This window comes from Pyrus communis, chromosome 4 (genome assembly GCF_963583255.1).
Source record: "Pyrus communis chromosome 4, drPyrComm1.1, whole genome shotgun sequence".
Classification (NCBI taxonomy): domain Eukaryota; kingdom Viridiplantae; phylum Streptophyta; class Magnoliopsida; order Rosales; family Rosaceae; genus Pyrus; species Pyrus communis.
Genome location: NC_084806.1, coordinates 11686008 through 11757090, shown reverse-complemented (window position 1 = coordinate 11757090; position 71083 = coordinate 11686008). Strand labels below are relative to the sequence as shown.

General features: G+C 38.2%; 3 protein-coding genes and 2 pseudogenes across 6 annotated transcripts; 2 read left to right on the top strand and 3 right to left on the bottom strand.

Moving 5' to 3' along the window:
* Positions 1–756: 756 nt before the first annotated feature.
* Positions 757–7224, bottom strand: LOC137732692 (calcium-transporting ATPase 12, plasma membrane-type-like; annotated as a pseudogene).
* A 421-nt stretch (positions 7225–7645) lies between these two features.
* Positions 7646–30373, bottom strand: LOC137732690 (calcium-transporting ATPase 12, plasma membrane-type-like; annotated as a pseudogene).
* Positions 30374–39376: 9003 nt separating this feature from the next.
* On the top strand, positions 39377–43809 carry LOC137731467 (ATP-dependent (S)-NAD(P)H-hydrate dehydratase). Of its 3 annotated transcripts, none has more exons than XM_068470577.1 (12): positions 39377–39475; positions 39672–39898; positions 40300–40376; positions 40539–40648; positions 40741–40855; positions 41041–41103; positions 41215–41378; positions 41761–41822; positions 42412–42478; positions 42868–42927; positions 43012–43140; positions 43219–43809. In XM_068470577.1, exons 2-12 carry the CDS (start codon positions 39685–39687, stop codon positions 43244–43246), a joined length of 1089 nt encoding a protein of 362 aa, XP_068326678.1. In that variant the 5' UTR covers positions 39377–39475; positions 39672–39684; the 3' UTR covers positions 43247–43809. The 3 variants fall into 3 exon arrangements, with proteins under 3 accessions (XP_068326678.1, XP_068326677.1, XP_068326679.1); XM_068470576.1 differs by having other exon boundaries at positions 39393–39475; positions 39597–39898; XM_068470578.1 differs by having other exon boundaries at positions 39422–39537.
* A 1777-nt stretch (positions 43810–45586) lies between these two features.
* On the top strand, positions 45587–48321 carry LOC137731561 (nuclear transcription factor Y subunit C-3-like). 2 transcript variants are annotated; one of them, XM_068470700.1, is made up of 3 exons: positions 45587–45744; positions 45883–45936; positions 47301–48321. In XM_068470700.1, exon 3 carries the CDS (start codon positions 47307–47309, stop codon positions 48060–48062), a length of 756 nt encoding a protein of 251 aa, XP_068326801.1. In that variant the 5' UTR covers positions 45587–45744; positions 45883–45936; positions 47301–47306; the 3' UTR covers positions 48063–48321. The 2 variants fall into 2 exon arrangements, with proteins under 2 accessions (XP_068326801.1, XP_068326800.1); XM_068470699.1 differs by having other exon boundaries at positions 47292–48186.
* Positions 48322–56927: 8606 nt separating this feature from the next.
* LOC137730703 (stem-specific protein TSJT1-like) lies at positions 56928–60063 on the bottom strand. Its single transcript, XM_068469663.1, has 5 exons — positions 59740–60063; positions 58327–58567; positions 58097–58217; positions 57836–57945; positions 56928–57276 (listed from the first exon to the last, which is right to left on the bottom strand). Exons 1-5 carry the CDS (start codon positions 59940–59942, stop codon positions 57241–57243), a joined length of 711 nt encoding a protein of 236 aa, XP_068325764.1. The 5' UTR covers positions 59943–60063; the 3' UTR covers positions 56928–57240.
* Between the last annotated feature and the right edge of the window lie 11020 nt (positions 60064–71083).

The window sequence follows — 71083 nt, the reverse complement described above, 5'->3', positions numbered from 1 at the left end:
CCAAGGAAGGCGGAATTCAATCTGGGAGGAACTTCAGGTCACATGCTGCCACCTGTCTCATCTAATCTGGGGTAGAAAATATCAAAGGCATAACGTACCCATCCTATGTCCAGTTGATTTCAAACAACTTGAACCGCTGCCATCCTTCGCCTACCAAATCCTATGTCCAGTTTTAATTTTCCTCGTGATCTGCCGAACACATTTGTCATTTAGAAGAGCCAAACACTGGAAGTGAGGATCCAGTTTTTGACATCGCAATTTGGTTTAAGACAACAACGCAATCATGTACATTTGTTAGCTTCGACCCAAAGGTTTAAACATTTTTGTAATTGTGATTTCAGATATGATTTATGATAACCGGATTGAGATGGAAGTCCGATGGGCTCAGCCACAATTACAATTTACAAGGGAAGGGAGCATGAACATTCGACGAAAGATCTTATCATGCAATATAAATAACTATAAACCATGCATTTGAAATTGAAGACTTAAAAAACGAAAGTATTCAGGTAGCAATTACAGATTTTTCACATTTATTCTAGTGAAGAGAATATTACAGTGCCATAAACATCGCTGAATCAACGATATGATTCATATACATTAGTAAATCACCATAATTACGCATGGAGCTTCCCAATCCAATCGATTTGATAAAGAACATTGAGTTTTCTAGTTTCTCATTATTGTATAGCCAGGATACACGTATCTTGTTTCTAATTACCAGCCAATGCTTTCTAGCCTGGGGCTTGTTTACCTTCAAACGCTAGTGGTCATCATTTCTCCATCTTCAGATGGCTGAACATCATCTGAGTGAAAGCTGCCTTTGCAAGAGAGTTTACAAGCGAGAGAAAATTGCAGTTCCCAGAGGACTTGAAAATTCACCCGCTTGGCAAGCCAACCAATTGGCCAGGAGAAGGATGCAAATCCAAAACAGGCAGACCATTGCTTCCAATCCAACCTTTCCCCATCGGAAAATTTATTCCAAAATCAAGGCTGTCGTTGCCTTGTCATCTTCTCCGAAGATCTTTTCACCCTTGAATTGCATAATCAAGAGGACCCCAATCTGGTACAGGGATTGAGGTAAGAGGTTCCTCCACATGATGCTAGTGATGAGAGGCTCAGTCCTGCCCACTGGTGGCTTTTCCATGGGTTCTTTTGTGGGCTTTTCTCCGGCAATAGCTAGATATCTCAGTGTGACCATAATCAAGTTTACCAACAAGAAGTGCGCTGCTGTTAACGGGATTCTCCTGCCGAAATGGCTGCCATAAAGTTGATTCCAACAGCTGCAGTATTTATAGTGAGCTGGAATTGGATGAACGTCTGGATGTTATTGTACACACATCTTCCCCACCTCAAAAATGTGACCAGCGATGCAAAATTATCATCCATGATCACAACACCAGAGCTATCCTTAGCAACTTCTGTGCCTTGTATTCGCATAGAAATTCCGATATCAGCTTTTATCAATGCTGGTGCATCATTTGTGCCATCACCTGTCACTGCAACCACATGACTTCCTTCTTTCAAGCATTGCACCATGAGAAGCTTATCAGATGAAGAGGACCTTGCCATTACACAGATTTCCTCAACCTTCTCCCTCCTCACTTGAGGTGTGTAATTGAGAAATTGCACGTCTTCTATCACTGCTCCACTTGACATATCCTCATGAGCCTTGAGAATCCCACATTCAGTGGCTATGGCTTTTGCAGTGAAAACATCGTCACCAGTGATCATTTTGATCTTCACTCCTGCATTCCAAAAGTCTTGAACTGCCATCTTCACTCCTGGACGACATAAATCTTTAAGACCCACAAGTCCTAACAGGGTAGATCCCTCTTCTTTTAGCACAACTTTGTATCCTTGATCATCCATTTGCTCCTCAGCTGGAAGTTCTTTACTAGCAAAAGCAATGCACCGGAGCCTGCTAGTTGCCATACCTTCAATAATCTGCTCAACAGTCATTATATGATTGTCATCCATATCCTCAATGTTGGAAGGTTAACCCAAATTTCAGTTACAAGGAAGAGTCATAAATCAGGGATAAGAAAGGATAGAAGTTCTAGAGTTGTGATGTTTGGAATTTCTGGAGTTAATCATGATTTCTCTACATGTTTCAATGTTCAAAGAACCTTATAATTACCTAAATAAATGATGATGCATTGTAGTGGCTATAAAAGCCATGTAGTGTAATGAGTTTTGAGTGTGAGAAAAAGAAATCAGAAATTAGAAGAGTCTTTTCAAGTTTTAAAAACCTCTCCGCTCTCCTACATTTCTCTATCCCTCTTCCTTCTACACTCAACATGTCTAGAGGCATTGTAGTAACTTGTGCACATTGCTAGTATCATCTTTGCAGCTCATTTCCAATGCACCTGCATTTTATTGCCTGCGTGCCTTTCCACCAAAACCCCACTTCGTTTCTTTTGCGAATTTAAAGCCTCAACATCGAGAATGCTACAGCTCGTCTTCACTTGCTGCATATCCATCTTCATCTAATGAATGGCCCATGTAAGGATAGCCTTGTCTATTGGACTGCCTGAGATCTCAATTTCTAGATCCGAGATAGGCCGGTATACATAACCAGTTGTATGGAATAAGCCCCTTCTTCCAAAAGTTCTTTGCCTAACCAAAACTTGGTCACCTTCATTTCATTCATGGTGAGAGTGCCTGTTTTGTGAGTACAAATGACGGGTTGCAGAGCCCATCGTCTCACAAGTAGAGAGTTTCCTCACCAGTGGCTTATCAGCCATCATTCGCTTCACGGAATAAGAAAGAGTGAGGGTCACGGCTAGTGGCAAACCTTCTGGATAGCTACCTCGTATGATTTTTACCACCTGCAAAAGTAGAGATAAAAATACTTGAAAATACTTACAAGAGCACAATATGTGGTTGGCTCTAGCTAGGTTTTCTATAGGGATTGAATGAATAATTTGTATTTAATCTAATTCTTAATTAACTATTGTCTCTCAATACTACAGTCTAATGATATTCTTTTTCATTTAGAAGTGAGAGGTCTTATGTTCGAATCTCGTGGAGGGCGAATTCAATATCAAATTAGGTTACCCATTGTATGGCTTAACCGAACTTCTCATCCCCTTAGTATAAAAATATCGATGTACTAAAAAAAAATCTAAATTAACTATTTGAAAATTTTTATTTCAACTCATATAACCTCTTTCTACTCCCAACTTAAACATTTTTTTAGTATAACGATATATTTTACACTAAAGGGATGAGGTAGTTCGGATGAGGTAGTTCAGCTAAGCCACACAATTACTATTAAGTGCAAGATACAATTAACAATAAAAATAAGATTTAACAATAAACATACATCTAATAATCAAACCCTAACAAAAAATGACACCATTCGGTACAAATTATGTTATTAAAAAATTGATCAGCAATACAATTTTTATGTTTATGTTCATGCTTCTTTCTCTTACACCAAAAATGACAATATCCAAATGAACAAGAAGTTTTCTCACCAAATAGAGTTGCTCTCAACTAGATTTTCTATCTTCCTTCAAAGTGCTTCTCATGTAATTACTTCTGAGTTTTTTTTTTTATTTTTTTATTTTTTATTTTTTTATTTTAATTTCAAACAGGTACAATTTGTTTAACTTAGTGGATCAATTCCACCGCCGAGGTATCTTTCATAGTTTTAGTCCGAATTGCATTTAATTTTTATGATTTCAAAACCTCTCATAGCATAATGGAAGAAGAACAATCTTTGCAACTTATTTCTCAAGAACTCATGATTCAAGAATAGAATGTTAGAAATGCTACTTCTCTCCTACCTCTTATTATTTAGTTACATGCTACTGCAGATTATTCCATGCCATCAAATGTCAAGTATATGTTTTCCCATCAATGAATTATTTGATTGCTTGCAGTTATTTCTTGCAAATCTATATAGTTTGCACAAAGCAACCTGGAATTTACTGAGGATAATGGAAATTCTATCAAAAACAATTGTTGGAAGGAGATAACGTATGTGGATAGAATGCTTTGATTTTGGTTTTTCATTTTTTGAAATGGGTGTAAAGATAAATTTACATATTGAATTGAGTTTGTGAGGGTAGTTTAAGTAGTAAATTTGGGTTGAAAGAGATTTAATAATTTAATTACAAATAATACGGGTGCAAAGAGTAAGCTATATGTAGCAAAATGTTATATGGGTTCAAATAAAATTTCCCTTTTTAATTTAGACGAGAGGGATTAGAATCCGCATGCAAGGGTGCAGACTCAGCTTTGTTCAATTGGCCTAAACTACATCTCGGTATCACATCGCTACAGCAATTGTGTTATAGGAATCGAACTTGCTTAAACTATTGAAACGCCTTATATACCACACATTTACAAAATAAAGACTTAAAACTATAGAGTAGTTGGGAAAAAAAACAAAGACAGAGATGGCACATTTGTCATAATGAATATAAAGGTTTATTATTTAATGTGTGGCTTAATCGAACTCTCCCTCATCTTGGTGTAAAGTATATCCTTGTATTAAAAAAATGCTTATTAATTGAATTGCCACCTGAAATTGTCATTAAGTCTCAATTTATCCCATGAAATGGTTTTTTCTCACTTTGCCCCTTGAAAATGCCGTTTTCAACACTTTTGGTCTCACTTCACCCGCATTCAGTTAAAGAAATGTTAAATTCAAGGGTATTTTGGACATTTCATTATAACACACCTCTTTGTCTTGTCTTCATCTTGCCCTTCAATGTAGTTGACTAATCTTCTTGGTGAAACAAATTAGGGTTCATGAAATAAAGGAAAGGAATTTAATGATTTATTCGGTTTGGATCTAACTTTTTTATAATGGAATGAGGTGAAGTGAGACTAAATGAGTAGAAAATAGCATGTTCAGGAGGCAAAGTGAGACAAAACTATTTTGAAAAAGTAAATTGAGACTAAATGACAGTTTGAGAAGCAATTCAATTAATAAGCCTAAATCCAAAAGAAATGCAGCATTATTTCAGACCACTTTCCATGCAAGTTCCTACCAATAATATCTAGAATTTCTATTCGTTAATGTATTATATAAATACTTTTCTTTACAAGTAACTTTTTCAAAAAGGGTAGCAGATAAGAATTATGATCTGGGCAAACTGGTCGAGAGAAGTTTGATTAAGACCAACTTGGTCAAAAAGGAGTTCGATAAGAGAGAGTTTGATCATGAGTAGTTCAATTAAGGAGAGCCTTGTTGGGGTTTTACAGCCCATGATGATTTTTCCTAAGTCTTCTTATTTCTTGTTTGTAATGCATCATTTAGTTTACAAATTTGATTTAAAAATTTGATCAATCTATTATTTTAAAAAGAAGCATTACTTCACACTTTCCTTGCAAGTTCTTAACAATAATATCTAGTTAAATTTCTATTTGTAAATATGTCATACGAATGCTTCTCTTCCCAAATAATCTTTTCAGAAATGAGCATTTTCACCGAGAATAGAATTCTCTTTTGTGTCAATGACTCGATGAGCAAAAATTAAGAACATAAAGTTGGTGGGCACACGTTTCCCTAGCACTACGACACTGCAAGAACGGATCTCAATATCATTCAGTTGATTTCCCTTTCCATCCCTTTCTTGGAAATTTTAGACAACCTTAAAAATTAAGGAGTAGGATTCTTTCTTCTTTAAATTCCTTATCTTTTCGCTCTTTTTCTATTTGAACAATTACAGCCAGACAAACATTGTGTTCATTTCTTTATAGAGACAAAGAGAAAAGTGTGAAAGAAAGAAAAGGAGGAGGAAATTTGGACAGAAAGAATACTGCTCCCAAAAGTGAAGGCATTTTCAATGTTGGCAGATTTTTCTCTCTCCAAAAGTAAAGGCATTTTCATTGTCTCTCTCTTTACAAGATTCTAATTTATGCGAGGGGATTCAGATCCGCACACAAGGGTGTAGACACTCAACTTTGTTCAACCAGTCTAAAACTATTGTTGTTATGATTAGGAATCTAATTCACACCATTATAGCAGTTGTATTATAAGAATTAGACTCGCCAAACATTGTGGAACACGTTATACATAAACCACACATTTACAAATTAAAGAATTCAAACCATAGAGTTGTTAATTGGGAAGCAAGGACACATTCCTATCAATGGATATCATTCATTTAGACCCGACCAACTACCAATGCTATGAGTTTTTGGGTTTTCAAATCTAGGTTGTTTATTTTTTTTTGGAAATTCAAGCAATCTAGTTATTTTGCTGACGGGAGAAAGAGCTTAATTTGTTTCTGTTGGCAGAGTATATATAATATGGATAATTAATGCTAAAGAGAATATCTTAAAGTGAGATTATTTGTGGAATCTTCACCTTCTCATATTTATTGCACAATGTTTTATAATATTAGAATGGGAGTTGTGCCAAAAATATAAGTGGTCGAGAGTTCATGAAAAATCCCACTTTTAAGAAAATTTCCTCAACATTTTCCTAAAATATATATACAAATATTTTTCTCACCAATAATTGAGAGAGGATATAGTCACTGTTGGGTGTAGAGCTTTCCGGATTTGGATCCTCTCCTGAGCAGAGGATCCGAATCCTGCTGACCAATGAATACGGACCGTTGGATCAAAATCCAACGGTTACAAGCAGTAAGATCCTCTAAAAGTTATAATAACTGTAATCGTTGGATTTTGATCTAACAGTCCTTGATCATTGGTCAGCATGATTCGGATCCTTTACTCAAGAGAGGATCCAAATCCGAGCTTTCCTTCCTATTTGGGGCCCACCAGGCGACTCGATGAGGACTTTTGTCAGATAGGTTGTCGAGCTTTCGTCGGGGACGATACTTCCCCCACTAACCACAGTCTGAATTCATGACACGTATTTACATGATTATGTTTTTTTAGTTCAGCAGCTAGATTTATTTTTGGAACACATTTTCTTGTAAAATGGTTTCGCTTAACGAAAACTGCGAAGCCATCTTCCAATGCAACGCATTTTCTTGTAGAGTAGGTCGTCTGTGTAAAACATCAAGTGCCCACAAGCAGAAGGTTGTTCCTCTGACTAAATGCATGGTAGCCTCGAGCCCTCTTACAAATAACATTCCCTTCCCTAATTGCTTCTGCAACTGTGTTAATTACCTGGTGGAGCCTTGGTTTCTTCTGGCCAAAGAAATCGGTCACACACTGGTGTTCGCGGTAATAATATGGGTGGCTCAAGAGTAACGCACATACTGCATGACAGGGAACTTGAATCGCTGCCATCCTTCGCCTACCAAATCCTATGTCCAGTTTTAATTTTCCTCGTGATCTGCCGCAACACATTTACAATTTAGAATAGAAGAGCCAAACACTGGAAGTGAGGATCCAGTTCTTGACATACATCACAACTTTGGTTTAAGACAACAATGCAATCATGTACATTTGTTATCTTCAACTCAGAGGTTTAAATATTTTTGTAATTGTGATTTCCGATATGATTTATGATAACCGGATTGAGATGGGAGTCCGACGGTATCATTCATATACATTACCAAATCACCATAATAACGCATGGAGCTTCCCAATCCAATCGATTTAACAAAGAACATTGACTTTTCTGGTTTATCAATATTGTATGGCCAGGATACATGTATCTTGTTTGTCATTACCAGCCAATGCTTTCTAGCCTGGGGCTTGTTTACCTTCAAACGCTAGTGGTCATCATTTCTCCATCTTCAGATGGCTGTACATCATCTGAGTGAAAGCTGCCTTTGCAAGAGAGTTTACAAGCGAGAGAAAGTTGCAGTTCCCAGAGGACTTGAAAATCCAACCGCTTGGCAACCCAACCAATTGGCCAGGAGAAAGCTGCAATTCCAAAACATGCAGACCATTGCTTCCAATACAACCTCTCCCCATCGGAAAATTTATTCAGAAATTCGAGCATCAGCACTTGGAGGACAATCGTCACTGCAATGATCCCCAAATACAGCTTGCCGGTTCCCTTGAAGACATTTTTCTCAAGCTTGCTTGCGTTGAACTCATTGAAGACCTGGCAAAGCACAAATGTGTTAAAAATCAAGGCTTTAGTTGCCTTGTCATCTACTCCGAAGATCGTTTCACCTTTTGAATTGCAGAGTCAAGAGGACCCCAATTTGGTACAGGGATTGAGGCAAGAGGTTCCTCCACATGATGCTGGCGATGAGAAGTTCAGTCCTGCCCACTGGTGGCTTTTCCATGAGTTCTTTTGTGGGCTCTTCTGTGGCAATAGCTAGATATCCCAGTGTGACAATAATCAAGTTTACCCACAACAATTGCACTGCTGTTAATGGGACTTCACCTGCCGAAATGGCTGCTATAAAGTTGATTCCAACAGCTGCAACATTTACAGTGAGCTGGAATTGGATGGACTTCTGGATGTTACTGTACACGCATCTTCCCCACCTCAAAACTGTGGCCACCGAAGCAAAATTATCATCCATGATCACAACATCAGAGCTCTCTTTAGCAACTTCTGTTCCTTGAATCCCCATAGAAAGTCCAATATCAGCTTCTGTCAATGCTGGTGCATCATTTGTGCCATCACCTGTCACTGCAACCACATGACCTCTCTCTTTCAAGCATTGCACCATGAGAAGTTTATCAGACGGAGAGGACCTTGCCATTACACAGATTTCATCTACCTTCTCCCTCCTTTCTTGAGGTGTGTAATTGCGAAATTGCACGCCTTCTATCACTGCTCCGCTTGACATATCCTCATCATGCTTGAGAATCCCACATTCGGTGGCTATGGCTTTTGCAGTGAAAACATTGTCACCAGTGATCATTTTGATCTTCACTCCTGCCTTCTGACAGTCTCGAACTGCTGTCTTCACTCCTGGACGACATGGATCATTAAGACCCACAAGTCCTAACAGGGTCAATCCCTCTTCTTTTAGCACAACTTTGTATCCTTGATCACCCATTTGCTCCTCAGCTGGAACTTCTTTACGAGCAAAAGCAATGCATCGGAGCCTGCTAGCCGCCATACCCTCAATAATCTGCTCAAAAGTCATTTTAGCATTGTCATCCATATCCTCAACATGTCCAGAAGCATTGTAGTAACTTGTGCACATTGCAAGTATGATCTCTGCAGCTCCTTTCCAATGCACCTGCATTTTATTGTCTGCGTGCCTCTTCATCACAATCCCACTTCGTTTCTTTTGTGAATTGAAGGCTTCAAAATTAAGAATGCTACAACTCGTTTCCACTTGCTGCGTATCCATATTCATCTTATGAACGGCCCACGAAAGGATAGCCTTTTCTGTTGGACTGCCCGAGATCTCAATTTCTGAATCCGAGGTAGGTCTGTATACATAACCAGTTGTATTGAGAGCAACCCCTTCTCGGATCAAGTTCAGGACGTCCGGAGAGATAGATGAAGAAGCCTCTTCTGACACAAGTTCTTTGCCCAACCAAAACTTGGTCACCTTCATTTCATTCATGGTGAGAGTGCCTGTTTTGTGAGTACAAATGACGGTAGCAGAGCCCATCGTCTCACAAGCAGAGAGTTTCCTCACCATTGCCTTATCAGCCATCATTCGCCTCATGGAATAAGAGAGAGTGAGGGCCACGGCTAGTGGCAAACCTACTGGGATTGCTACCACAACAATTGTAACTGCAGCTGCTACAATCCCAGCCACCGCATATATTATGTCATCGGTCTTGGTCTTGATGCCATCAAACTCGTGATTTCCATTCTCATCCTCTGTATTGCCTGTGAAGTATCGAACTAACAATACAATGAGCAATAGGAGAGCAACTGCCAAACCAACTTTAATTATTAAGTAAGTTAGCTTGCTAATTTGAGCTTGTAAAGGTGTCTGTTCACTTGTGCCATGGCTGATGCTGCTTGTCATCTCGCCCCATATTGTGTTCATGCCGACTGAAGTTACCAGCATCCGACCATACCCATCCACCACCTTGGCACCAGAAAACAAGAATGGATTCTGGCTGCGGCTAATTTCAACAGGGTCGATCTCCCCTGTCATGCTCGATTCGTCTATTTGTAAAGAATAACCATCCAGGAACAACCCATCGGCTGGAACTTGATCCCCTACGTTTAAGAAAATGACATCACCAACCACAATTTCAGACTTCAAAATATTCTGGCGCCTGCAGCATCTGAGAGCTTCCACTTGGACGTTGTCGCTGACTTCTGACATTTTATGAAACTGTCTGTTCTGCCTGTAATTACTCACAGCAGACACAGCAATGACCAGAATGATATCGGGAAATATACTTCCTTCGTGGATCCAACCTTCCTTCAGTCCATGGTTGTGCATTCCGGAACCAAGAGAAAGTGCAGCGCAACCTATAAGGATGAGAATGGTGAGGTCCTTGAAGGCTTCCCACACAAAATGGAACAACCCTTTTGGTGGTGGTAGCTTGTATGTGTTTGAGCCAAAGACTTCTTGTCTGCGGGCGATATCTTTGTTAGACCAAGTCATAGTCCGTGTGTGGTTTCAAGAGTTTGTGATCAAGTCAAACTGTTATCCCACAAGAGTTAGTTTAGGTTGAGACTCTTTCAGATATTCCTTTCCGTGTAAATCCAAGTTTGATCTTTCTGTTGTATCTTTGATTTTCAAATCTCCTTGTAAATAGGGATTTCAGTTTCCTGATGTAATCTGGAATGCATTATAAATACATGCAACCAATCACTGATTGGGTATGCAATTGAAGTGAGACTGTGAGTGTTTGTAAGTTTTACATGGTATACGAGCCCTAGCAGTCTAACGACACAGATCAGTTTTTTTTTCTTCCATGGCCGATTCTAGCAACGGTGCTGCAACCCAAACCTCCAACCTCACAAATTCCACTATGAACCCCTTCTCGTCTTTGACCACAGTTGTGAATATTAAGCTCGATCGTACCAATTACCCTCTATGGTTGGCTCAGATCTTACATGTTCTCAAAAGTCGGGACCTGTTGGGTTATGTTGATGGGACGGTTGTTTGCCCTCCCAAACAACTTTCTGGCAGTACAACTACCAATCCTGAGTACACAACATGGGTGCAGTACGATCAAATGATACTCAGCTGGATTAATGGTTCGCTCACGCCGTCTGTGCTCTCGGTCGTGGCCAGCAAGAGGACCTGTCGTGCTACCTGGGAGGCTCTTGAGCAACGGTATGCCTCTACATCCCAGAATCGCATTTTGTTTCTGCGGAATGAACTACTACAAACAAAAAAAGGTGATTTGTCGATTGCTGATTATCTTGATAAGATGAATGCTATTTCTGATAACCTTGCCCTAGCTGGCAAACCTGTGGATGATGATGAACTTGTCCAGATTATCTTGAACAATCTTGGGCCTGCTTATGAGATGACCGTGAACGCTGCTCAGGCACGTGATACTCCCATCACGTATCCTACGCTTGAGGCGCTCTTATTGACAACTGAGAGGAGGATGAATGAGCAAGCTGCTCCACTCTTGGAGGCTGCTCCTGTTAATGCCTTTGTCACTGCCCGAGGTCGTGGTGGAAGATTTCGTGGCAATGGACGAGGAATGGCTCTGGCTGGACGCGGTGGTGCTGCTGGAAACCAGCGCGGTGCCAATCCCCGCAACAATTATTTTCCTAACAGTATGCGCCCTAACTTTGCGTGCAATGGTGAAAAATTCAATAGTGCAGGAGAACGGATTATCTGCCAGATTTGTGGAAAACAAGGGCATCCTGCCCTAGATTGTTACCAACGAATGAATGCTGCGTATGAAGGAAGGATCCCAGCCAAGAAACTCACTGCCATGGCCACCTCTTCAATCCCTGTTAACCGCCAAAACAATAATCAGTGGCTGCTTGATACTGGAGCCAATGCCCATGTCACTCCAGATCTTCAGAATTTGGCTAATCCAAAAGAGTATAACGGTAATGAGCATGTGGGTGGCGTAGGTACTGATTCTGGAATTTCTATTTCTCATCTTGGTTCAAATACTTTACAAACTAAATCTTGCTCATTTGAATTGAAAAATATCTTAAGATGTCCCACTGCCTCCACACATATTATTTCTGCTCACAGATTTACCCTAGACAATCATTGCTATATACTTATTTTCCCTCATTTTTTCCTTGTCAAGGACCTCAAGACCCGGAAGACGCTTTTCCACGGGAGATGTGAGAATGGCTTATACCCATTTTCAGGTGGCGGTGGACAGTTTAATTATCCTATTTCAGTGTGTGTAGGCATTCGAGTCTCGGCTCAGAAATGGCATTCACGCCTTGGGCATCCTGCCTCGTCTATTGTCCAATTTTTAATTTCAAATAAGAAAGTACCAATTCTTGGTGCTTCCAGTGTCAAGTTTTGTCAGTCATGTCCCTTAGGCAAGAGTACTAAATTACCTTTCAGTAGCTCCGAGTCTGTTTCCCAGTTCCCTTTACAACTTTTGCATTCTGATGTTTGGTGTTCTCCTGTTAATTCAGTTGAAGGTTTTCGCTATTATGTGTTATTTGTGGATGATTATTCTCGCTATTCTTGGATTTTTCCAATGAAAACTAAATCTGAGGTATTTGACATTTTTGTGAAGTTTAAAGCCCAGGTTGAAAATATGTTTAATAGTTCTATTAAAACTCTTCAATGTGATGAAGGTGGTGAGTATAAAAGTCATGTATTTCAAACATATCTTGCCACTCATGGCATTTCCCAAAGATTTTCGTGTCCAAAACATCCTGAACAAAATGGTATTGCCGAAAGAAAACATCGTCACATTGTTGAGACCAGTATTGTCATGCTTTCTCATGCACATATTCCAAATAAATATTGGGTCGATGCTTGTTTAACAGCTACTTATCTAATTAATAGGTTGCCAACTCGTGCCTTGTCTCACAAATCTCCCTATGAACGATTGTATGCCAAAATTCCCAAATATGAAACTCTTAAAGTGTTTGGTTGTCAATGTTATCCCTGGTTAGTGCCTTACGCACAAAATAAACTCCAACAAAAGTCAAAACCATGTGTGTTTTTAGGTTACTCACTGAATCATCAAGGGTACAAATGCTTAGACTTGTCCACAAGACGAATATATTTGTCTCGCCATGTCCTATTCGATGAGGACACTTGTCCATTTAAGGAACTCACATCTTCCCTGGGGAGCGTTGAATACACAGGTAGTATGATTTCCCCTGACTTATTATTTACGTTTCCGCTTTTATCTCCCTCACCACAGTCCCATTTGTTACTTCCTCCACAGCCTTCCCAGGTCCTACCCCAACCAAATCCCATCTCTTCTGATGTTTCTCCTTCCAATAACCTCATCTCCACCTCTAGTTTACCTGCTCCTCGTGACACAGCAACCCCAATGCCTTTAGCAACCTCTAGGTCTACCAACTCATCTTCAAATGAGCAAGAGGCGGTCCCATTTCCTGAAATGAACCAATCCGTGTCAGTTGATGATCACGGTCCTACTTCCTCCACCCAACAGCCTGTGCCACCCGCAAGAATGACTACTCGTTCACAATCTGGCATTCAAAAGCGTAATCCCAAGTATGCCTTGCATGTTAATATTAATCCTTCTCTTGTTGAACCAACCTGTTTTAGTCAGGCTATCAAAAATCAGGAATGGAGGAATGCCATGGTTCAAGAGTTCAATGCCTTACAGCGGTGTGGTACCTGGAAGCTTGTTCCATATCATTCACGAATGAACTTGTTGCCTAACAAATGGGTTTTCAAGCTTAAACAACGTGCAGATGGCTCGGTTGAACGGCATAAGGCGAGGCTCGTTGCAAATGGCTTTCATCAGAAGCCTGGCATTGACTATACAGAAACTTTTAGTCCCGTGGTGAAGCACAGTACTATAAGACTTGTCCTTAGTCTTGCGGTTTCACAACGATGGCCCATCAGACAGTTGGATGTACAGAATGCGTTCTTGCATGGATTTTTGAATGAGGATGTGTATATGCGGCAACCGGCCGATTTTGTTGATCCGCAATATCCTAATTATGTTTGCAAATTGCAAAGGAGTATCTATGGCTTGAAACAAGCTCCTCGAGCTTGGTTTCATAGGTTCTCGGAATTTTTGCTTCAATTAGGGTTTCAAGCATCCACTTGTGATTATAGTTTGTTTGTTTATAATCACAAAGGTGTTTACTTGATTCTTTTGATATATGTGGACGATATTTTGTTAACAGGCAATAGCTCACGGCAAATGACTTGCTTAATCAACAAGCTGGGAACTTTGTTTTCCATGAAGGATTTGGGTCCATTACATTATTTTCTCGGAGTTGAAGTCAAATATGTGGCTGATCAGATGCATTTAAGTCAAGCTAAGTATGCGTTGGATTTATTGCAGCGTACCAAGTTCTTAGATGCTAAACCGATTTCCACTCCAGTTTCTTGTGGCCAGAAATTAAGTGCTTATGATGGTGAGGCACATGACAGTCCAGACTTATATCGAAGTGTTGTTGGCGCACTACAATATCTTACCATCACCAGACCCGATCTTTCGTATGCTGTGAACCAGGTATGTCAGTTCATGCACTCTCCAAAGACTACACATTGGACGACAGTCAAGAGGATCCTTCGTTATGTTAAGGCCACGTACAATCATGGTCTTCTGTACAAACCTGGTAATACACATCTCACGGCATTTTCAGATGCTGATTATGCTGGGAATCCTGACACTCGGCATTCCACTGGTGGTTTCTGCATTTACTTCGGCTCCAATCTTGTGTCCTGGAGTTCTAAGAAACAAAAAACGGTGTCTCGCTCGAGTTCCGAAGCTGAGTACAGGCAGCTGGCTTACACCGCTGCGGAACTGTCATGGCTACGGTCCCTTTTTCGTGATTTACAGTTACATCTTGGCTGTCCAACTATTTGGTGTGACAATATCTCGTCCATTGCCTTAGCTTCGAATCCAGTATTTCATTCGAGAACGAAGCATTTAGAAGTTGATTATCATTATGTTCGTGAGAAGGTGGTTCGTGGTCAGCTAATGGTGAATTATATTTGTTCCCAAGATCAGACAGCTGATTTGTTCACTAAAGGCTTGTCTGCTATGCGTTTCAAATTTCTAGTATCCAAGCTTCCAGTTGTATCTCCCCCTGTCAGCTTGCGGGGGGATGTTAGACCAAGTCATAGTCCGTGTGTGGTTTCAAGAGTTTGTGATCAAGTCAAACTGTTATCCCACAAGAGTTAGTTTAGGTTGAGACTCTTTCAGATATTCCTTTCCGTGTAAATCCAAGTTTGATCTTTCTGTTGTATCTTTGATTTTCAAATCTCCTTGTAAATAGGGATTTCAGTTTCCTGATGTAATCTGGAATGCATTATAAATACATGCAACCAATTGATGCGAGCATTATACGCATACAAATTAAACCCTATTTGTGACAATTGTAGTAATGATGTAAGTAGGGATCGTTCTAACCGGGGATTAACTAGGGATGCTAAACACTTGACTTAAATAAATAAAACTAACTTTTAAAACACTAAGACAAACTTAAAAGACTCAAAACAAGTTCAAAAGACTCCAAATACTTTAAAAACATAAAATAAGACAAATCAAATGATTAAGACTTAACAAAATAAGGGGGGGGAAGTTTGATTTGACGAAAATTGAAATAACAAAACAAGTTAATAAACTAAGCAAATTGTAAAACGAATAAACGTAAATATGAATGTGATGAAAATATGGATGATGGAATAGCCAAGGGGTTCTTCTCCACACATGTTACACTTGCAATACAAAATTGATTTTCGGTTGGTCTTTCGATAAATTATGAAACTCAATGCTCCAAGTTAATTAGGTTCGCTTAAATTAACTTTCAGATTTCCCTAGATTCATTGGATTGAATGGAATACGCATTACAACCAAATTATTCTTAATCAAAGTCCCTAACTATGGAATACTAATGATAGAGACATTCAACAAAGATCATTAAGTTCAACGGAAATCATAAACATCGACGAGGCATTCGTTACTATGGAATACGCATGAAACTTATGCCAAGAATTCGTTTAACGCGATTGTTTATAAGCAACCTCCACTACTTGTGAATATAAGTTCATAACGATTAGGTGAAACTCACTTATATTCTAGCGTCATATTCATGCATGAAAATTAAGCTTGCAATCTTAATGAACATACATAAATAATTTATCAATCAAACAGTTAAACGAATTGAATCCACAACTTATGAAATACCAACCAAAAGTAATCAATTCATATTGCAAATATAAACATAGTTTCGAATCACCCCCTAGCTAAAGGGGGTTTAGTTCCTCATAACTTTGAAATCAAAGAAACCCCTAAACATTCCAACAACTCAAACTTGAATTGTATGAACGTTTAGGCACTCTTCTCTTCCATTCTCATACGTACAAAACAAAGAGAATTAAATTTAAACTTTGAAATCAAAGAAACACCTAAAAATTCCAACAACTCAAACTTGAATTGTATGAACGTTTAGGCACTCTTTTCTTCCTCGTTGTTGTAGCACAAGGTCTAAGTGAGCTTTGGGGATTATGTGAAGTGTTTTGGAGGGATGGGAAGTGGTTGGATAGTGGCTGCAATGAAGGAGAAAAACTGCACAGAAAATGGAATGGGACTCACGGCAATGGAATGGTATTTGTGTTGTGTGAAGTGTTGTGAATGGAAATATGAGATATGAATTGAATGGGGAGTGAATGAATGAATGCTAGGGTATTTATAGGGGTGGTGGAGGGAACATATGGCTGTTTGTTTAAGCATTTGTGTGGAGGAATGATGGAAAAACAGCTAGGACACATGTGAAAACTGGAATTGCACAAGGGGAGCAAAGGGAACCCACGGCATGGATGGATTTGCATGTGTTTGGGAAGCTTTCTTGCTCATTTTCTGGATGCAATGATGAAGAGTTTAATAATTAATGCATGTAGGTGGTTGAAATGATGAAGAATGAGTGGTGGATGTGTGAATGATTGAATGTGCATGTGGGTGAATGTGAAGGGAATGCATGTGAGTGAATGTGAAGGGAATGCATGTGAGGATGCTGGAAATGCAATGGAACTCACGGCACAAAGGTTCTTTGGTGATGAATGTGGTTGATTTAATGGAGGAACAAGTGCATGTGTTGAATTAGTGGTGCATGTGATTAAAGATGGAGAAGGTGGTGTAATGATGAAGTGGAATGGCTGAAAATGCAAGGGGGAGTGAAGGCCACGGCAAAGGTGTTTTGGTGCATGTGTTGGCTGTTTTGTTTGTTGGTTAAAGCTTGTGTTTGCATGTGAATGTTGTTTGTGTTTTAAAGAATGAATGGTGGTGTAATAATGAAGTGTGATGAGTGATAAGTGTATGATATGTTGAGTGATAAGATAAGTGGTTATTGATATGTAGATGAATGAATGATATGATAAGTAATAAATATATGATATGTGGTGAGTGATAAGTGAATGGTTTGATAAGTGATAAATGAACTAGTTTAAAGGGCTAGGGTTTAAGTACATAGAATGGGCCTAAAATAGGTTGGTTTGTATGGCATAATGTGTTGTGTCTTCAAGTGCATACAAGGCCTTCAAATTCGTCCATCCTCTTGGCTCCATGGATAAGCTATCCAATCCATGCCCAAAAATGCTCCAAATGGCCTCAAAATGCACTTTCTTGCTCCCTAGGCCCTTAGAACCTGAAAACACACAAAAGAAGCATAAAGGACTAAAATAACGAGAGAAACATAACGTAAATGCACGAGAACAAGCCATTTAAGTCGCATGAATATGCTCCTATCAAATACCCCCACACTTAGCTTTTGCTAGTCCTCGAGCAAAACAGAATAAAACAAATAAACAAAACGACACTAAACACGTAAAACACAACCTAAACCTTCCAACAACCGTCTTAGGGATTTCCAATGCACATGACATGTTAAAAATCATCATTCTCACAGATTTTAGTCATCTTCACACTTAAGTACATTCTTAATCATAGTCACCACATACTATTTCACAATTAAGCATTTAAAACCATGTTTTGAATGTAGTAACATGCCTTAGAGAATTTGCTCAAATCCTTACAAGATATGCACTCGTTTTTCACACAGATTTTCTGACTACACTCCCTACACTAGGTATATGTGAGAAGATTGATGTAAACATGAAAGACTAGTATCTCACATATGTTATAACAAAGAAAGCATTTTCTGGATTTACGATAATGACATGAATATGATCTCATGAATGGAATGCTACTACTTAGAATGAGAACCAGTGATTCCATAAGCTCATATCAATTTCAAACTCCGCAAATTGAAACACATAACACTCAAGATAGAAGTTGAGGGATGTAACGGGGCTAAGGGTAATGGTTTAACAAAGAAAGGTAGAGTACACAAACGTTCTTAAAGCAATAGTGAGCAAAGTATTGAATTAGGCACTTAGAATTTCCTTTAGAACGCAGAAGTTAACTTTGAACACCCAAGGGGAAGTCACAAAACTTAGGGCTATATTCAAACTTTTTGGGCCCTTTCATCAACAATCACACTTGTGAGTCCATTCTCACTTATTTTCACTTTTTTTTTTTTTTTTTTTTTTTTTTTTTTTTTTTTTTTCGTGCCTCATTTAAGACTTAGGCACATACATACACACAAAAATCCCTTCCCCCACACTTATTTTCTGCAACATATTAATAAAAAGGAATTCAATTAAGTCATGCTCACTATCTTTCAAGAACAAAGGGTACGGATGGTCCTACTCTAGGCTAGGTAAGGGGTGATGTGGTTAGCAAAGAAAATAGGCTAAACGCGGCTCAACGGGGTTAAAACTTACAACAAATACGAAATATGGGAAGTAAGGCTATTTGGTTATGGTGGCAACTACACAACTTCATCTTGATATATGTTATGCAATTCAATGTCATGCTTTGAATGAAACGAATATAAGTTCTGGCATTTAGTTCTATCATGATACAATTGCATCCTAAGTAGCAACCAAGCAAGGAATAATGAGATCATGCAACAACTTTAGAAAACACAGAATCACAGAAAATAACTCTCCAAAGAAGGTAATGGCTCGAGTCTCACAGGGTTGTAGCGTTTGTTTGAATTCCTTCCTTCAAGCATGTTACAAAAACGAATTTTTCTTTTATGATTGCATGTGAAGTCATACATTATAACCATAACCAAGCATATACCAAGAGTAAATCAAACTTTTCTCTATGTTAATAACTCTTTTTAACCGTCATGCAATTACAAACCAAATCCTTATCATTGTGTTGGAAGGTACCCTAAGACACAAACTCAAAAAAAACGACTCAAAACACTCTTTTTAGGTTTTTCAAAACAATTTTTCAAATTTTTATGTGCTTTTCGGAGTTATAAAAACAAAACATACTAAAACACTCTAAAACAACTTAAAAACACCTTAAAACAGCAAGGAACAATATTTGAAGTTATGGGTGATAAAATCCCACGAATTTGCATTAACAACATTAGTTACCCCCCCACACTTAAATCAAACATTGTCCTCAATGTTTTAAGCATAGATTCACACAAAACATAAGTAAATACACAAAAAAACACTTAAACATACTAAACATGGCAGAATGTAATTAACAAAGAGAAGAGTTTAGAGACGCAAATCTGGTTATAGAGTGTAAATTCCATCTTCTCCTTGGTAATTGCATTGAGGCTTTTGATCTTTGTGATTCCACATGCTTACTCTTGAACTGGTTTCTGCCCATCGTTGATTTTCCTTTGTGCTACTTCTTGAACTGGGCAGCATGATGGTTCTTTTGGTCTTCCCCGAAGGTCTGAGCTTTCCCCCTTTATCTGTTTCTTTGTTCAATCTTTGCAGGAGTGGTCCCTTCTCTGGAAGTGTATCAACCGTTGAAGATGACTACTCGAGAGCAACGCTAGGTAAGCAATCAGGAATAGGTTCCAGGCAGTTGGCTCCAGATCGGAAGACTGACTCCAAGTGCCGGCTGATTGCTTCTTTCACTTTGCCATGCGAGTAAGAACAAGGACAAAGAAAAAGACAGGGAAAGAGCATGATATGAGATACTTTTGCTTTTGACCTTTATGATATGAGATACCTTTGCTTTTGAAGAAGCGGTGCATGAATCAGCACATGCATTTCCTCCTGGGTCATCTTTACTCCAGGCGTCTGGTATCATCTTTGGGGAAGAAGAAAATTTTGAGTAATTCAAAAGGCTTTGCTGGGAGTGCGCCCTCAGAGGTGAGAGAGAGTTGGTGGGCATTTTCTTCAAGTCTGCCTTGCCATAAGAGATGAAGGTCGACAAATATAGGGATTTTCTGAATAGAAAGTGGTGGTACTGCTCTTTTACCCTTTGTCGACAGACGTCTCTTCGATTTCTGAACGAACGGCTCTTCGATTTCTGCATGGCAAAAGTAGTCACGGGTGCGGCTCTTTTGACAAAGCTGCACGCGTTTTCTGAAAAGCAGAGAAAGCGTCGCCGAACTTTGTGCTTGTCGGCTAAAGACGTGTAATTGAGATGATGGCCTCCACGTGTTATCAGCTTTGTCAGATATCTTTTGACAAAGCTGAGCGCGTTTTCTGAAAAGCCGCGAATGCGTCGTCGAAATTTGCGGAGGAAAATCCGGATCTCTGAATCGGTGGACGCGTCGCCATGGCTTTTTATGGAGCTATCGATCACCCCAACAAATACACTCTGAAGAAATCCCATTCTTGAAAAATCGACTCCGGCCCTTTGAGAATTAATTCCATCCACCCCTTGAACACTTTTGAAAAATGGCAAACTCATCGAACCTTAGCTTGGAATTAAACCTTAGCAGTGATGCGGGCGCGCCGCGTCAAGGTAACGTATGGCGCCCTTCTTTCTTTTCTTCTAACGGTCCTCTCACAGGTGAAGACTCCGTGATGCAGGACGCCACAACAGCTACAATAGTAGCTAGGAACCTCCTCACTCCGAAAGATAGTAGGCTGCTGTCAGGACGGTCCGATGAGTTGGCCGTTCAAGAGTCCCTCGCACTTAGTGTTCAGTGTGCGAGTTCTGTGTCCAACATGGGCCAACGCCTGCTTGCCCGCTCCCGTCAGGTGGAATCATTGATGGCAGAGGTGGAAAGTCTCAAGCAGGAGATCCAGCAGCTGAAGTATGAGAATAGAAGTTTGCACGTGCTTGCAAACAACTATTCGACGGGCATGAAGAGGAAACTTGATGAGCTGCAAGAGTCTGAAGGTCGGATTCACAGTGACCGTCAAAGGTTCTCGTCTTTCCTCCAGAGGCACCTTTTTCCTGGCTCATCCAGCGCTTGGCCAAGTATTGAGGCCTGGAATGCTCTATCTTCGATGCCTCCCACTCCGATGCCTTCTGTTCCTACGCCTTCCGCTCCGATGCCTTCTGTTCCTACGCCTTCCGCTTCAAGAGTAAAGCCACGTAGTGGGGCCTCAAGCAAACAACCTTTGTGAAGCACCATCTTTCTTTGTTTAGCAGTGCCTATCAATAAATCAAACATTTTCTCAATGTTACAATCATAAACTCACACAATTAATAAACAAACAAACAATAACAACTAAACAACCTAACAAGGCAGAAACGAAATAGCAACAAAATGACTCAAATGACTCTAAAAACACATATTTTTGGGTTTTTTCAAAAGAATTTTTTTTTTTTTTTTTTTTTTTTTTTTTAAATTTTCGGAGTTTTATACCAAGACACTATAAAACACACTAAAACACTCTAAAAATGCTTAAAACAGCAAGAAACAACATTCTAAGTGAAAGGTGAATAAATCCCACGAAATTCATGCAAATACAAATTGTTTACCCCCCCCACACTTAAATCAAACTTTGTCCTCAATGTTTTAAGCAGAAAGTCACAACAGAGCAAGCAAATAAACAAATACGAGAAAGAAAGCAAAGTAAAGGCAGTAAAGAAAAAGAAAGGAATAAAAATAAGTCTCTTAAAGGGGTTTCCAAGTTCTTCTCTATTCGGATGCATGGGTTGCCTCCCACGAAGCGCTTTCTTTTACGTCTTGCAGCCGGACGGTACCACCGTTTAAGCTTGACTAGGTTCCACGGCATGGAGGGGTACCTCCTCCACGACATGCTCCTCAAACATCTCGTAATAGGGCTTCAACCGATGCCCATTCACTTTGAATTCTTGCTGCGTCCTTGAACTTTTGATTTGCACTGCACCATGAGGGAAAACATTAGTAACAACAAACGGGCCAATCCATTTAGAACGCAACTTACCAGGAAACAAACGTAGGCGAGAGTTGAAAAGTAACACTTTCTGCCCAACTGTGAAGGTCTTGGTTCGAATCATTTTATCATGGAATGCTTTGGTCTTGGCTTTGTACATCCGGGCATTCTCATAGGCTTCATTCCGAATCTCCTCAAGTTCATTCAATTGGAGCTTCCTATGAACTCCCGCTGCATCTATTTCCATGTTGAAAATCTTCACGGCCCAATGTGCCTTGTGCTCTAACTCTACGGGCAAATGACATGGCTTACCATAGACGAGCCGAAAAGGTGACATCCCAATGGGTGTTTTGTATGCCGTACGATATGCCCACAGTGCATCATCTAAACGTAAGCTCCAATCCCTCCTTGTTGGTCCAACGGTCTTCTCCAAAATTTGTTTGATTTCTCGGTTAGACACCTCGGCTTGGCCATTTGTTTGAGGATGGTAAGGTGTGGAGACCTTATGGTTGACATGGTACTTTCTTAGCAACGCCTCAATGGTCCGATTGCAAAAGTGAGACCCTCCATCACTTATGATTACTCTCGGCATTCCAAACCTAGCAAAAATGTTAGTTTTCACGAAATCTGCAACCACCTTAGAATCGTTAGTACGGGTGGCTTTTGCTTCCACCCATTTAGAAACATAATCAACGGGAAGCAAGATATAAGTGAAACCATAAGATGGAGGGAAAGGGCCCATGAAATCAATGCCCCAAACATCAAAAATTTCAACATTAAAGACAGGGGTTTGCGGCATTTGGTCCTTGGTACCTATGTTACCCATTCGTTGGCAACGATCACAAGACATACAAAAGGTTCTAGCATCCCTAAATATAGTCGGCCAATAAAAACCACACTCTAAAACCTTGAGGGCAGTGCGTTGTGTGCCAAAATGACCACCACATGCATATGTGTGACAAAAGCTTAGAATTGAGTGAAATTCAGAATCATGCACACATCTACGTATAATTTGATCTGAGCAATACTTCCACAAATAAGGGTCATCCCAAACATAGAAACGTGCATCATTTTTAAGCTTATCACGTTGGTGCTTGTTTAGTTCATTTGGAATTTGTTTAGCCACCAAGTAATTCACTAAATCTGCATACCATGGTTCACTTACCTCAATGGAAAGCAGCTGCTCATCGGGAAAAGTTTCAGGGATAGGTACGGCATGTTCATGCTCCTCGTGAATCATTCGGCTTAAATGGTCAGCCACTACATTCTCGCTTCCTTTCTTATCCCGGATTTCAATATCAAATTCTTGAAGAAGAAGAATCCAACGGATAAGCCTCGACTTTGCTTCCTTTTTCGTGAGCAAGTACCTCAAAGCTGCATGATCAGAATAAACGATTACTTTAGTACCAATTAAATATGAACGGAATTTATCTAAAGCAAAAACCACAGCTAGAAGTTCTTTTTCCGTCGTGGAGTAGTTCAATTGGGCATCATTGAGAGTCCGAGAGGCATAGTATATGACATGCGGCCGCTTGTCTCTTCTTTGTCCTAGAACAGCTCCTAATGCATAGTCGGATGCATCGCACATGAGCTCGAACGGAAGGCTCCAATCTGGAGGTACAATAATGGGGGCCGAGACTAGCTTCTCCTTGAGTTGGTTAAATGCCGAATTACACTCTTCATCAAACTTGAATGGCACATCTTTTTGAAGCAATCGGCAAAGAGGGTTGGACATCTTGGAGAAGTCCTTGATAAAACGCCTATAGAACCCTGCATGGCCAAGAAACGAACGTACCTCTCTAACCGAAGTAGGAGAGGGTAAGTGACGTACAAGGTCTATTTTCGATTTATCTACTTCAATTCCTTTTTCTGAAACAATATGTCCTAAAACTATACCTTGTTTCACCATAAAGTGACATTTCTCCCAATTCAAGACAAGGTTAGTTTCAACACATCGTTTCAAAATTAAGGTCAAATTATCCAAGCAATTATCAAATGAACTCCCAAATACACTGAAATCATCCATGAAAACCTCAATGATCTTTTCAACAAAATCGGAAAATATACTTACCATACACCTTTGGAAAGTGGCCGGTGCGTTGCATAAGCCAAATGGCATGCGACGATAAGCAAATGTTCCAAAGGGACATGTGAATGTGGTCTTCTCTTGATCATCCGGGGCTATCACAATTTGGTTATATCCAGAGTATCCATCAAGAAAACAGTAAAAAGCATGACCGGCTAACCTTTCGAGCATCTGGTCGATGAATGGCAAAGGAAAGTGATCTTTCCTAGTCATGGCATTTAGCTTCCGGTAATCGATACATACTCGCCATCCAGTCTGAATGCGTGTAGGCACGAGCTCATTCTCATCATTCTTGATAACAGTTACTCCGGACTTCTTGGGAACGACTTGAACTGGAGAGACCCAACGGCTATCGGAGATAGGGTAGATCACTCCGCAATCCAAAAGCTTGATTATTTCCTTCTTCACCACTTCCATCATCGGAGGGTTGAGACGGCGTTGAGCCTCTCGGGATGGCTTAGTCCCCTCCTCAAGAAGTATACGGTGCATGCATGTGGTAGGGCTTATTCCTTTAATGTCGGCCAAAGTCCACCCTATGGCCGTTTTGTGCTCTCGCAGCACCCTCATAAGCTTCTCCTCCTCCATTGCCGTGAGACTTGATGAAATGATGACGGGCAATGTTTCGCCTTCTCCCAAAAACACATACTTCAAATGGTCTGGCAACGGCTTAAGTTCAAGCGATGGTGCCTGAACAACAGAAGGTAGCATCTTAGTGGAAACTGAATTTGAAAGTGAGAGTGGAACCTTACCATATTGTTGTGGCAATGACTCAAGGGCTGCCACAACCTCAATTATTTCTTCACTAGAACCCATTGCAAAGAATTCCTCCTCCTTGCCGCGGCCTTGCATTGGCCCAAATCCTTCATTTTTGCGCTCTATGGCCTTAGTGATGGTTGTTTCCAGGGCGTCCTCGTTCAATTCTTCAAGGTATACCTGCGCCAAAGAATCGATAACATCAATGGAAAAACAAGAATGGTCATCAACGGGATATCTCATAGTTTCAGAAATATTAAAATCAATCACTTCCCCATCGAATTCCATTGTCAAGGTGCCTTTGTATACATCAATCTTCGTTCGGGCCGTCTTCATGAATGGCCTACCAAGGAGAATCGGCAAAGATGTAGAATGGGCTGAATCCTCCATGTCTAGGACGTAGAAATCAGCCGGAAAAATTAAATGGTTCACCTGCACAAGCACATCTTCCAAAACTCCTTTTGGATACGCGTTAGAACGATCGGCCAATTGTATAATTACACCATCTTGTTTTAATTCACCCAAATTCATAGATGCATAAATAGAATAAGGCATGACATTTATGGATGCACCTAAATCAAGCATGGCATGTTCAAAACGATTATGTCCAATCACACAAGGAATCGTGAAACTACCGGGGTCTTTGCACTTGGTAGGCAGTTTACGTTGCAAAACAGCGGACACATTCTCGCTTACCTTCACTACCTCTTTGTTTGCCCTTCTTCTCTTTGTATTGCATAGGTCCTTGAGGAATTTAGCATACTTTGGAACCTGTTTGATTGCATCGAGAAGCGGTATGTTCACTTGCACCTTCCGGAACGTTTCAAGAATGTCCTTCTCGCTTTCTTCCTTTTTTTCTTGCATGAACCTGCGAGGAAAAGGTACATTGGGCAGATTAGGACGTGAAGTACATGAATTTGAACTTAAATTACCTGATTTGGCCGAGTTAGGGTGATCTGCCTCAGGTTGTGTTGTCTCTTCATCTACTTTCTGGGCAGATTTGGGATTGTTTGGCTCGGTCCCAACTTCTTTTCCACCCCTTAGGGTGATGGCCTTGGCGGATTCGAATCCTCCCTTTGGATTGACTGTGGTTGAGCTAGGAAGCTTTCCTTGCTCTCTAATCTGTCCAAGGAACTCAGAAATCTGCCCTATTTGTTTCTTCATATCTGTCATCTCCTTCTCGTTATTTGCTATCCGGTTGTTTTGATTTTGCAACCCCTGCGAAATAGAGGTTAGTAATTGCATAGCTTGATCACTTCCCAAGGACGTACCTGAATGAGATGATGCCGAAGGTTGTTGGGGTTGTTGGGGTGCATACGGCTTGGAATAAAAACCAGGGGGGTTTGGCCTAAATCCTCCTTGTTGGGCAGCTTGTTGTGGCTCCCTCCATTTGAAGTTTGGATGGTCTCTCCAACCTGGATTATATGTGTTAGAATATGGATCGTTCCTTGGTTGGTTTTGATTCCCATAGCCCATGGCATTGGCAGATTCCCACCCACCATTCTCGATTAGTTGAGGGCACTTGTCGGATGGATGCCCTTGAATTGAGCACACGCCACAAACTTGGTGTTCTTGTGTTTTTGGACCAATTACAACCTGAGAAACAAGAGAAGTAAGATTAGCAAGTTGTGATTGAATTTCAGAAATAGCACTCACCTCATTTACACTTTGTTGCCGTGGGACTTCCCTTTGGCCCACTCCTTCATATTGTTGGGCGTTGAGCGCTCGGTTGGCTATGAGATTCTTGGCATCCCTTGGTGTTTTGTCCACCAATGCTCCTCCCGCTGATGCATCAAGCATTTGACGTTCGATAGGAAGAAGGCCCTCATAGAAATATTGAAGGAGAAGTTCCTCCTTCATTTGATGTTGAGGACATGAAGCTACAAGGCCCTTGAAGCGCTCATAATAAGCCGGGAATGTCTCACCATGATTCTGTTGAATACCACTAATTTTCTTCCGTAGGAGAATCACTCTCGAAGTAGGGAAGAATTTCTCCAAGAAAGCACACTTCATACTCTCCCACGAAGTCACAGTTCCCGGGGCTAGTTCGTAGAGCCAATCTTTGGCCTTGTCCATAAGTGAAAATGGAAAGGCCTTCATCTTCAATATACTCCCATCCACATTGACGGGGGTCATGCTCGAACAAACCACCTCGAACTCCTTCAAGTGTTTGTTGGGGTCTTCCATAGACAAGCCATGGAACTTCGGAATATGGTGTAACAAACTGGATTTGAGTTCAAATTCATCGGTCTTGCCTTGGGCAGCCGCGGGGTATTGAATGCAAAGAGGGTCTGCATTGGCCAAACCCGAGGCCGAAAGCTCCTTGATGGTTCTATTATCTGCTGCCATGGCTTGTTCTTCTTCAAAAATTTGATCCGTGGGCTTTTCTTCTTCACCTACTTCGTCTTCTTCAAGCCCAGGTTGTGGTGGCGGTTGTGGTGGCTCTTGTTGACTCCTCGTTCTCCTCAAAGTGCGTTCAAAATCACCGTCAAAGTCGGAGATGTTCTCTATAATAGGACGAGAGCTACGAGTCATACACAGTACCTAAAAAAAACAAGGAAACAAACAAACTAAGAATCTGAAATAAGAATGCACGAAAAACAAAATATAAAAATAAAGACAAGGGATTAGCAACTTTGCTAATCCCCGGCAACGGCGCCAAAATTTGATGCGAGCATTATACGCATACAAATTAAACCCTATTTGTGACAATTGTAGTAATGATGTAAGTAGGGATCGTTCTAACCGGGGATTAACTAGGGATGCTAAACACTTGACTTAAATAAATAAAACTAACTTTTAAAACACTAAGACAAACTTAAAAGACTCAAAACAAGTTCAAAAGACTCCAAATACTTTAAAAACATAAAATAAGACAAATCAAATGATTAAGACTTAACAAAATAAGGGGGGGGAAGTTTGATTTGACGAAAATTGAAATAACAAAACAAGTTAATAAACTAAGCAAATTGTAAAACGAATAAACGTAAATATGAATGTGATGAAAATATGGATGATGGAATAGCCAAGGGGTTCTTCTCCACACATGTTACACTTGCAATACAAGATTGATTTTCGGTTGGTCTTTCGATAAATTATGAAACTCAATGCTCCAAGTTAATTAGGTTCGCTTAAATTAACTTTCAGATTTCCCTAGATTCATTGGATTGAATGGAATACGCATTACAACCAAATTATTCTTAATCAAAGTCCCTAACTATGGAATACTAATGATAGAGACATTCAACAAAGATCATTAAGTTCAACGGAAATCATAAACATCGACGAGGCATTCGTTACTATGGAATACGCATGAAACTTATGCCAAGAATTCGTTTAACGCGATTGTTTATAAGCAACCTCCACTACTTGTGAATATAAGTTCATAACGATTAGGTGAAACTCACTTATATTCTAGCGTCATATTCATGCATGAAAATTAAGCTTGCAATCTTAATGAACATACATAAATAATTTATCAATCAAACAGTTAAACGAATTGAATCCACAACTTATGAAATACCAACCAAAAGTAATCAATTCATATTGCAAATATAAACATAGTTTCGAATCACCCCCTAGCTAAAGGGGGTTTAGTTCCTCATAACTTTGAAATCAAAGAAACCCCTAAACATTCCAACAACTCAAACTTGAATTGTATGAACGTTTAGGCACTCTTCTCTTCCATTCTCATACGTACAAAACAAAGAGAATTAAATTTAAACTTTGAAATCAAAGAAACACCTAAAAATTCCAACAACTCAAACTTGAATTGTATGAACGTTTAGGCACTCTTTTCTTCCTCGTTGTTGTAGCACAAGGTCTAAGTGAGCTTTGGGGATTATGTGAAGTGTTTTGGAGGGATGGGAAGTGGTTGGATAGTGGCTGCAATGAAGGAGAAAAACTGCACAGAAAATGGAATGGGACTCACGGCAATGGAATGGTATTTGTGTTGTGTGAAGTGTTGTGAATGGAAATATGAGATATGAATTGAATGGGGAGTGAATGAATGAATGCTAGGGTATTTATAGGGGTGGTGGAGGGAACATATGGCTGTTTGTTTAAGCATTTGTGTGGAGGAATGATGGAAAAACAGCTAGGACACATGTGAAAACTGGAATTGCACAAGGGGAGCAAAGGGAACCCACGGCATGGATGGATTTGCATGTGTTTGGGAAGCTTTCTTGCTCATTTTCTGGATGCAATGATGAAGAGTTTAATAATTAATGCATGTAGGTGGTTGAAATGATGAAGAATGAGTGGTGGATGTGTGAATGATTGAATGTGCATGTGGGTGAATGTGAAGGGAATGCATGTGAGTGAATGTGAAGGGAATGCATGTGAGGATGCTGGAAATGCAATGGAACTCACGGCACAAAGGTTCTTTGGTGATGAATGTGGTTGATTTAATGGAGGAACAAGTGCATGTGTTGAATTAGTGGTGCATGTGATTAAAGATGGAGAAGGTGGTGTAATGATGAAGTGGAATGGCTGAAAATGCAAGGGGGAGTGAAGGCCACGGCAAAGGTGTTTTGGTGCATGTGTTGGCTGTTTTGTTTGTTGGTTAAAGCTTGTGTTTGCATGTGAATGTTGTTTGTGTTTTAAAGAATGAATGGTGGTGTAATAATGAAGTGTGATGAGTGATAAGTGTATGATATGTTGAGTGATAAGATAAGTGGTTATTGATATGTAGATGAATGAATGATATGATAAGTAATAAATATATGATATGTGGTGAGTGATAAGTGAATGGTTTGATAAGTGATAAATGAACTAGTTTAAAGGGCTAGGGTTTAAGTACATAGAATGGGCCTAAAATAGGTTGGTTTGTATGGCATAATGTGTTGTGTCTTCAAGTGCATACAAGGCCTTCAAATTCGTCCATCCTCTTGGCTCCATGGATAAGCTATCCAATCCATGCCCAAAAATGCTCCAAATGGCCTCAAAATGCACTTTCTTGCTCCCTAGGCCCTTAGAACCTGAAAACACACAAAAGAAGCATAAAGGACTAAAATAACGAGAGAAACATAACGTAAATGCACGAGAACAAGCCATTTAAGTCGCATGAATATGCTCCTATCACCAATCACTGATTGGGTATGCAATTGAAGTGAGACTGTGAGTGTTTGTAAGTTTTACAATCTTCACCATCATGATCACCTTGAATTCCATGGTCTGCATCGACTTTGAGGGATGATGCTACTCCTTCAACCCCTCCCAGCTGCTGAACCCGGTCTAGATTCTTGTCCTTCACAAGGTCAGTGAGGGTTGTTTGGTCAATCCTGAACCGGTCGTCTGCCTCTCTACTTCTGATGTTGGCGAAAAGAGGAGAGCGAGAGACTTCGGTGTCTGCGTATTTGGGCACAGAAAGGTTGAAGGCTCTGGAGCAGTAGATGGCCAGATAAGCAGAACGCCATTGTTTTTTGGGTTTGATTTGGATTCTAGTAGTGCACCTACCGAATTCGGAAAGCTGCATGGTATTGGAAGACATGCTTACTTACCTGAAATACAAGTGGAGGTGTTGTAAATTAACTGGAGGCCTCCTTCTCGTATTTATAAGAAGCGTAGACTGTTCACTTCTCCACCTTTCGGTGTAGATAATGTCATCCGTTAAAAATAAACTCGTTTAACTTTTTATATTATGCGTGGACGCAACTAATTACGGAAATTATTAAGAAAAAGCTGCTTTCAACATCTTTTCAACCTAATGATAAGTATTTGCTTTCAACAATGGCGATTACAATTTTTGTATGGGTCAATATTTCACGCGGAATATCGTGGCCACCTTATAATGAAGGATTTGATGGTGTGATACTTTAAATCATACGTACAATTGTCTCCCATTCTCCGACGGTCTTGTAAAAGATTTGATGGTGTGATATTCAAATCACACCTCTATAATCCAATAGGATCCTCTTCAGATCCTTTTGATAAGGATTTTGAGGATTCGTGAATCGTGTCCGTTCATCGTACATCATGCGATCAATTTTTGTCAAGTACGATTTATGTTTATTTTTAAATAAAAATATTTAAAATGATTTTTGACTGCACGATGTACGATGAACGGATATGACACTAAGAGGATCGGGACCCTTCTATAATGAAAGCTACTCTTGTTTATGTCGGTAAGCCTGCGGCAAGTCCATAGTTTGGATAATGACCTCGCCGAAAAATATTGTAGGCGGATTGGATGAGAATTACAATTTCTAATTTACATTAGTGGGTTAGGATCTGCATACAGGGGTGCAGACTCAACTTTGTTCAACTGATCTAAATTAAATCTCGAAATCCATCTCACATCACTGTAACAATTGTGTTATAGAAATCAAAGTCCCTTAAATTATTGTGGAACATCTTATAAACCACAAACTTACAAACTAAAGACTTAAAAAACTATAGAGTAGCTGGGAAAAGGCATTTGACATAATGAATCCAAAGACTTATTAATTGAATTGTCCCTTAAAATTGTCAATTAGTCATGATTTACTTATTGAGATTGGTTTTGTCTCACTTAGCTCCATGCAACTGTCATTTTCAAACAAACGTAAACTCAAGGTATTTTGGACATTTTACTTTTACACATCTCTTTATCGTGCCTCCATCCTGCTCTTCAGTTCAATTGACCGATCTTCTTGGCGAAACAAATTAGCATTCATAAAAGAAGAGGAATTTAATGATTTATTAAGCTTGAATTTAACGTTTCTTTAACATAATGGAATGAAGTGCGATCAAATACATTGAAAATGACAATTTCAGATAGCAAAGTGAGACAAAAACCACTTTTAGAAAGTAAATTGAGACTAAATGATAGTTTCAAAAACAGTTCAATTAGTAAGCCTAAACTCAAATGAAATGAGCCACTCAGATCAGTTTATTTCGTCGAGCAACACAGCCTGGCCTAACCCGACGAGTTCGTAACTTCGTATTGGTAAATTTCGGATCAGCAGGCAAAGAGCGTAATTCGTCTACTTAGGACGGCGCCGTTTATTAAGATCATCATTCACACCATCTTTTTCCGTGTCAATGACGCAGAATTCATAACGTCAGGTTGATGACGGGCTTTCCTTCCTGTTTGGGGTTCACTACGTGACTTGATGAGGAGTTTTGTCGAAGAGGTTTTTGTACAAATACCATCAAGTTGTTGACGAGGTGGCAAACGCTTCCCCAATCCTAACCACAAAATCTTCCTTTTTTGCATCCGGATTTATTTTAATCCTCAAACGTTTGGGGGACACTAAATACAAAAGGTCATACCTCAAGAAAAAAAAAATCATGTAAATTTCCACAACCTTACTATAGTCATCATAATCGGCACCCCATCATCGTTGTAAATGTTAACTTATTATTATTTCTTACTTTTTTGGAAAGTAATTTAAAATATTCTGGACCATTTGTTCATTTTAAATTTTACTTCGGTGTTTGGAGGTGATTTTAGAATAAATTGACAAAATAATTATAATTTTATTCTCTAATATTACCACCATCTTCATTTTCCAAATAAACGATAAAAAATAAATAAAATTAAGTGCTCTGCATACAACAGTATATTGGGGTAGAATTTTATTCCTTCTAAATTCCCTCCCCTTCCCTCTCCTCTTACACTTTTCCATTTGTTTTTCTCTCTATAAAGAAGTTAACACAAGATGTTGACGTGATTTAATCGTAACCGTTCAAATAAGAGGCAACTGAAGGGGAGGGGCCTGAAAGAGAGGAAGATTTTGAAGGAAGAGAATCATACTCCCAATATACTAATATGTATAAAGTAAGAAGATAAAAAAAAAAAAAAAGTAAAGCTTTTAATACTCCTAGCAAGTGGTCTTTTACCACAGTGGTGGAAAGAAGTTGAACTCTTGCATAACAGCGTGGGTTCGAACTCTATCGGTGGCTAATTTAACATCTAATCTAACAAAAATTATTGTTTGACAAAGAAATTAAAATAAAAAAAAAGAATGGTTCATTCCTAGATTCAAATTAGGATTAGGAATCCTTATTGAAGAAGACCTTTATTATGTCAATGTAAATGGATTATGGATTATTGAACTAGTTTTGAATTGGAGCAAAATAATAAGTTGGTATATCACTCAAGAGTTAGAGTGAAAGAATATTGTAAGGGCAAAGGGTGTGTGACAAAAAGATAAGAGTGTATTTCTTGTTCTTTCAGTTTTTCGTCAAGTCTAAATCCTAGAGGCTTGGCAAGATTGTTCGTTGTACTCATTATTGATATAGTGAAAGATTTGTTGTTGATGCCACGCAGACGTACGTACATAGTCGAACCATGTAAATTCTTGGTATCGTTTATCTTGATTACTTCTTTCGGTTTCTGTTTTTGTTCGTTTTTCCCATTCTTATATTGATACTCACAACAAGTGGTATTAGAGTCTCATTTGGCTAATGTGTTTAGAATGGATCGGAGGCTCGATTAGCACCATGATGAAACTCACTCAATCCAACTGGGTTACGTGGAAATCAAGATGAAAGACATGTTTTATTGTAAAGATCTTCATAAGCCAATTGAAGGTGTTAAGAGCAAGCGAGTAAGTATGTTTGATGCTGATTGAACCAAGATGAGTTGTAAGAATCTTAGTACACAACGAGTGGATAAGAGCATCTATCACCATGTATCTAAAGAGATTGATGCACAAGTTCTTTGGAAAAAGTTAGAATCCTTATTTAAGTAAAAAAAAAAAAAACCGATGCCAAGAAAGCATTCCTTATTAAAGAGCTTGTCAACATGAAGTATGCAGAAGATGTTACTGCAACAGAGCACCTGAACTTTTAGAACGTAATCAAACAGTTGGCCACTATAGGTTTGAATATTGAAGAAGAGCTGATATCACTATTGTTGCTAGGTCCTTGCCAGATAATTGGGAAACCTTCGTTGTAATTGTAAGCAATTTGCCTTCTAATGGTGTAGTGTTTATGGACGCTGCTATGGATATCATGTTTAATGAAAAAACAAGGAGAAAAGCTTTAGGTGCAGACACTGGAAAATCTGCGTCACATATAAAAGAGGCAAAAAATCTAGTGAGACGAGACTCAGTGGCTACTGCCACTATTATAGGAAAAAAGGTCACATGAAAAAGCATTGTTGTAAATGAAAAAAAGAATAAAAAAGGATGGGAACAATACCGTTGGTGTTGTGACTTACGATGGAAAGCTTTTTTAATGCAGATGAAACTTGGTTTCTAGCAAAGAAGCCTATAATTTCCTTTGGCATTGAATTTTTTTCCCCCTTGTTGTTAGTTCCATAGCAGGTTTTCTCGGATGTTTCTAAGATCAGAAGGAATTCTGATAATGACTACTCGGGAAATTTGATTCTCTTTGTAATTTGTATTTTCTTTTATCTTTCTATTTCATCTTTATTTATTTCATGTTAAAAAATAGTATAGGCTTTTCCCGGTCTTTGTCATATATATTACAATTCTTTGTTGCAACTACTTGTTTTCTATGTTATCGGAATCCACTTAAATGTGCACTAGTTTTGGGATTTTACTTTAGATATTTTTTTTTTTTGTGTCAGACAGTTGTGGGGGAATGCAAGCGCTTTCTCTTATGGTCCCTTATGACCCGATAAGAATTCTGATCGGTGGAGACTAATTAAGAAAAGTCCGATCAAGAGGAGTTTGGTGAAAGAGGAGTTCAATTAGGGAGAGTCTAGTCATGAGTATTTCAATTAAGGGGAGCCTAGTTATGAGAAGTTTGAACAATGAGAGTTTGATCAAATGGGCAATCATATTTTGGTATAACTTCTTCATGGTCCGAAGAGGGAGATTGTTGAGTTTTATTCTAGCCCATGATGAGTTATCCTAAGTCTATTAGGAATTATAGTCTTAGAGGATTAAATTGTTTACCCAATAAAAGTTGTTTTCTTAGTTAGAATGGTTTCCCAAATAGACTTGGTTCCTCAATTGGAGAAGGATTCATAACTAGATTTCAATTAACGAGGATTACTAATCCTTACTGAAGAAGACCTTTATTGTGTCTATAGAAAGGGGCTACTACACTAGTTTTGAATTTGTTAACGCTAGAAAATTTGTTGGTTAACAAATTAAACAATGAACCTTTGGTGGGCTTTGGATACAAAATGAATGGATTGGACTTAGAGATGTAAGAGGTTCATCTCTCAAAACTAGGCTAAGTCCACTGTGCTACTTGAATCTATTTAAATTTCAAGATAAAATAGTGCTTGGCTGATACATCAATTCTTTCTTCTCTCAGTCGTTCAACCCCAATACAAGAGGTCTCACCCCTTTATATAGGTCCTCAATAAACCTTTCAGCCTTGGGTCACCCCAACTTGGCATTTATTGCGCCCCCTATGTAAACTATAGTGCTTATACCTTTTCACTTATCAACTGACATTCAGCGATGAAATGACATGTGTTCAGCTAAAATGGCATGATTGTTCAAAATGGCCACGCCGAGCACCCTGCTCGACCTTAGTTATCCAACTTTACCTCCCCAAGCATTGTTCTGACTATCCTTACATCTCATTTTAGGCCTCTACCGCTGACTATGGGCTGCCATGTGGCGTGATTGACATATGGGTAGTGAAAATGAAATCAGGACATCAAACTAATCATAGGAACATGAGATCAGTTTATTGGCCACGCACTACAACCACGTGTTGCCACACTCAGCGACCAACAACCATCTCATTCATTGAATTCCAAACAACGCCAGCAAAGGCTCATTTTACACCATATGAAGCTCAAGAGGAGAAGAGTAAGTTTTATATCTACCTCGACATCTAATTTCACCGAAAAATGCCTAAAATTGGCAAGGAAACGTTGGGACACTCAAAACCCTCGCAACATCGATTCGCCTTCATCAGAGCTTCAACGTCTCGAAAGCTAATTGAATTTTGTTGCACAAGTCAAGATGAGTCAATGGCTAATGGTGGTTGATGTCAGAGTGAAAAGAATCACAAGATCAACGACGAGGGACTCGGGACACTGTCGACTCGACTTGCCATGAATGGTGTCCAAATGGAGTCATGTTTAGGTGGAACGTGTTCCTGGGAAAGAGATGAGTCGAATAGTTGTGGTGGCAACGTCTTTTGTTGCTAGAGCACGCCAGAAACGGTGTCTACAAATTCCCTAAGGAACCAGGTCAGTCAAGGGGAATTTGGGTCAATAGGTCAAATGATGGGTCAACATTTTCAAAACTAGAAACCCCTAATCCCCAGTGCTTGCCGCCGCTGCCCTTTGCCCCTCCAGAAAAAATTGGAGTTTCTTTATATATTTGTCCAAAAGAAAATTTTGCCCTGCCCTTTGTTTGTTAACTTTTCCTTCATTATAATGTCAATTTGCGAACAGTTTCCGCCTACGCGTTCGTTGGATCGAGTTCTACTAAAAAATACTAAGATTGATCCCGAAAGGTCTATGAATTTTTAATGACGAATTATGAAATTCCAAACTTTAACTAAGAAATTAAAAAATCCAAAATTAACAAAATTAAAATAAATTTCATTTTTCGAAATATGGAACTTGAATAGTGAAATTTGTGGGCGGGTTTTCACATAATACTTGTGTGTTTTTTAGGCATTGATCGTGTCTGAGTGCTTCGATCTTCATGCTAGAATTGCTAGTAGCTTAATGAGATGTCACACCCCGAACCCGGGGTCAGTAATAAAAACTCGAACCCGAATTCGAAATGTGAGTTAAAAGCTCAATAAATAAAATGAAATAGAAACAGGTTGGAAAATAAATTCCTCTTATTAAAATAATTCATGATTCTTAAACAAATCAAGAACTCTTTACAATCTACAATAAATAGATGAATAAACATTATATTCTCACATCTAATCCGATCTCATCATGCCTACCCTCTTGAATGTCTAGTTTGTAAACCTGCATAACAATAAAGGGATGAGCTTCAACAACTCAGTAGAGACATAACCTTATCACAATAAATTGACAATTTTAAATTAAGCGCCATGAAATCATATAGCCAAATATCAAATCATAAATGATAACAATGCATGTATGCAATCCAACCTCTTTAGTGACACCCGTTAATTTATATAATAAAACACGCTGACCTGCACGTTCCATACCATGCATTTTACCACTGCAGTGGTGGTTCGAATGTTCTATTATAGAAACTAACCCCCATACGATATCCCAAGTTCATAAACCCCTTTTGCTAGTCTTGTTATCTAATTCATTGATCTCCAACCTAAATCACCCATATCGACAATTATCCTGCCGATATCCTATTCTAATGTGCACACCGGGCTTGCCTGGAACTGGTTTCACAATGAATAGATTCAACGACACAAAATATCCTTTCCAACTACCCTCATTTCCCGAATTCCAATCTCAACACTGAAATTCCAACCACATCTCACAACATGAGTTATGCACAAATAATGTCATTTCATTTTTCACATATATCACAGTATATTCTCAACGAATAGCATTCCAGCAATAATTCCATAACCAATAACAAGTAAACACTTAACTGAAACAATTAGCCAATTAATATCTAACCACATTAATCAACCAAAAAGATCAAGAATATTATAACACTTCACGAAATTTAATAAAATCAATTTCCATAAAGATATGCCGTATTTCCCTTACATGGATTCCAAAGCTAAAATAAAGATCCACATCACTATCAGAATAGCTAAGCTCCACTTACTTATCCACATCACTACCGAAATAGTTAAGCTCTATGTACTTAAGCAAGTTCCTTGATCACTCCTAAATCATCATATATTTTTTCTACCGTCTTTTATCTTCTAATTTTTCTCTCTAAACATATGTATACACACCTCTACGTAAGAAAAACACTTGCAGGCACAGCATGCATTTCTCAAAAACAATTTCACGTTTGAAAACGGTTGGAGGAATGTCCCATTTATACTAAAAGATGGCGGCTGCAAAACTTGGGGATTAAATAAAAATAATTACAAATAAACATTGGTCGTTATCCTTGTGACACTCGTCAAAGTAATATAGATTGTAAAAAAGAAAAACTAATAAAAAGAGTTCGAAAACTTTGAGTTTTAACGATAAGGACAAAATAAAGGGTAAATTGAATAGTATAATGATTGACTTTTTAGTGTAAAAATATGATTTTTCGTTAAAGTGAACAGTACCGTGAGCTTTTTGTTAGAACTCTTTTGTTAAAACTATTTGGTACATCTGTCTTCCTCTTACCAAGCCACGTCCATGTTATCTAATTGCCTCCTCAATCCTCATGCTAATATTACGCTTTGAACTATATGTATTTATATAATTATTACTGTCAGCCATTAGTACATTTAGGGCATATATTATATTTATTAATACTGTCAGCCATGGTTATATTTGGGGCATATATTATATTTGTTATTACTATCAATCACGAGTATATCTGGGGCATATATTATATTCATACAATAGATGATTGAATGTGTGTGGATCAATCACGAAAGGTCGGTTGAATGCATGTGTGGATTCATTCGAGATGTCGAGTGAGATTATCTTATATAAACAAACGATTCCAAAATGATTTTTTTCTAAATGTGATTAATTTATTTTAATCACATGTCTTATTACTATAATTCACACAAGATTTTATAGCTTATCTAGGTTTTGCTTTGTTTGGTGCATCACTCCTACAATGTGGAGCTGTTTTTTTGCATAGTAAATGTGGCAGTTAGAGAATAAATTTTAAGGGGTGTAGTTCGCGTGTGCATTGTACTTGAGAGTAAGATTTGTTCCCTTTTATTGTAATTTCGTTTCTGCTAATACTCTGATGTATATTATGTATAAGTCGAACCTGACTCTCTATATTATTGTATTGCTACTTTTGTCTGCCATTTGTTGATCCTTACTTATATTGGAATCGTGGCGTGACAGTTAGCATCATCAACCGTACCACCATCACCATCACCTCCCTCCATAGTTGTCATCATTGCTGCCACCACAATTTCCACGCCGTCACCTAACCGGCATTGCTACTGCGGTACTGCCAACATCTCCCTCCATCATTGTCGTTTTTATGCATGTGTCGCATAAAGACTTTCTCGTATGTGATATTGTGAAATTTATTGAGTAGGATTCTCCTCTCCAAATTCCCTCACTTCCCATCCCATCCTCTCACACTTTTCTCTTTGTCTTTCTCTCTTTATAAAGAAATTAACACATGATGATGATGTGATTTATCTGTAATCATTTTAATAAAAAAAAATTGAAAAAGAGAGATTAGAAGAGGAGAGAATTCCACCGGTAGAAAGAATGCATGTCATGCACTTTCTTTTGCCTTTCTATCCATTTTCCTTTTCTTTCCCATTTTCTATTAAATCTTCTTGGGCTGAAGCAGAACAATGAACCCAAGTCCACCACAGCCAAAAGTCCAATCCAATCCCATTTCTCTGGATCAATCAGCGAGAACAATGAACCGCTGTCGTTTTAAGTTTCATAGTGGGACCCACTTAAGTCGGCGCACGTGTAGGCTGTAAGCCTGTATGTCCTTCCTTCCACTCCAACAGCCAAACGTCCACCGAACTTTGCCGAACACCATTTCACTCGCTGCTTCTGTGTGCTGTGCTGTGCTTCCTGAGATTTTGAAGAACCAATCTTTCGGTACGTATCTGAAATTTCTTGCTCCAAACTTCAGCAATTTTCTCAATTTGATCAATTTCCGGGTAAAATTAAACTTAATCTCATGAAAATTCCATTATTTATTTATTTTTGGTTTCTTCAGTTGAAGTAAGAAAGTGTGATTTTTGGGGACATTGATGCTAATAAAACATGGAATAAATTCTGGGTTTGTTGCAAGAACTTGTCTTTACATGTTGGGTTCGTCTGGTGTGCTGAGAAGGCAACAGTTTCTGATAAGGTCTCTCGGAGTTGGAGGTTGCAGTGATCGTAACACCATCACAAATCAGAAGGCAATGCAAGGAATTATGAAATTCACGAATCGGCCCTCTTTGGAAGCCGACGCCGAGAGCGTTTTGCGAGCAATCACTCCGACCCTCGATCCCAACAGACACAAGGGTCAGGCTGGTAATTAATCTCACACTGCTCTGCTACCAATGTCACCTAAACCCTAAACCCTATTTATTTATTTTATTCGAGCGAGGGAGGGGGATTCGAACTCCCTTTGCACTCGATGTTTACAATGTCGTTTCTTTAACTTTGTGTAATTTGCATGTAAAGACAAATGCATTACATTATGTATTTGTCAATGATGATTGTTGTGCGTGATACAGTGCAAGTATCGAGAATTACGGAAATCATTTTGATGTTGATTCTAGGACTGACTTGCTTTGGTTTCTATTCGGATTGTGGGCCTTATTTGCTTTGCATAATTTGTCATTTACTTCTCTCTTTCTAATTTGTTTGTTCATTGTTTTGTTAAGAAGGGGAGAAAATGTAGCTTATATCTATCTCTCTGTGCTTGTCAGGAAAGATAGCTGTTATTGGCGGGTGTCGTGAATACACTGGTGCTCCATACTTTTCTGCTATCTCAGCATTAAAAATTGTTAGTGCCCTGCTCTTTTTGTTTTAAGGAAAATAACTGCAAATTTAGCTGGATTCTATTAAAAATGTAGCTTAGCGTACACTGAAATGAAACAAACAAATGAACAAGTGATTTGCTTCGTTGCTTGCTAGTTTGATGGAACTGAAATATATTTCCTTTCAGGGTGCAGACCTGTCCCATGTCTTTTGTACAAAAGATGCAGCTTCGGTCATAAAAAGCTACAGTCCTGAGTTGATTGTACACCCTATTTTAGAAGAATCGTACAGTGTTAGGTGATTCAGCTTTGTAAACAAGTTGATGTGCTTATAACACACAAAACAGACTATCATTAAGTGAGCTGCTGAGTTTATAACATGGTTTTCAGGGATGAGGACAGAAGTTTCGTCTCAGAAAAGGTTCTTGCTGAAGTTGATAAATGGATGGAAAGATTTGACTGTCTTGTCGTTGGTCCAGGCCTCGGAAGGGACCCATTTCTTCTGGTTAGCTTTATGTTGATGCTGTTACTTGTGGAGCTGTTGTAATCTAGTTTATAGCGTTTGATTTGGGATACTCTAAACATGTCCTCCTCTTTAATACTGTATGATGAAGGACTATAATGTAGTGTGGTTAAAATCTTTACCAAATCCTTTCAAAAATGGTTCTAAGATTGAATGACATAATCCAGGACTGTGTGAGCAACATCATGAAGCATGCAAGGCGGTCCAATGTCCCAATTGTCATTGATGGGGTATGTAGTCACTATTTTCTGTATCCTTGTTTTGATGTGAGTTGATAATTATCTTTCGTCGTGTGTACTTTTTGCTTCAAATTCTAGCCATAATGGTATAAGCTTTTCCAGGATGGACTCTTTCTGGTCACAAACTGTATTGATCTTGTCAGTGGATATCCCTTAGCTGTGCTGACCCCAAACATAAATGAATATAAGCGCCTTGTACAGAAAGTTTTGAGCTGTGAAGTAAATGATGAAGATGCTCCCGAGCAAGTACTATCTCTTGCAAAAAGGTTAATATCTTTTCTAGCTTTTCCGTTTTGTGTTGGATTAGTTGATAATTACTTTATCTATACTTAAGTCTAAGTATAAAATAACTACTTATCTATACTTAAATCTCAGTATAAAATATGTAAAACCTATTTGGCTGAGAAGGGAACAAGGATAGTTTGCAAATATTGGATAGTGCCATCTGATTAGTGATTATTCAAAATGTGAGGTAGACAATTTTGTCAGAATGCCCATGTAGATGCATCTGTCTGAATGGTTTCCTCATTTCTGCTTCATGCATTATTTTGCGTCGTGATGTATTTTTTCCCATGCTATGAAATTTGCAATTTGGTAGTTGTAGTTTTTTCTTTCAATCTAACGATTTTTTGAGTCTTTCTCTGTCAGGATTGGTGGTGTAACTATACTTAGGAAAGGAAGATCTGACCTCATTAGTGATGGTGAGACAGGTATGTGAGCATACACCTGCAGCGTGCTTACTGGTAATATGTTAAGTTATTAAAGCACGTGTTTACTGGTAATATGTGAAGCTATTGCTTTAATAATGTTGATATTCCATGAATATTTGTTTTTCCACATCTAAGTTGGGAACACCAGTAAGCATCGCCAAAACTGCTGGTATGGTTGCCTCTTAGCTGGTGTAGAGGATATTTCATGTGACACACTTGACGAATGTGAACTTGGGTCACTACCTTCCAGCAGCTTCTGTCAATCAGGTGATATGAAGCTGGGTAATTGGCATGCCTAATGTTTTGTGTCCACGAAGGTCATTTTTTACTTGAAGCTGGGGCCTGAGAGCCATACCATACTTGAATCTCTCCACACCATAGGGTTCCATTTGTCTTTTTTTTTCTTTCTAAATTTTCTGCAAATCACATGATTTGTTTTGTTTGGCTTTCTTCTTTAAGCCAAATCATAGGCTTTTTGTCTTCTTTCCAGCTCATTGACTAGTTTAGGTTTCGGAAACATCTCTGTTTTGTTCCCCGGATATAAAAACCTGGACTCTATTTACCTTTAACATTTGATGCTTTTATGCAGTCAACTCAGTGAGCATATACGGTTCTCCTCGACGATGTGGTGGGCAGGGTGATATACTTTCTGGAAGGCAAGTTCTTGTTTCTGAGTTTCAGTTTGATTTATGTTTGGACCATACTTGACCAATCCCGAAACTACCTGTTTTTGTGCATCAACAATTTATTTTTTAAATAAAATTTTGCTAAACATTTGGATGGCTTCATTTTGTATCTGGTGAATTTACAATCTTCTTCATTTTCCAGTTTTTTCAAAGAATGCATAATTGTAATATCTATTTATGTAAAAGAGAGATAGAGATCCATACGATATTAAAATTATTTCTCCGGGTTATATCTTGTTCAACATTTGAATTACTACAGTCAGGAGGTGATCACTGACTGATGCTTCAGAACTCAGATTCTGAGAGCTTACAAAACGCTATGTTGGATAACTAACAAAAACTTGTTTTGGTTATTCCAGCGTTGGTGTATTTCTATCATGGGCCCGTCAAAAGATCAAAGATGGGGATTTGAGTACCAGGTTTTAACAGTCTAAATATGTGTTCATAATTTTGGTTCTACCCATGTTTGACAATTGTTTGTACGCAATTTGTGTTTTTTACAGTTCCAGAAATCCTGCACTGCTGGGGTGCATTGCTGCGTCCGCTTTAATGAGGAAGGCTGCATCCCTTGGTTTCGAGAATAAGAAAAGGTCAACCCTCACTACCGATATCATCGAGTGCTTGGGGAGAAGGTAGTGGACCTTAACGTTGATCAATTATCATGGGCGATTTTAGAGTTCAAGTGTAAGATATTACTTTCTCTGTTGCAGTTTGGAGGATATCTGTCCAGTTGGTTGATGCTGTGGACTTCCAGAGCGTAGCATTTGGTCTACTGACATTCAGAGAGACATCAATTTCATTTGGTTATGTTACGTCGGTCAGAATCACGTTTTTTTCTGTTTCCTTCACACCTTCCAGACTATTTGACTTGTAGATATACGATACGAGTCTGTTGTTGCTGCCGGTTCTTTGGAACTCTGGATGATATCATATAATAAGGATGATGTTTTCGTGAGTATATAAGCTGCGCTGACAGCCGGGGTGTTTCCAAGCCATAAACCTCTGTTAGATTTCATTACACCATCAACAATTATTATGAACACCAACCCATTTTGGTTCCCCATTTGAGCGATGACAATAACGCATGGCATCGTTGACGGAGAAAGCGCGGTGTCCAAGTTCTTGACTCATGGAGCCATAAGGCAGTACGCACCATGAAAATACAGACAACAATGTTCAGATTGGCAATGGAATTTATGATTAACTAGTCCTCTCGCCATTAGCGCTACGATTCAATTGTATTTATTTTCACTTGTAAATAACAAGCTTGATACTTAATTATGACTCTCGTTAAATTTCTCTCCTCAATATTGTTGAAAAATAAAAATCCTCTCTTTCAACTTATTTTCACAGGAATAAAAATCCTCTCTTCGCATTTTGAGCAATCTAATCCCCAACCAACGTACGGTAATCTAATCCCCAACCAACGTACGGTAATGGGTTATGGAAACTTTTAAATAGCAAAATTGCCGGAGACGGCTCCACTCTCCCAAGAGTCACCCTCGCATGCACATTCCCGCCAACCTGTCGCGCGCGCTCTCTCTCTAATCTCTCCCATGAGCTTGGACGAACCACTTAGGCCTAGAGGGGGCGAATGCCCCCACTCATGAGTTTTTTTGGCACGCAAAAAAATGTACATGCTTGTGTCATTAGCAAGGTGTATAATTAGTTTACTTGTTCATGACATTAACATTAATTCTTCAAGTTGCAATTACTAACGTTGAAAGAGCATTTTCAGGCATAATATTTCTGAAAAGTCAATTGAGCAATCGGATGGGAGATCACTGGATGAACATAAGGACATGGTTATTTTTATATAGATCTCTAGAGGTTATGAAGTTGTCATGTAACACTTTCAAAACATGAAAATGCGTTGAGAAATATTGTAATACGTTGTATGAAAAATTTTATGGATTAATATATAAATATTTTGTTTAGTAAATGCTTTAGTTTTTTTGTTTTGTGACTTTGTTGTTTAACAATGGCCCCATCCATACAGATCTCTGATTTTCTCCCTCCTCATGATTTAAAGCTAAGACATTGACAAGGTATCGTCATTTGTCCCTATTTTTAAGATTATTTTCTTGTCTATATATTATGGTTGGATGGCTCAGATTCTTGAACATTATGTACATGTATAAATATTGGGGTGGAACGAATGAACTGATAGAGTAGCTTTGTACTATCAAACCAATCAAAACAAATCGATCAAGCTGCACAACAATAAGTTTGATTTCACCTTATTATTTTCAGTTAAAGTTGAACCAAACTGTTTTTTTTGGGTCAACTTAGAACTCAGTAAACCGAACCGAACCAGAGAATGATGTTTCCAAGTCATTGAATCAGCACTACACCAACCTTGCATACACACGAGTACGTTTCTCTTTTTTCATAGTTCATCATCTTACGTCGTATATCACATCCTCATTAATAATCAACCAAGTTTAACTAGTTTATCAGTCCCATAAATTTTCTCATCAACTTGGTCGATTCAGTGGTTGATACACAACAAAAGAACCAATCTTCTAACATTGATCAATTTTCTTATAACACATGCATATTTCTTTTGTCAACATTGGAAGATGGGTAGCGCTGATTGTAATTTGAGAAAAATGAAAATATAGGTCAACTTATTGACTCATGAGCTTTGGGTAGAGTTCATGTTGATTGATGTCGTGTCCATGGCCCATGGCCCACATAAAAGTAGGTAACGCTAGATATTTCAGTTTGGTTCACACAAACACCAGCCCATTGACGCTTAGAACTCCAATACCATTTTTTTGGTCAAGGGAGATTTTATTAATTTAGGTGGTAGACTAGTCACAAAATTTAGGGTTTAAGATGGTGAAAGTAGGTTCAATCTTTATATGATGTCGTGAGTTAGAACTCAAGTGCCCTTTTATTAAGCAAATTATCTCAATTTAACTCATTAAAACTATAAATTAGGCAGTTGACTAGTGGGAGGAGATATTTTTATTTTTATTTTCCTTTTAACAATTAATAAATTAAGAGGGGTAAAATCGTCAGAGTAAAAAAAATCAAACTTAGAAGTTATAGTTGGGACGACGACGAACCAAACCTGGCGCTTTTTTATAGTGGAAGGCATTATTTACAGTAACACACACATACTTACATTCAATCTTCCACTCTCCACTGCGATCCCCACTCCGCTCCGCTCTGCCCTTACTGTTTTATTTGATCGATTATTCCAAAAACCCTAGAAATTCATTACAAAGGTTCGATTTTTATGTATTTTTTCAAATTTTATGATAAATAATTTTCCTATTGTAGTATTTGGCAGCACTTCAATTTTTGCCTGAAGCTTCAGTTCAATTGGTGCATGAATTTCATTGATTTCTTTGGTTTCTGTTTAGGGTTTTGGTGGTTGAATAAAACCCAGAATTGGGGAACAGAGCAGTGAGCCAAAGGTACCAATTTTTTTGTGTTTGTTCTTTCATGCATGAGTTATATAATTTTTTAGGAATAATTTTATATGTGATTAGTGGAGATTTGGTGTTTAATAAGTGAAATTTGGTCTTATTATCTGTTCTTGAATTATTTTGTAAGGGTTTCTGAAACCCTAGATTTGATTTGAGTGTGGTGAATTTACTGTGGTGGGGGTATGTTTACCCTAAGTATAGTAACCCTTAAGTATAATACATAAGTGGTGTGTGTTTGTGAAGGTAAGTCAAAACCAAGAAGTTTTCTGGGGTTTTTGTTGCTTTAGAATCTCTCTCGGTGAGTTAGTGTGCAGAGGTTTGAGACTTTGAGTTGACTCGGGTCTTTTTCGCTCCGGAAGAAAATTATGCAACTCAATTTAAAGGCCTCTACCCTTTGTGTTGTTTTGTTTTGTTTTGGTTCTTTCTGTTGGGGGGAAGGGGAGAGTACATGTGCCTTTCGGTTCGAACATTTGCATGCAATTTTCATTGCTTGTGTCTAGTTTTGACCTTTGAGTGAAAGGCGAATATGCCATGCCAAGCGCGGTTCCTGCTTGTCCAATTTTTAGAGGCAAGCTACTGATCAGAGTAGCCGAATGCCTGAGGTATATACTATTTGTTCCCAAAAAAAGTTCTATGGATTTTCCTATTAAGACAGAATACTCGATTTCAGATATTAGTCTCGGTTGTGCAATGGAATTTCATAGTGTAATCAGCTATTTGGATGGGATAAAAGGTGCAGTGGTAGTTATGACAGGATTGATTGCTAATTGGAGCAAAGTCGATTGGTATAAACCATAAGAGTACTCGAATGGCGTATACAGTTATGCTAGACCTCCTTTGAGGAGCAATTTGGTTAAAGGTTTCTAGTGCTGATTTCAGGCGGAAGAGAATTCTGGTATTGTTTGTTATTATAGAGTTTGAAGCTTTGATGGGGGATTAGGATTGAATTATTCTAACTATTTAGTATCTAGTCTTATTTTTAGGGATGTGTTTTCCACACACCAATTTTCTCCCCTTGCAGAGCCCTGTTCTGTTTGGCCTTTTGATTGAATAAATCAAAGGAGAATACGGGGACAAAAATAAATAAGGGTGTGCAAAAGGGGAAAATGGGTGTGTGGAAGCCATTTCCTATTTTTAGTGGCACAACTGGTCACAAACCCTTTGAGATGAAGGTCGCGACTTGTGTTAGATGGTTTAACGGCCAGCGCTCATATAAATTTGGGAGCTAAAATTCCATAGTTGTTATTAAGCATTCTCTACTTTTTGTCAAGGTTTAGGAGGTTCGACTCTTGAAACTTGTAATTTCTTATGCTGATTGTTTATTATGTACTATATACCAAAAGCGAGCACAGACCAATATGGATCAGCAAGGGCATGGACATCCTGCAACAATGGGAGTGGCGGGTACTGCAGCTCAAGCATCATATGGTGTGAACCCGTATGGATCAGTTGGGATGATGCAATCTCCTACTCAGCCAGCAGGTCCTTCTGCCTCGTCTCAGCTTGCACAACACCAGCTAGCTTATCAGCACATCCACCAGCAACAACAACAGCAACTGCAGCAACAACTCCAAAAATTTTGGGGAGAGCAGCATAAAGAAATTGATCAAACTAATGATTTCAAAAACCATAGTTTGCCATTGGCCAGGATTAAGAAGATTATGAAGGCGGATGAGGATGTGAGGATGATATCAGCCGAAGCTCCTGTTATATTTGCTAGGGCCTGTGAGATGTTCATTCTAGAGTTGACAATGCGGTCTTGGAATCACACTGAGGAGAACAAAAGAAGAACACTGCAAAAGAACGACATCGCAGCAGCAATTACGCGGACTGATATATTTGACTTTCTAGTTGATATCGTCCCAAGAGAGGATTTGAAAGATGAAGTACTTGCATCAATCCCAAGAGGTGGGAATCTCCCAGTTGGGGGTCCGTCTGATGGTGTTCCTTACTATTACATGCCTCCTCAGCATGCTCCACAGGTTGGTGCTCCGGGGATGATAGTAGGAAAGCCTGCGATGGATCAGAATCTGTATGGCCAACAGACACATCCGTACATTGCTCAGCCAACATGGCCACATCAACAACAGCAACCGCACGAAGATATCGAGTAAAAGAGATAATGGAGTATAAAACCAGAACATCCTTTGACTATATCATCATTGTTTGTAATCGAAGGCTTACAATTTAAAGTCTTTATCTTGGATACAATAGTTACACAGTTTGCTTTATTTCCGGTCCTTACAGTTGCAAAATATTTGGTTTTGGTACATGAAAATTGAAAAGATCAAGTGAAAGGTGTGGATTCTGGTACTGTAAACAATCTGGTTATTCTGTATTTGTTCTTGTAAATCTAGAGGTCTTGTTTGATTCCTTTTCAGGTTGACAAGTCGGAAGTAATTGAGGTGGAAATTGGTCAATGCACCTTACAAGCACTTTAAGGAACAAAACCATGATTCATTCCACTTTTATGCTTGGCATGTGGCCACAAGTTTTAGTTGTATTCAGTGGCAGAAGAATCTGGGGAAAGAAAAAAGATGCATGGTGCCATATGCCCTACTTTTCTGTAAAAAATCCTCTACTAGTTGTGCTGTTCTGGTCCTCCATAATCCATATTTGTGGTGCCAACCAACCATTTTTCTGCCTTGTGAGTACCTTTTTGAAGGGGAGAGTCTCCTTATGCATGCACCCTTGTCTCTAGCTCACTCATCATGTTTATTCCTCTCTTTCAACAAAAAGTTGTCTTTCATTCCTGTGAGCCTCCCACGTTGATGGAAAGAAGAGTACTACAACAACATGAAAATTGCTTATAGGATGAGAGGTGGGTGGTTTTCTCATCCTAGAGAGAGCTCGATCCGCTTTCGGTTTGGGGTTTAGTTGATCTCTTCTCTTGGCTTTTATATATATGTCTAATCTAATTAACCAGCTTTAAATGCAGTTTCATATTCCAGTACTTTGATTTTCATATATGTATGATAATTGCATGCTGAATATGGTTATTTATGCTCTTACGATAGATAATAGTATCATCAGTAGTAGTAGGTTATTTTAACTATTGTCTTTGCTTTTGTTTCCCAAGACTCGAGAGATGACTTACATGAATCAGGACGTAATTGTAGTGGTGAATCCATTCCACGTAAAATTGCCCTCCAAGACTACCGAGGGTGAGGATGGATGAATGAATTTGAATTATCTTGAATTCCCCTTTTGAATTTCCAAATTTCTTTTTTTAAAAAGAAACTCTCTCTCTTTGCACCTATCAACTCCACAAGAGATTTTACTGTAAATCTGTTGTAATATTCCCTTCACAGTTATAAGGAAATGAAAAGTTAGAGAATGAAAAATAAAAAATTATCAAAATTAAAAAGAAATGAATAAGAGGGATACAGGTCATAACCAGCAAACAGCAAGAGATTATGTTAATTTCTAGAGTCTAGGAACTGGTGTCAGCCACCTTGGGAGCGCAAAAGGGTAGATTTCCGAGAAAGGAGCTGCAAAATCAAACAGATGTTTTTCAGTTTTCTCTAACCTTCCTTCACCAATGTGAAACGTAACAATGTGTTCATCGAATCTGAAATACACGGCAGCGGCCGGCCGCCATGTAGTATTGTTGTAGGGGGAGTGAAATCCAAACCTCCAATCTGTTTTATGCGTTGTATCTGTTGCGCGTAATGAGAAAGACTCAACTATTTATAATTTTACCCTTATTAGCGGGCTGCGTAACAGAGGCAACTTTCTTCATTCACAAGGTAGCCGCATGATCCAAATTTAGTAAAGTTACAACTATTCAAACGAACGCCCGCCTATTCGGACTAGTACTACTAACCTCTTCCTTAGATGAGGAGTTGTTATAGCATGGACACATGAACCCGCCTAACACGATTACAATACTACGATTGTGAACTGTAAAGGGAGGAAGTAAAAAGTTAAGTATTAAGTCATCAAGTTAGTTAGATGTTTTTTATAATCCTCTTGTAAATTGGTAGATTAGTCAAGGGCATAACTGTAATTGTGAGAGTAGTATATTGCCTATATATAATGAATCATCATTGTAATTTTATAAACATTGAATGAAATGGAAGAGGTATTTTCAGAAACTGTGCATCCTTAGTTTCTACATGGTACCATCGCCAACTGCTTCACGACTTCTTTGATCCTCTTGAATTTTTCTTCTCCGATCTTCCGCTCTTCTCTGATCTTCTCCGGTGTGCTGATTAACCACTTGTTCCACTCCGATTTAGATTTTTGACTTGTTAATCTTGAATCTTGATGGCGTCTCCGTTCGAATCCTCTTCTCTGGTTGAGTCGGTGCCTGCTCCAAACCCTAATTGTTCTTCTTCAAACCCTAATTTCTCCCAATCTTATGCTTCTCTCACGATCCAAATTATCCGAAGTATGGTTCCGATCAACCGAATTATCTCCCATGGCGTGCTTTATTTGCACTGAACCTTCGTCATTACAAGCTTATTGGTATCATCGATGGCACTAAGTCTAATCCATCACCCTTTCTGCCGGATCGTTTGCTTAATCTTGCCTTTAAGCACTGGTATGGGAAGGACCAAAATTTGCTCATTTGGTTTAATTCAACTCTCTCTGAGGAAGTCATTCCGTTCATCGTTGGTGTCTCATCTGCTAGTGATCTCTTGCTTAAACTTGAGCAACGATTTGGTGGGGTCTCGGATGCACATATTCATTAATTGCGTTCCTGACTTCAGAATATTCAGAAAGGCTCTCAGTCAATGTCTAATTACCTTTAACAAATCAAGGAGATCTTTGATTCCTCAATTAAATTTTCATAACCATAAATCAACTTATTCTCAAGCAAGGTTCCTTTAGCTAAACTTACTGCTATTTGTGCCCATTACACTGCCAAGCCATCCACTTCTTGGCTCATTGACTCCGGTGCCGCCTCCCATATTACCAATGATATATCAAATATGCAGTCTCCTACTCCCTACTATGGTGAAGACAAAGTGTACACTGGAGATAGTAAAGGTCTGTCTATATATCATGTTGGCATTTCTAATTTGCATACTCCTGCTCATTCCTTTAAATTGCAAAATGTTCTTCATGTGCCTCAAATGCAGCATAGTCTACTTTCGGCCTATCAATTTATCAAAGATAATGATTCCTAATTAACTCTTGACATTCATGGATCATTTGTCAAGGATCGTTTTACAGGAATGACGCTTTTGCGGGGACAAGTTAAAGATGGATTCTTTCCTCTTCAAGGTTCATCTTCCCTTTACAAACCTACTCCTTCCACTCATGCTGCACTAGTAAATACTCTTGCCAATGTCAAAATCTGGCACGACAGACTTGGTCATCCCTCTTCTGTTATTTTTCGTAAAGTACTATCTACAAATAAGGTTGTTGTTCAAGGTAAACCTTCTTTAGACTTATTTTGCAATGACTGTGCACTTGCAAAGAATCACAAGCTTCCATTTGCTGTTACTCATTATGTGTATACTAGAAGTCTTGAATTGTTACATTGTGATGTTTGGGGGCCATCTCATGTTGTTTCAGTGAGTGGTTATACGTATTACTTGCTTATTGTTGATGATTACAGTAAGTATGGCTGATATTTTCCTCTAAAGTCTAAGTTTTCTGTATTTTCAACATTTGTGGAGTACAAGACTTATATAGAGAACATTCTTGGTAATAAAATAAAAGCAATTCGCTCTGATTCAGGGGGTGAGTTTACTAGTCATTAGTTTCATAATTTTCTTGAACTTCGTGGCATTTTACAACAATTTAGTTGTCCTCATACTCCTGAGCAGAATGGATGTGTTGAAAGAAAACACCATCACTTGGTTGAAACTGCACGAACACTCTTGGTTGCCTTTAAAGTTCCTCATGTGTTTTGGGTTGAAGTATTTTCCACTGGTAGTTATCTAATTAATAGGCTTCCCATTGGTGGCTTATTGCAATCTCCCTGGGAACTTCTCTTTTGTTCACTTCCAGATTACTCTTGGCTCAAAGTTTTTGGTTGTGGTTGTTTTCCTTGGCTCAAGCCTTATACTACATCCAAGTTGGATAATAAGAGTAAACACTGTATCTTTTTAAGGTATAGCTTTCAACACAAGGGGTATCAGTGTCTTGATCCAGTTACACAGAGAATTTACATCTCAAGGCATGTGCTATTTGATGAGACTAATTTTCCATTTCATTCTTTATCAACTCCCTCTACTGAACTTGAATGTTTCTCTGCAATTTCCTATACCTGCTGCTCTAGCTACACAATTTATTGCTCCACATGTACCTGCTTCAACTAATATCCCAATTACATAGTCTGTTGCCCAGTTTGTTCTCTTTACATCTTTAGTTACATAATTTGCAACTTTGGATGCTAATATTTGCCCCACACCACCTACAATATCTCCTTCATTACCTGCAGCAACTAATATTCATCCCATGATCAATGGTCCAAGGCTAAAATATCTAAACCCAAACCCTACTCAGTTACCAAACATCATTTGCCCGAAACTGTTGATTTTGTCCTAACCACTTATCTCCAGGCTTCGAAACATGCTCATTGGAGGTCTACTATGCAGGATGAGTATAATGCCTTGTAGTCCATAGGTACCTGGTCTCTAATACATTTTCAACCTTCTCAGAATATTGTCAGGTGCAAGTGGGTTTTCCGAGTTAAAAAGCATCCATATGGGACTATTGATCGATATAATGCCCAACTTGTTGCCAAAGGCTTTCATCAACAAGCTAGTTTGGACCACAGGGAAACATTTAGTCCCGTAGCAAAGCCAGTCACAATTCGAATTCTTCTCTCTCTAGCAGCTCAATACAATTGGTTCCTCAATCAATTGGACATTAGTAATGCCTTTTTACATGGGGATCTTCAGGAAGATATCTATATGCAACAACACCAGGTTTTAGTGAACCCAACTACCCTAATCATGTCTGGAAACTTCATAAATCCTTGTATGGCTTGAAATAAGCCCCTAGGGCTTGGTTTGATAAACTATTTGCAATTCTAAAGTCTTTAGGATTCCATCAATCACAATTTGATGCTTCTTTGTTTGTGATCAAAGCACATATTCTTGTCATTGTATTGGTGTATGTTGATGACATACTTGTCACAAGTCCTAATCCTGCTGCTGGTCAACAATTTCTTAAGAAATTAAGTATTGTCTTCCTTGTGAAGGATTTAGGACCCTTGCATTATTTCTTGGGCCTTGAGATTCAAAGATCTTCTAAAGGCATCTTTTTACATCAAAGCAAATATCTCCTTGACTTGGTTCAAAAGACACATATGGAAGGTGCTAAACCATGTGTCACTCCTCTTGGTTCACTTAAACTTGATCACATTGGTCCTTTGTTAACCGATCCCATAGAGTACCGATCCATTGTAGGAATGTTGTAATACTTGACTTGGATACAACCTGATTTGTCTTTTGCTGTAAATCAAGTTTGTCAATTTATGCATGCTCCAAGAGAATCACATCTTCAAGCAGCCAAACAAATTCTTAGGTTTCTTAAAGGTATAGTGAGTCATGGTTTGTGGTTCAAGAAATGTGTTATTCATCTCAGTGGTTACTCAGACGTTGATTGTATATTTGATCGACGATCTATTAGTGGGTATTGAATATTTCTGGGATCAAATCTTAAATCTTATTAGCTGGAATGCTAAGAACCAACCAACTATTGCTTGATCCTCCATTGAAGTAGAGTACAGATCGTTAGCTCACACAGCAGCCGAAACAACATGGATTTGTAAAGTGTTCAAGGATATTGGTCTTCATCTTCCTTAAGTTCCTCATATCTGGTGTGATTATATTTCTGCAATTTCACTTGCTTCCAATCCAATTTTTCATGCTCGAACCAAGCATGTTGAACTTGATTATCATTATATCCGATAGTTGATGCTGGCTAATCTACTCAAAGTCCAATATGTGTGCACTTAGGACCAATTAGCTAATATTCATACTAAATCCTTGTCTAAATCCAAATTCTTATACCTGCAATCCAAGCTTTCTCTTGGACCTTTAGATGCATCCAAGTTCAGCTTGAGAGGGTGTAAAAAGTCAAGTATTGAGTCATCAAATTAGTTAGATGTTTGTTATAATCCTCTTGTAAATTGGTAGATTAGTCACTGATATAACTATAATTGTGAGAGTAGTATATTGCCTATATATACTAAATCATCATTGTACTTCTATAAACATTGAATGAAATGGAAGATGTATTTTTAGAAACTGCGCATCCTTAGTTTCTACAGGAAGAGCAACCATTTCGGATATAGTAATCATGGAACTGGCTTTTATAATTCTGCACAAAATCAAGTCATTATACGTAGCCATCGCATATGATTGGAGGGGAAGGAAGCTCAAAGAGAAATTGATTGTCTTGAAAACTGGATGCTTGGACGTTGTAAAAACTTAGGGGGTAATGTAATCGATAGAGTACCTCTCTTTCCGGTCACATTGGAGACACTGAAAGCGGCCAACAAAATAAGGATCGGAGATTGTACGGAACCAACGCTTTGAGACAGACTTGCATTTGAAGGCAATTTTATTGCAAGGAAGGCGAACAAGGATTTCAACCACTACAGGCTCAGGAAGAACATCAATATACGATTCATGATCACCTCTGATGGCTTCAACTTTTTGGGGGTGTTTATCATTTTGATTCTTTTCTTTTCTATTCTGCTGCAGCTTCCTTTTAGTTTTGTAGCAGTATTAAAGTAGCTATGATAAGGTCAGAATTGCTGAGATGTCGATCACCTCGGTGTTATTAATCCACATGTTAGATTATGGTTGGGAGATAGAGATTAACTTGTTATAACATAACGAGGTTGATAACATCATCTAACAGTGTAACAGTCATACTGTTTTAGATGAGAAAAAAGTAGAATGACAGTTATCTAACATCTTGTAGCGAAGAATATATTTCAGTCTTGTTTAGATATTCCTTTATGCACAGGCTAGGTCTAATTGGGAATTATATTGGTCACTTGCAACACTAATTTTGTAAGGCACTTGCGATCCCAGAGAATTGGAAACACTCAACATTTCATCGAAATTTCAATCGAACTCAATTTGATTCTTTGTTCAGTTCTGACTAGATTTTTATCACTTGAATATTGGTTATGGATATCTCTTATCGCTTTGTTGCTCGTTAGTATTGTTTCTTCATTGTTTCTCCATTTCTGGTATATCGTTTGTATGCAGGGTTTTGAGCTTATGTAGTTGTCTTTTTGCTTTGCCTTGTTTTTGCAGTGGTTCTAATGGTTTAGGTTACAAGAGTTACTACATTGGAAAAGATCTTTGGCTGAAAATAAAAAATCCTATGCATCTCAACCAACCTCTGTTAATCAAGATAGGCGCGTCCGAAGACAATCATGAAAAATGAAATCCACGATCTTTGCACCCTCCTTTCCAAATGCTATGCTCTCGATTCATACTGTAACATATGATACTTTCGTTTTGTTCCTTGTAGTCTCCCCATCTTTTAGATTGTAATTTTCGACAAATATGACTTACCTCCCATTTGACTCACGACTACCGTCATCTTTTCTTCCATATCTATGCAATTCATGTCTTATTCTCTCTCAAATCCATGTCATCTTCTCACATGCTTCAGTCAGATATCAAGATTTTCCTACAACTTTTTGGAAAACCCACCCCTTTGTTTCAATCAATTTCACCACTGATGGATTGACTCACTCTGCCGTCTTATACTATTGATCACATTATCTCCTTCCTGGCAACACGATGACAAGAAGTTTGAACACGCATTACAACTATAGATTTCAACATCCGAGTGGCTCTAAGACTCTACTGTGGCCTTAATGTCGTTGGAAGTGTGGTCTTCGAAGATCAAGGAAAACCAAGATTTATTGGCTGGGTTCGAAATATAATTGACCAACATACTTGTTCCACTGTAAGAAGACTTCAAATTAATATTCCACTTAACGCAGTGCATCAACAATCCATCGACTCATGGATCAAATTTGTCCTGATCAAGAAAATTTGCGCTGTTAAATTTTTCCCGCAAATGGAATCATATAAATCTTGGAGACATTTTTTCTACTTGCTATCAGTATAGGGTCTAAAATTTTCCCTCACAATGAACAAAATAGTCACTAATGTGTTTGCTAAGCTGCAAGTCATCACAATGAAAAGAACAGTAGCTAATGTGTTTGCAAACTTGCAAGTCACACGGCTTCAGAATGTATAAGGACGAGGACCTTTCCTTTTGAACCGAAAGGGAAATGTCCACCTCCACATTCTGAAGCTATATGACTTGCAAGTTAGCAAACACATAGCGGCTTTATAGTTCATTGCAACGAGCCAATCTTGAACCTTGAACCGATAACAAGTAGAAAAATGTCTCCAAAATTCACCTGATTCCACTTGCAAGAAAAATTTAACAACAGAAATCTTCTTGATCAGGTGAATTAGATCCACAAGCCGATGGATTGTTGGTGCGTGAAAAATTAATTTGAAATCTTTCTTAAAGTGAAATCAGTACGTCGATCAATTGTATTTGAACCGGCCAACAAATCTTATCTTTTCTTGACCTTCGAAGGTGTCACGGTAGAATCTCATAGCCACTCGGATGTCGAAACTTAAAAGTCGTAATCCGTGTACAAACTTGCCGTCATCGCGTTGCCAAGACACTTGACACTTGACGCACGGCATCGTGGAATGGTAGGAAGGAAAGAATATGGTCAACAGTACAAGACGACAGAGTAAGCCAATCCGGCACGGTGAATTGAAAGATAGGCTTTGATTTTGAAAGAGATGATAGAGCTTCCTGAACTGGATAAAGCTTTGAATGAAAAGGTTGCCTCCGTCGGTTTTTCTGAGACGTGTGGCTGATTGTTTGTTTGAGTGTAGTCGTCTTTTCCCTTACTCTTGTATTTAGAGTGCTCCACCACAAACCCTAGTCTTCATCGTCCCCATCAAAATCTGTCTGTGTCACCAAGGATCAATTGCGTTGGTTGCTCCTCCATTCAATGGAGAGGAAGCAATTGCGATATTATTACTAAGTAAACTTCTTAATTAACTCCAAACCGCTCCTTAATACAACATTATTTTTAAATAAACAAAAGCATAGTTGTACGTTGGTAGAAGCTTAAAATACGACGACCAGAAACTACACGAGAAACACACTCTTATCAACACTCACTCACTTCTTCTAGGTATTTACTGGCTCCTCATGTATGCCTTGCATCCAACGCCACATAAAAACTTCACTTCTTCGAGGAGGAAACGGATACAGATTTAGAAATTCAAGATGACCACGCAGCGCCCTATCAGGACAAAACTTCTACTTTGTGGCTGCAAGAACTGCTGGCCCTTCCACCTGAAAATTTCACCCCGTCAAGTTGACGAAAAATGTGGTCCAAAAAATGTTTACAATCACGAATGCCTGACCCTAGTCACTGGCTTCATGAGATCTTGTAAATGATTCTCAAAATCAACAGACAATCTTCATATTCAAACATCACTTTTTCGTTTTGCTCGGAATATAATTTCCTTAAAAAGGAAGCTTTAGCATCTCAATTCCAAGAGCCTTAATCAGGAATTGTTTTACACAATCAGCTAACGCTGCAAAGACTAAGCAGATGATGTGAAACTTTCTCCAACTAAGGCTCTTTGTGTTGAGATGCTACTGCAATCCTGTTTGGATACAAAGATAGTTCTTGCATCGTATGATCTAACTCTTCAGAGAGCCTACTTATCATTAACGACATAATAATACACATCGCGTCAATCAAAATAGATCTTATTCCTATCCCACTAGAATGACCCCACAGAAGGAATAATCCGGCCGCAACCCAAATGCTAAATAGCATCAACTGGTGTTAATAAAACTACAGTCAGTTCTCTTACTAAAGCAAAATTAGGCACTTCATGTTTACCTTAAATGTTGCACCCCAGATTTCTTCATCAGTAGCAGGCACAGCTGTGATCTTGTTTTTAGGATTCTCATAGCTTCTCAGTCCTCCAACAGACGTGGAGTAGAAACATCCTGTACAAATTAATAACACCATTGTTAACAAAGAACAGAGATTTGTTTTCAAAACTCATACATCATGTTGCAATTTGTCAAATTATTGGTGGAGCCAAAAAAATCAAGGAATTAGGTGAGCTGATGCTCCCACTAAAAAACTTTTACGCACCTTGAGGGAAAGAAGCAAGTGACTTGCCACAAGCACCCTTGAGCAGTTCTGCATCATCACCAAAGGCCACATATCCATCAGCAGTAATTCCCCATGAGAGCGGAATCTTGCCAAATTGGTCCTGTCACAATTACACACCAAACCCAATTGTTAGATGCCAATCAAAGCTATTAGCTTTACCAAGGTATATTATTCTTTGCTTGGTGTGGAAGGAATCGAAGGTGACTTACAGACGCCACGAACACAGTTGAGGTGGACTTGTCAAATACTATGAAAGCAAAATTTCCACTGAGGTGGCCAACGACATGGTTTGGCGGGTAAGGAGCCCGATCACGAAGGGCCTTGTAAGCCTCGATCACCAAAATCACTTCATTTGCCGACTTGGCAAGTCCGTATTGCTGCCTCAAACTTCCCAAGTTGTCAAGTGCTCCCTCAAACAAGCAGAATATCTCATCCTTCACTGCAAATGACCTGCAATTTCCCCATTTTCCGCAGTTAGATTACATTCAATACAAGTGACCTCGGATTATGCATAATCCGAAACGCATAGCGGACTATGAATTATTATGTACAAAGTAGTCTTGCATATAATCAGGATAAATCCCAGTATTAGTATAGCACTCATCACGCGACCATGATAAGACCACCAAGTCCATGTACAACTTGCCAATTTGGTCCCAACTCCCCACCTGCGGATACAACTCTAATTGTCTATGATCAATTATTTGTGACTTGATGATGAAAGACTTCACAATTATCACAATTAATAATTGAATCGTAAACAAACAAGGGAAAGTCACCAACTTGATCGATCAACTAACACCTAACAAAAAACATGGATCTCCTATATTCTTCTCTCACCGATTCACGACGCGGCAAGCATCTATTACACAAGTAATTTACTTTCTGAATCATGAAAATATTGAATCGATGACTTCATTTAATTTATATTCGGTAGCGAGAGAGAATCTCTCCTTCTCTGCGTCATCCTCCTCCTCACCTACTTCCACTACAATTCTTTGGAGACTTTGGGATTGATTCGGAGGAACAAATAATTTGAAAAGGTATTTTAAGGACAATAAGTAAATAAATAAATAAAATTTTGTCTGGAAAACGAATCTGGTACGACAGTTTAAATATTTATCGCAACTAACGAAGATGAAATCATTTATCAAAAATAATATTATTGTTGTGAAATTGGGAAATTATTCAATTCAGGATCCTGACACGTGGAAGGATCAACTGTGTGGTCGTCCATTGAAACAATCTAGTCACCAAAATCTTAACTCTGGATAACGGCCCATGGCGGTCATGCGAGACCCACACCGCACTAACCGCCAAAACTCTATTTGCCGATCCCGAAGCTCCGAGAAAACCAGATCATCAATCAGATCAAGAAATCATCACGACTTCACAATCATGATCATCATAGAGTCTCGTCTCCAACCGTGATCAACAAATCAACCACACAGAGTATAAAATTAAAATTACAATAAATCACGAGAAAAAAAAAAACCCTTAATTAATTAAAAAGTGAGTATTTTGGACAATTTTACTCGATTTGATTAATTACGAATCCGGCGTGGTTTCACTGATCTCAGTTCTAAGAGTAAAAGAAACGACATGCCGTGTGTTCGTCTCACCTCGGCTGCAAAGGAGACTCGTTGCTGTGACTGTAGGCCAGCTGAGCGTCGTCGCCGACTTGTACGGAGACGGCGGCCCCATTGGTCTGGACGAAGCGGTTGACCAGCGACGTCGCCGTGATTTTCGGCGACGGAGTTCGGCTGCCGGCGGCTACCAGCTCGTCCGGCGGCGACACGATCGCGCTGCTGAAAACTCCCAACATGTTTGATCTTAACTCAGAAACGGAAACAGAAATGAACAGAAATGAACAAAATCGACCAAAATCTAATCTTTTCTTTTAGTTATGTTGGAGTTGAGAGAGAGCTCGGAAATGGGATCGTTAGCAATGGAGGGGCAGGGTTCCTTATATAGGAAGAGGGCGAGGGTATTCCCGTCATTTGACTAGCTATGATTGTGATTAATTTTTCTGTTGTAATGGCTAAAATTCAAAATTTTCCACCAAAAGTTCGGCAGAAAATCGGATAAAATCTATTGATTATATTTCAACATGAGCAAATTTATTAATGACATTTAACTTAAAATATTTAAAAAAAAAATTATGCTTAAAATACCACTATCTGAAAGTTTGATGTCCAAAATTAATTTCATATAGGATTGTAAAATAAAGAATCCATAATTTTACAAAAAGAAGAAAAACATTAATATTACAAATTTCTTGCCCAACAAATGGTACCAATTTGTAATTTAGATTTTATTTTAGTGTTCTATGAGTTTATATTTAGAAAGACAAAAAAAAAAAAAAAAAAAAAAAAAGAATAATTATACACTTGTTACATTTTTATATCATATTCACCTCTTTATCCACATTTATTAAAGTAATACAAATATGTATAAAAAAATAAAACGTGTTTTGCTCATTACCTTCCTTATTACTAGTGAATGAATTTAAATCTTGAAATAAGTAGTGTTATACTTATCATCTATACATACCATGTATTTAGTAGAGGTAGGATCTACCAACATATGTAGATCTACTAATATATGGGGGTCTCATCTTGATCGGAGATATGATACAATTGATGGTTCAAATAGATAGTAAGAATAACATTTTTATTTTGAAATTTGTATATATTCACTAGATAGATCTCAAAATTTAAATTGCATGATAGTAATAAATAGGGTAAATTACATTTTACCCTCTCAGGTTTGGGATCGATTTCAATTCCTTACAACATCTTTAAAACATTTCAATTTCATAGATTTACTTATTATTTTATTTCAATTTCATATATCCTTCAGAAAATCCATTAATTAAACCGTTAAGTGATGACGTGACAAATATGAGATCTACATTTGTGCTGACATGGCTACCAAATTTGTGCCACATGACAAAAAAAAAATTTATGCATTTAAAATATTAAAACATTTATCCTATTTATAAACAAAAAAAACAAACCAATCAAACCCATAAACCTTTCCCCCCGACCCACTCCCTCTCCTTCGCCCACCCCACCGCCACCTCCCCCGCAACCCCCTATCCCACCTTCTCCCTCTCCTCCATTCTCTTCACCTCCCCTCTTTCTCCCTAGAGACCCACCAACCCATCCATCCTCGTTCGTCTGTCACTTTCCTTCCCCCACCAACCCAGAAACCATCCTCATTTGTCGGAGTTCGATGTTGAACAAGAACAAGAGGAAGAGACAATGCAATCGAGGAACTCGTAGAAGCACCAATTGTCTTAGTCTTCTTCCTCTCCGGCTCTATTCATCATTTACTGAGCTTTCCCATTTGGGTAATGAAAATACCTGAGAAATTTCACTGACGCCGATCGAATCAGACCCGGGTGCTGATGTGACAGCCACGTCAGCTCTTAATGGATCAATAAATGAAAAATGTAACTGATATATTATATTAAAATAAAATAGTACTTGAGGTATGAAAGTGAAATTTTTTAAAGATGTTGTATGAGGTTGCAATAAACTTCAAGCCTGAGGTGGTAAAGCGTAATTACCCTAATATATAAAGTGGTGAACATCACCATCACTTGAGGTTAACGGACACAAGCATTCTCATATTTTAATGGGTAAGAGTAGCATTTTCTTTTTTACAAGGACTTATATCTAAAGATTCCTATTTTATGAAATTTCACTCTTTTTTTGGCCTTTTCCGCATTTTCGAATGAAAAATGCATTGAAGGGCGACGAGGCATGTGGTGGGTGGGACCCATTGAGATCGATGATTCCCTAGCCTACATTGTGGGACCCCTGGACAAGCCACTCATGAGTACATGTCGAGCAACTAGGCCAATTAGTATGAATCAGTGAGGTGGGAATCATCAGGTACTGAAGTGTCTGGGTGTTCTTAGTTTTCGAGCACATATGATTTTGTGCCAGTCGGACATCTTTTAGGTTTTTGGATTTGCTGCGAAATCACGGGAGTTGTTTCCGTTGGAAACTAACTAGGACGTGAGTTTTTGGTAATGTCAAAAATATGATTTTCTTCAACAATGTCTTATCTGTTTAAACCAACTCACCAGAAGAAAGGGGAAAAAAAAAAAAAAAAAAATTTCTTACCAACAAAACTAAAAACAAGATTTGTTATTTGGTAAATGTTAGAAATTTGATCTCTTTCAACAACAATTTTTTTTTATTGGTGTTAGAAATTCGAAGTAGGTTTAGTTACTTGCCATTTACTCAATATTGTTTTTGGTATTTCTAGTTGAGAAATGCTTAGATGATTCTTGTGGATGCAAATTTTCGTATTCTTCTTCTTGGACAAAATTGCACCTACAAAACAATTAACACCTTAGGTCAAGGCCAAGAGCCTCACGCGCTCATGATGAATAGGGGGGCTTTGGCCGAAAAACCTCCAATGTGTTAGAATTTTGAAGGAAAAGTGTTTGGAGAATTTAGAGAATTTTGCAAGAGAATTCAACCTCGGTTTTTGGAGAAAATGGGGTGGTATTTTTAGGGCTATGGCCGGCCTTATTAGGAGAATGGGGACCGGCCATATGTGGTATTTTTGGTGTTAATTTCAATCAATTATGACACACCCCGACCGAGATCAGGGCATGCTGACCGTCATGTGAAAGTGACGTAACTATGTGCACAGTGCGGAAGCTAATAAATAATAATAAAAGTACGAATAAATAAAACCAGCTTTACACAAAGAAGAACATACATGTGCAATCGTAAGTGTGAAAATAAAGTTCAGAACACGAAGACCTAATGCAATCCGGGAGAAACAACACTACAAAAACACACCCAAAGGTGGTCATACACTGGTGATAATCTGTCAGATATGCTGAGGAAATCCTCTGGGGAGCCACCAAAAATGCTAGCCAACTAGAACCTGGAGGGGCGCAAAACAGAAAGTGTGAGTGGGCAAAAACAAAGCTTTTCAAACACCATTTTTATAAACAAAGTTCTAACCCCTCGCCGTAAAACCTATATACTTCCCAGAAAACATAATATACATATATATAAATCATGCTCGGAAATATGCCATGCCAAATGCCTTGATGTAAAATGCAAGTACTCAGGTAATGCCAAACAATGCCATGTAATATGTCAGCCGGAGTCACCTAACGTGACTAGTACGGCTGAATCTAGAGCTCAAATCTCCATCTCACTAACTATACCTGCACACGAGTCGAAACCACCTAAAGTGGTCTGTACGACAGGACTGTGCACCTAACTTGGATCCAAGATGAGCGTGTGGTGCGGGAGGTGAACATAACGTGAAGGATTATGCCCAACTCTGGGCGGAAGCACTAACACTGGGGGTGCAGGTTATGAGCTCTCTATGCATCTCGAATCACTACTGAACATGAATATAACCATAACTTACCTGACACTTACCTGTGCGTCCGCCGCACCAACATACAAATATATATGCTACTAATAATGCATAAACAAACGGCAAACATAATGCATGACATATAAACGTATAAATGTTCAATTCATTTTCTGGGAAAAGCATAAGTATATAGGTATATATGGAAAACCAAAAGCCCACTCACTGGTATGTAGAAGGGTCATAACCCCCTTGCCTCGAGTGACCGCGCTCGTCCTCGGGATAGGTCTCATCTATATACGAAACAACTGTAAAAACGTTAATTTTAAAGCACATAACCAACATCATGAAAACTTCTCATACAATGCTCAAATGGGGTGTATGAATATACCAACGTGATCTACTCAACCTCAGGAACATCCCCATATTTTTAGAAAATTTTTCTGACGCCGCACGCACCCCCACACGCCGGCCATGCGCAGGCACGTGCCTGGCACACTAAAGGCGTCAGTTAACGCCGTCAGGAATATTCCGTTAACGCCGTTAGGAATATTCCGTCCAAACTGACGGAATATTCCGTCATCTTCTCCGATGAAGCTCCGGCGCCTTCGCTGGCGCCGGAAAACCAGGAAAACTTTAAAACCTTGTATCTTCTTCGTTTTTCAACCAAATTTCACAAAATTGGTACCAAAATGAAGCTTCCAACAAGAAGAACAAATCCATACCACTTTCAAGCACTAAAACCCACAGAATCTCACCGGGAAAACACCACCAACTTCGGCCAAGCTTGTAACTCACGATCCCGACGTCCAAAACCTTCAAATGAACCACCCCGAGCCTCCTAAGGACCTCACCAAGCTTTCTACAAGCTTGAAATTCCCAAAAACACAAGAATTAACATGTGCATGAACAGTGACCAAATCGGGGTATCCCGAGTTCGACATGAAAACGAAGGTATCCTTACCTGAAATGGGTATGGTTGAACTCCTACGGACCTCACGAGCACGAATATGTAATTTGTTTCCTCGATCTGTGAAGGTTTGGATGGTTTTGGTTGTGTCCGTACATGAGGGGATAGAAATGGGAAAGAGAGAGAAAGGGACAGGATACGGGACAGGGAAAGGGGTGAGGGGATGTGGGAAGGTGTGTGTGGTCCAGAACCAGCCAAACAAAACCCAAAACAACCACACAACGAAACCAACATGCTAGGGGCAAAATCGTCATTTCACCCCTACGGTTTCAAAAATCCGGAACGGGCTGTCACAAATTAGCTAATGAATAAATTAATTGGGTAATAAATCAATTAATTAGCTAATTAATATAATTTGAAATGAATGATTTGGGGGTTACCTTGTGGAGAAGATTTGATGAGGATGAATGAAATAGGTTTTGAATAATTACCTATTTTGAGCACTTTTGACCTTTATTGAGTCATGATTGTCCACTGCTCGCACGTAGGAGTTCCGGTATTCATTGAGGGTAATTTATCCTTTTCATCCTAGAATCCGCATGTCGCCTCCATATTTTTTTCAATTATTTTTGGCTCCACAACTTTTTGTCACTCTACAATTTAACGTCAAATTTTGTATAAATATTATAAAATATTGTACGAAAAACATAAAATGACTGAGAAAGTCATACCTTTGAAAGAGTCATTTTAGCATTTCTCTTTTCTAGTTACAAACTTACAGTTACAACATTAAATTGAATGGCCACCAAAAGCACTTTTCTCTTTTTGTATTCAATTCCTATTCCTAAGTTTTGTATTCAATTCCTATTCCTAGGTTTGAGGTTTTGGTTGCAAAGATTCTTAAACAGGTTTCATCCGTTAACTACTTTGCTCATCATTTCTATGAGGTTTTATTTTTATTTCTTTTACTTGAATGATAAATTCTAATTTTTCTATGTGATTTATATATCAATTGGACCCTCGTAATAATATTCTTTATTGGAAATAAACTTCCAGATAATCTTTCATCACCGGATTTATCTCTCTATTTTTTTTTAATCACCAAAGTTATTACATGCGAAAAATGAAGAGAAAGATGAAAACAGATATACACCATGTTGCATGTGAGTGAGTTTTTCCCCTTCATTGGCATGCACTCGGCAATTGACATGCGCTTCGCCCTTCAAGTTCAATGTATGCAAGTCATTGTCGATTTCCACGGGGAGGAAGCTGGCCACAAACATTGGAGTATGATGTGTTCCCTTTTATGATGGGGAAAGCACAATCATACAATTTAAATCTCACATAAATTTAATTTCCTTGTCTTTTAGAGAAAAAAAAAATAGCAATGAAAAACATTAGCAAAAGAGTTGGGAGTAACAATTCTCAACAACAAAATTTGTAATATTAAGTTACATCATGAAGTCATATTCTGAAGGATTTTATTCTAATACAAGCAGTATCGCATCGAGCTTTTGATATATGCGTCCTATCACGTGTAGAAGAAGAAAAACAATCGCTCTAGCGAATGTAGCTATGGCCCCATATGATCAAATATTGTATTAAAACAATAATCAACTCCAATTAACATACTAGTTGTTTTCAAATATTATATCAAATTATGGTTTTCCTTTTGTAAAAAGATTTCCTGAGTGGTGATCATCAACTTGGTTTATTTGTTCTACCACTTATGATCAGCTCATATATTCGGAATAAGAACTAAAAATAGACGGGTCCAAACTTCTTTCTATTTTATTTTTTTTCGGATCGATAGACTGGTCCAAGCTTCTAAGTTCCAAAAAACCATGGGTGCCCCTGGTACAGTTTCATAATTCTGTTGGCATGCAAGTTCAATAAAATATATAATTAATCAACCAAATAAACGTACTCAATACAAAATGGTGCAAATATATATCACTCCCACATATTTTATACTGATGGGGCATGAAATAGTGTTTAGATTATTCTTGTTAATGAGGATTATTATTCTGATGAGGTTGATTAAACTTTTGTAATCTATAATTTACTTTTCAAGTAGTGCTTCTCCTGCTCCTCTGTCTAACAAATCAAAATAATCATATTGCTAGGTTGTTTATTTAAGAATATAACGTGAGTTTTGCGCCATCTTAGAGAAAGAGGAATTTAAATATAATAATATAGATAACATAAGAAAATATAATACAAAGACTAAGGTTTTATTTCGTGTCTAGGATTAGTTTGGACCTAACTAGTTATAATGTACGTAGAAAGAAGAAATAAGTGTGAAGTCCGAAATTGGGTCTAAGTTGAAAGTAGACGATGAATTAATAACTTATATGACTAATTCATCTTTTCAATTTGGACAAAGTTTAAAAGATGACATCCATTCATAATCAAGGGAATTTTTCAATTCAATGTAATCATGGACACCAAACAGGACGTAAATAATGGGATTTCTTTTTAATTTTAAGCAAAACATGATTTATTGTGAAATAAACTTGTGGGACTTGGTTACGAAGTTGTTGGTTGGGAAGATACATGGTGAATATATGGGATGAGAAGAATGTCTGTTTTGCGGTCCAACGTATAGTTGATGTGCATCTATGGGGATGAGAAGATTACTGCCTTACGGTATTGAATGTCTTAAAGTGTCATTGTATGATTTATTCTTTTCAACAGTTAAGTCTTAGTATTCAAATCTTATCGTTAATTTTTTGAAATATTCAATTCTGTTTGTAAAAAAATATTGCATGTTTCGAGTGATAAAATGATAATAACCAAGTCACTGCTCCAGCCCCTCTCACTTCTTTTTTTTTTTTTAATTTAATTGGTTTCGATTGAAATGATCAAAATTATTAGACTATAAATATAGGGCAATTAGCTGAAATAATCAATTTTTGATATTTGGTTTTAGTCTTTTAGAAGTGATCATTTTCATCATATCGTCATTGTCTTATTGTTGCATGGTCGTTATGTCATAATTGTACCATTGATATATATGATTAATATGTCGTTATTAAAAACTGACAATTTCTACCATCAATTTTAAAAAACTGATCATTCTAACTAATTATTTGAAAATATAACTCAGCAGTCAGCACAGAGTAGGAAGAGAAGAAGAGAGAGTATAAAACTGTGGCCCCAAAAAATATAGAAAGAAAATACTAATAAGGTAACGCGTTAAGATTAAATGTGGATAAGTCTCAAAGACCTGTCCGTAAAGCCCATGGTTTAGCCCACAGTTTATCCCACCAAACCTGATTAATTTCCTCTACTGTATTTTTATTAGATTCTTCTGGGACGGCTATTAGACGATTAGTTGGGAATTTTCATTTTTTATGCGCTTTTAAATACAAAGACTAATTGTTAAGAGTTGTGGATACACAAACTTGAAAGTCAACGTAAAGAGTGACGAAGGTCGCAATAGAGTGCATTGTTGCTCACTATCATAAATTATGGTGTATGCTCATCATACACCTCATCATTTGACACATATCCTTTCATTTAATCATTGTTTTTTTTTTTTTTCAAAATTAGAAAAGGAACATTTAATATTAAAATTAACCATATTTAGTTGAAAGAACACGTATTAGAAGATAAAATGTATGATGAACATACATTATAATTAAGATGGTGAACAAAAATACTTCCTATCGCAATAATGCTCCGGTTAAGAGTAGACGAGCGAAGCAAAAGAAGGCAATTAAAAAAAATCAATGAAACAACAAACTGAGAAGCTAAAATGTCAGTATTTTTTTCATAGATTTTTCATGTGATTATTCATTTGCCAAAGAGACTTCATGTGATATTACTTCAGCGCAGTCCATCAGGGCCGGTCCAATATTTTAGGAGCCTGTGCAAGATTTGAATGGGTCCAACTTTTTAGGGCAATGTGTCCGCTTTTTTATTAGTGAATCGCGATTCGTTAAATTAGAGTAATTAAGAGTAAAGTAAATTATTGTTTTATTTCTGAACTAACAATTCAGTTTGAATTAATTTTGAGTTATCTTTATAATAAAAGAAAATTAATGAAAATAATTTAAAATTTTTAAGTTTTAACAATAAAGATAAAATAAAAGGTAAAATGAATAGTAGAATTGACTTTTTAGTATAAAAATGTGATTTTTTGTTAAAATGAATAGTACTGCGGGCTTTTCGTTAAAACTCATTGATAACAAATTAAAAATCTAAATTTACCCCATGCTATTAAATTCCGTCCAATTTGCTATTAACATATCATCATGTCAACAACATGCACCAACAAAAGTATATTATAAGAAATTAAACAATATATAATTAAAAAGAAGAACAAAAAAATCTACCTCATTATTCATCCCCTAAAAGGCACCAGGATAATTTGCACCCCCACGCATGCCAAATATGAGAGACGAGACCCTTAATAACACAACTGGAAAACAAAAACAAAATTAACAAAGATGAAGGCGTGGGGAATTCGAACCCACTCAAAAATGAAATAAAAAAACAACGCTTGATAACTCTGCTCAACGCAACTTTGTTCAATATTCCCACGCTTCATCGAGATGTACTTCTTCCACAAAAGGTTATTAAAAATGCGACTCGGCCTGTGCAGTTGCACACCCCGCACACTCTCGGGGTCGGCTCTGCAGTCTTTTGATCTATATGGGGGCGTTTGTTTGCCCTCACTAAGTTGGACTGGATTGGACTGGACTAGCTATTAGTCCAATACTGTGTTTGTTCCATGTTGGGACTAACATTAATGAGACTAAAGAGGACTAGCATGGACAAAACCCTTCACTAAGAGGTCTTAGCGAGACCCCCCAATAACCATGGGACTAGCTAAGACTATCCTCTCTTTCTCGTCCTCGTCATGCTCAATGACCACTTCCGACATACTCCTCGTCATCTCCAGTCACCTAGATCAATCATTAACTTTCCGACTCTCTTTCAGATCCATTTCACAACCAACTTTCATATAAAATATACCAAATTGAAGCTGGGAGTGACAAGATTACGATTTTACTTGAATCGAGGCTAAAATGTGGTCGAATGTGTCCGGAAAATGGCCTCGACGTCTCGGCCTGTTTGGGCTTCTTCAAATCCATGACAGATTCGAGCATTCAAAGCTAAGATCTCGGTCCAGGGATGGTGATGAATTTTTTGGCGGTGCTAACTTCATCCAATTTAACGAGGGTTGGCCAGAAAACACATCGGGAAACCTGCAACTCGTCGGGAAAATTGAAGCCATAAGGTTCCGTTCGAACAACGCATAGCTAGAGAGGGAGGGAGGACAGAGAAATAGAGACTGGAATCAATAAGAAGTTTGACCAGGAATGAGAAAGAGACATGAATTGAGAGGTCTAAAAGGAAAAAAAGAGGAAGAGGGTGGGATGATGAGAGAAGAGGAAAATAGTGGGATGGAAATGGTAGGAAAAGATGGAGAAAAAGATAAGATCATAATAAAATATTAATAATTTATATATTAAATAATATAATATTAGAATTTGTTATTATCCAGCTTCTTAGTCCAATACTGCACCAAACGCTTCACTAAGTTAATCCAATTTAGTCTAGTCTAAGCCAGTCCAGCTTAGTCTTTGAAGCTAATCCAGTCCGAGATAGTCCGGCGCAACAAACGCCCCCTATAAGTTTGATAGGAATGTGACAAGACTAATTTATCGAAACAATAAATTTAATTTAACGAAACAATAAATTAAACTAATATAGTTTTCAAGAATTTTTATCAATAATAACCAAAATTTATCACCTAATTTCATAAAATGTCATATTTTATAAAATCTTTCAAATATGACATAAAACTTACTTAAATAGACCTAAATACCTTCAAAATTAAAACCAAATAAAAATTAGTGGCAAAACTCTCACCCCACAACTATATATACGAGCATTGCTGAACTTCCCACTCATTTTCATGTTTAAAAATTTAAAACTTTTTGCACATGGATTAATATTTTTAGCCCCATTGTTGAGAGCAGCATTTTCGCACACCCTCAGTCCAGTGTTTAGTTTTGATTGGTTTGTGAGATCCGGTACAATTTTGAACTTGCTAATAGGGGTTATAGATTAATTAGATTTGCGGGGAAGAGAAGCACCAATTTAATTGGAATGATCCTTTTGTGAAAACTGTTATGGTTTTAAATCACTGTCATCCAACAAATTTAAGCAAAATTCATAAGCATAGTCGGATTGAAATTTGGTTTAAATGAGTTAGAATCCTCAACTAATACCATGTCTGCTAAAATGATTGTATAAATAATATTTTGTCGTGACGATATTGTATCAACCGTAACGATTGAGTTTTAGACATGAGCAATAAATTTTCAAGTTGGTACTCAATTAGTCGACAATTGGACAATACCTGCAATTGCTCCACAACGTTTACCAACTGTCCTCGCGGTTTTGCACTTTGAACAACATGTAGAAGAGATCTATTCAAGTGCTTTGGCTTTTCTGTGTAAATGAGCTTTGGGATTTTGAGGGTATTTAGGTCTATCCACATGAGTTTTTTGCTATATTTGAATTTTTTTTTTATAAAATGTGACATTTATGAAATAAGGTGTCAAATTTTGGTTATTATTGATAAATATTCAGTTTTCAAATGTCTTCATCAGCTCATGCTTAAAAAGAGTAAGGAGTTGTTTCTTTAAGTTCTCGGAAAGGTTTAAAAACAGGAAATTTTA

What these genes read in the sequence shown, in the direction of transcription:
- LOC137731467 (XM_068470576.1), top strand. Translation starts at nt 39,631, where the DNA reads ATGCTAATAAAACATGGAATAAATTCTGGGTTTGTTGCAAGAACTTGT. An exon ending in GGTGATATACTTTCTGGAAG is followed by an intron (nt 42,479 to 42,867) that starts GCAAGTTCTTGT and finishes TGGTTATTCCAG; the next exon opens with CGTTGGTGTATTTCTATCAT. An exon ending in ATCGAGTGCTTGGGGAGAAG is followed by an intron (nt 43,141 to 43,218) that starts GTAGTGGACCTT and finishes TCTCTGTTGCAG; the next exon opens with TTTGGAGGATATCTGTCCAG.
- LOC137731561 (XM_068470700.1), top strand. Translation starts at nt 47,307, where the DNA reads ATGGATCAGCAAGGGCATGGACATCCTGCAACAATGGGAGTGGCGGGT.
- LOC137730703 (XM_068469663.1), bottom strand. Translation starts at nt 59,942, where the DNA reads ATGTTGGGAGTTTTCAGCAGCGCGATCGTGTCGCCGCCGGACGAGCTG. An exon ending in GAGTCTCCTTTGCAGCCGAG is followed by an intron (nt 58,568 to 59,739) that starts GTGAGACGAACA and finishes GGGAAATTGCAG; the next exon opens with GTCATTTGCAGTGAAGGATG. An exon ending in TCTGGGGTGCAACATTTAAG is followed by an intron (nt 57,277 to 57,835) that starts GTAAACATGAAG and finishes TGAAATTTTCAG; the next exon opens with GTGGAAGGGCCAGCAGTTCT.